Here is a 72,089-nt window from a genome sequence, read left to right on the forward strand (position 1 = left end):
GGACCACTTCGCGGTCCGACGTCCACCAGGTCGCCCGGTTTTGGGGTACCCCCGTTCCCGGGGGGTAGTCCACCACCCGCAAGAGGATGGGAGGGGTACCCCTCGATTTCGGGGGGCCCCACGCCGGTTTTGGGGTACCCCCCCGGTTTGGGGGTACCCCCGACCCCGGGGGGTATTCCACCTCCCCGAAGAGGTCGGGAGGGGTCCCCCTCGATTTCGGGGGGCCCCCCGCCGATTTGGGGGTGCTCCCGTCGTTTTCGGGGTGCTCCCACCAAAGGGGGCATTCCACCACGCCACCGAGGTTTGGAGGGGTTCCCGTCGATTTCGGGAGGCCTTCGACTGTTTTAGGGTGCACCCGCACCCGGGTGTGTTCCACCACGCCGCGGTGGTTCGGGGGGGGGTCCCCGTCAATGTCGGGGGGTGGGCGCCGGTTTTAGGGTGCCCTCGCCTGTTTGGGGGTGCCCCCTTTAGTTTTTAGCGCACCCCTGCCCTGGGGGTATTCCAGCACTCTGCGGAGTTTGGTGCCGGGGGGGGGGGGGGCGGGGGTGTCGTCGTCCCCGTACATTTCGGATCACTCCCCGCCGGTTTGGGGGTGCCCCGCAGGTTTTGGGGTATTGCACCACACCGCGGAGGTTGGCAGGTGTCCCCTTCGATTTCGGGGGGAGGGGGGTCGGGGCGCGCCGTTTTCGGTGCGCTCCCTTCGTTTAGTTCTCCCCACCCCACCCCCACCCCCGCCAGCGACTCATGAAGCCTAAGCAGCCAGGTCGACCGGACACAACTCCCACCCCATCTCCCCCGGCGACGGACACAGTCCGCACCGCGGCTACGGTTAAACTACGCTGCCTTTCCCCCGACTATTAAACCCCCACTCCGCCTTTCCACCCCCAGGCAGACTGACTATTAAGCCCCCAGCCCGCCTATCCACTCCCGGGCAGACCGACTATTAAGCCCCCCACGACTGATGGAGCCTAAGAGCGCCCGCAACCCAACGGGCTGCCAGGCAGCTCGACCTCGACCCCAATCGGGCCCTCAGGTCAACCTGGGCTCCCAGGAACAGACTAAGTCCCCTTCCCGGCTACGGTTAAGCTACACCGCTTTCCCCCCGACTATTCAGCCCCCAGCCCACCTTGCCAACCCCGGACAGACCGACTATTAAGCCCACAGCCCGCCTATCCACTCCCGGGCAGACCGACTATTAAGCCCCCATTCCACCTATCCACCCCCGCACGGACCGACTATTAAGCCCCCAGCCCGCCTATCCACCCCCGGACGGACTGACTATTAAGCCCCCCCGCGACTGATGGAGCCTAAGAGCGCCCGCAGCCCAACAGGCGCCAGGTCGACCTCGACCCCATCCGGGCCATCAGGTCAACCTGGGCTCCGAGGAACGGTCTAAGTCCCCTCCCCGGCTACGTTTAAGCTACGCCGCCTTCCCCTCGACTATTAAGCCCCTAGCCCGCCTATCCACTCCCGGACAGACCGACTATTAAGCCCCCAGCCCGCCTATCCACTCCCGGGCCGACCGACTATTAAGCCCCCAGCCCGCCTATCCCCCGGGCGGACCGACTATTAAGCCCCCCCCGCGACTGATGGAGCCTAACAGCGCCCGCAGCCCAACGGGCCGCCAGGTCGACCTCGACCCCATCGGGCCATCAGGTCAACCTGAGCTCCGAGGAACGGACACAACTCCCGCGGCGACGGACTAAGTCCCCACCCGGGCTACGGTTAACCTACGCCGCCTTCCCCTCGACTATTAAGCCCCCCTGCTCGCCTATCCACCCCCGCACGGACCGACTATTAAGCCCCCCCCGCGACTGATGGAGCCTAAGAGCGCCCGCAGCCCAACGGGCCGCCAGGTCGACCCCGACCCCGTCCGGCCTCCAGGTCGACCGGCGCCGTTACGTTGCCGGTCGACCTGGCGGCCTTTACGTTGCCGGTCGACCTGGCGGCCCGTTGGGCTGCGGCCGCGGTTATCAGCCATCAGTGGCTGGGGGGCTTAATAGTCGGGCGGGGGGGCGGGGGCGAGGACGCCCTCCACCGCCCCCTCTCCCTCTCTCTCCTCTCCGTGCCGGTCGGCCTAGTGGCCCGATGGGACGGCGGGCTCGTTCGTCAGTCGCTGGGAGGCTTAATTGTCGGGCCTGGTGACCGACCCACCCCTTTCGGAGGGTACTTGGGTGTGGCGCCCGGCCGATCCTGCTGGTCAACCTGCCATACCCCCGGAGGGGGGAAAAAAATGGGGGAGAGAGATGTGGGATCTCCTCTCCCCCTCCCTCTCCCAGGGCCCTCCCTCGGTGGAGAGCCCCCTCTTCCCCGAGGAGGGTAAGGTAAGGCGAGACTCCTCCCAGGGCCCTCCGTCAGTGGAGGACCCCCTCTTCCCGGAGGAGGAGAAGGGGAGCGAGACTCCTCCCAGGGCGTGGCCCTCCCTCGGTGGAGGACCCCCTTATTGTCGGAGGAGGAGGGGGTGTGGGAGCGAGACCCCACCCCCTCTTTTCCCACCACGGCCCCCTGTCCCCTACCCCCGGCATGAGGGAGGAGGACGACCGCGGGGCGGGAGGACAAAGCGAGCAAGCGAGCGACAAAAACTTGTGTCGAGGGCTGACTTTCAATAGATCTCCCACAGGGAGTTCACAGTCTTAATCCCCATTTTACAGATGAGGTAACTGAGTTACCAGAAGTTAAGTGACTTGGCCAAAGTTACACAGCTGACAGTTGGTGAAGCCGGGATTTGAACCCATGACCTTTGACTCTAAAGCCCACACTCTTTCCACCGAGACACACCGCTTCTCTAAAGTGTATGTCCAAATGCTTGCAGAAGCATTCTTAAACCACCTGCCAATTGACTATTCCAAGTAATCGTGGACAGAGGAATGAATCATTGTGTTAAAAGTTGACAGTCAGTCAAACAGAAATAATCAAAGACACGGGGCCCACAGGTGTGGTTCAGGAATTGCCTGGTCTTTCATGCTATCCTAACGGTTAAAAACCTAAACTTCTTTTGTTTCAAACTTGGCTTTAATCACTAGCTTTGATTGCCGATTCCTTCTACATTGGTTAGAAACACATTTGGGATTATGGGAATCTATGTTCATGGGTCAAATGGTTTAAATAGTTCTGTTTAAAATGTCTGTTGGGTGTCCTCACATAAGAGGCGGAATGCCAATTTAGGAGGCTAGGATATTAGAGCAAAGCCCATTGTTGGTGTTAAGTTAGCCATCACCAAGCAAAGGGGAGAATTTCCTGCAATGCCAACTTCAGCCAACACAGTGGAACTGTGGTATTTCATCCCCCACACCCACACCCTCCAGCGTATACTCATGGTCCCTTTCAGTGCATTCACTTCACAAGTGAGAGACTGGACCTACCAGCGATACTCATTTGTATCCTGCTTGGCCTGGCGCAGGGCATCATTGTTCCTATTAGCAACTTCAGAGAGGTCAGCAAACTGTTGAGAAAACATTCACAGTGGACATCTCAACCCCAGGGTGGATCGCAGCCCCTTGGTCCCAAGAGGACAGAGGACCAGTCAGCTGTCAACTGGAAAGCTGGATCACCAATGAATTCCCTATTCCACTCTCCTCCAGTCACCAGCGTCACCTTCCGTAGCATACAGCGTGGTCCTGAGAAACCAATCTAGGGAAATAGGTGAGTCCTGTGCATGCCATGGATACTTCCAGAGGGAGCCCCTACCCCCTGACTGCCGGTTCGATGAAGTGAATGTATGCATGCATGCACCGTACCCCCAATCCCTGCACCCCCTCTCCAGATGGGTGACCTGTGCCAACTGCTTGGTTTAATTCCCAGAGAGCTGGTTTAGGGACTAGGTTTAGGGTACCGCCCTCAGGGAACACCTTCCCCTAGAGTCACACCTCGGATTTGTACCATTCTTCAGGTTCATGGATGTTCTTTCAGCCACATTTTGTTACCGCTGGCGAACATCACGCAGGGCAGCAGTGTGATCGGGCTTAGCCACATCCACATTGATCTGGATGTGCTGTTCCTGAATCTGGGACTGCAGACCCTGGATTTCCTGGTGAAGAATAAGTAGAAAAGATCAAGTTCCTGCTGGCTTCCCTGAGAAGATCAGCTTAATTTACATTCTCCGATTAAAAGGAAGCCCATTACCTCGTCATGAAGTTTCTTCAAGAAGACTATCTCTTCTTTTAAGGATTTGACTTTCCGCTTGAGATCAAGGTGTGCCAATGAAGCATTGTCAACATCCTAATTGAAATGAGAGCCAAATTACTTATTCTAACCAAATCAACCATTCATTGACTCACATTTGCTTTTTAGAAAACATTTGTTGAAAATAAGCAGAGTCAAATAAGCAGAGTCTACCATGCCAAAGCATCCGGAAAGAGATGAACTTAGCTTTCCAGTCAGAGGTTTGGAATTTGGCCAAATCAATCTGGTTCTCAATTTGGAAATGCTGAGGTGAGAGGCGTTCGTTCTTTGGTAATTAGTCATAAGGGTAGGCCCGGTATCATGAGAGTCCAATTGGGGACTTCTTTACTGAGACAGATCCTGGGTGGATCTTGTAGGCCCTGGTCACCAACAAGCAGGCAGGTTAGAAAAGCAGCTCTGGCTCTGATTCTGGCTTCAGAAAGTGAAAAACAGATGTGTCAATCTATCAGTTCAACTTGCTTTTTTCCCCTTCTTCCAGAGGATGTCACAGCTTGGAGACAAGGGAGACAGTGTGGCCTATTGGAACAAGCACAGGGCTGGGAGACAGGAAACTTGGGTTCAGATCCTGGTTCTGCCACTTGTCTGCTGGGTGACCTTGACCAAGTCACTTAACTTCTCTGGACCTGTTTCCTGTAAAAGGGGAATTCAATTCTTGTCCTGCCTCCTTCATTGACTATGAGTTCTGTGGGAAAAAGGTACTCTTTCCATTCTGATTATTTTGTCTCCGCCCCAGTGGCTAGCACATAGTGAGAACAACCAAAGTAACTGCATATAGTATAGTACTCTGAATACGGCAGGCATTCAATGTATACTACTGGATGAATGAATTAATTGCAATATAGTGCCTTCTTCCCGTAGATGTACTTTCTCTGACCGCCACCCAAGCCTTCTCTCTGACTTCCCCGCCTTCAACCTTCAATCTTTTACCCAGATCATTTTCTTAGAAAAATTATTCTGGGCACATCTCCCCACTCCTTAAAAAAAACCCATCTCACTACAATACTCTGCACACAGTAAGCTCTCAATAAATACTATTGAATGAATGAATGAGTGCCCCCTGCTTTTTACCCCTCTGTTTTCTGCTCCTTTGCTTCTCAGACCCTCTGCCCCTCAGCTCTCTTCCCCCTACTCTTCGTCTCTCCTTTCTCTTCTGCTCTGCTTTCTGCTGTCTGTCTCCATCCTTCTTGACTGTGAGCCTATTGTTGGGTACGGATTGTTGTGACGTTGTACTTTCCAAGCTCTTAGTACAGTGCTCTGCACACAGTAAGTGCTCAATAAATACTACTGAATGAATGAATGAATGCCCCCTGCTTTCTACCCAGTTGCTTTCTGCTCCTTTGCTTCTCAACCCTCTGCTCCTCTGCCCCTCTGCCCTGCTGACCCTCAGCTCTCTTCCCCCTACCCTTCAGCTCTCCTTTCTCTTCCCCTTTGTTTTCTGCTGTCTATCTCCCCCATTCTAGACTGTGAGCCTGTTGTTGGGTACAGATTGTCTCTGTAGATGAATTGTACTTTCTGAGTGCTTAGTACAGTGCTCTGCACATAGTAAGCACTCAATAAAAACTATTGAATGAATGAATGAATGTCCCCTGCTTTCTACCCAGCTGCTTTCCACTCCTTTGCTTCTCAACGCTCTGCTCCTCTGCCCCTCTGCCCTGCTGACTCTCAGCTCTCTTCCACCTACCCTTCAGTTCTACTTTCTCTTCCCCTTTGTTTTCTGCTGTCTATCTCCCACCTTCTAGACTGTGAGCCTGTTGTTGGGTACGGATTTTCTCTGTAGATGAATTGTACTTTCTGAGTGCTTAGTACAGTGCTCTGCTCACAGTAAGCACTCAATAAATAAGCTTGAGTGAATGAATGAATGAATGCTCCATTCACCTCACCTCTCTACCTTCCTTCCACCCTGCGATCAGCTCTCTTCCCCATTCTGCTCTCAGCTCCCTGCCCCTTTGCTCTCGGCTCCCTGCCAATATGCCCATCTGCACTCTTCCATTCTGCATTCTGCCCCACTCCTCTCTACCCGCTGGTATTTTCCCTCCTGGTCTCTTCCCCCCTTGTCTCTGTCCCCAGAGTTTCTGCCCCCCTAGACTCTAAAACCCAGCTCTCTGCCCCCTGGTTCTATGCTTTCTGCCCCAAGCTCTCTGGATCCCCAGATTTGCACCTCTCAGCTTTCAGCTACCGGCTATCAGCTCCCCTTGGTCCTTGCCCCTCAGTTCCCTGACCCCATTCTCTCTGTCCCCTGCTTTTCTGCCCTGCCTCTCAGTTCTCTGCTCCATGCCCCTTTAGTCTCTGCTTCCTATCCCTCCGCCCCCGCCCTTCCCTCCATCCCGCCCCACACACAGCTCTTGACTCTCAGCCCCTCAGCTCTCAGATCTCTGCCCTTAAGGTCTGTATCTTTCTGTTCTCTGCCCCTCAAATTTTTCCCCTTGAATCTCTTCCCCTCTGATCTCTGGCCCTTGTTCTCTGACTCCCTGCTCTCTATCCACCTGTTCTCTGAATCTCTGTCCCCCTGCTTTCTGCCCCTCAGCTCACCTCCCTGTGCTCCACCCCTCAGTTTTCTGTTCCTCAACTCTATTCCCTCTGACCCTCAGTTCTCTGTGTTTTCGCTTCAGCTCCCTGCCACTCAATTCTCTTCCCTCTGCCCCTCAACTCTCACCTCCAACCGCTTTATTTCACTGCTCCTCAGTTCTCTGCCCTTTTGTTCTCTGCTTTTTGTTCTCTTCCCTTTTCTTCTCTCGCCTTCTGCTCACTGCCCTATGCCCGTCTGCCCCTAGACACCCTGCCCTGTTTCTCTGCCTCCCTGCTCTCTTTGCCCTCCCTGATCTTTGCACCCGGGCTCTCTACCCATCAGATGCCTGCTCTCTTCCACCCACTCTCTGCCACCCGCTCTCTAACCCCAACTCTCTGCCACCAGCTCTCTGCCCCCAGCAATGTGTGTAATCTCCCAACTCTTTACCCTATCCCCAATTCTCTGCTTTTCGTCCCCCAGCTCTCTGCCCCCCAGCTCTCTCATCTCTTGCCCCCCAGCTCTCTGCTTTCTGACCCCAGCTCTCTGCTCTCTGACACACAGCTTTCTGTTTGCCCAGCTTTCTATCCCTCCAACTTCCTATCTCCCTGGCTGTCTATCCACCACGCTTTCTGCCTCTCGGCCCCTTTGCCCTCTACTCCTCGACTCTCTGTCCCTCTGCTATCTGCTATGTCACTGTCTGCCCCTCAGCTGTCTTCCCTCCTGACCTCTGTCCCCCAATCATTGCCCCCCTTTCTGTTCCCCCTGTTGTCTGCCTCCTCCTCTCTGCCCCCCACTCTCTGCCCTGCTGATCTTTGGATCCCTAGCTCTCTACTACTCATCTCCCTGCCCCTCAATGCCCAGTCCCCAGTTTTAGCCCCCCTCCCCAACTTTCTGGCCCACCAGTTTCTGCCCTCCCACTTTCTGCTCCCCCTGCTTAAGACCGCCCCCCCCCCCCCCAGTCCCACAACTCTTTGCTTCCTGCCACTATCTCTCTGTCCCTCAGCTCTAGGCTCTCTGCACTTCAGCTCTCTGTCCCTCAATCCTCTGTCCCTCAGCTCTCTGCCCCTCAATTCTCTGCCCCCGAGCTCTCGGCTTTCTTCCAATCTGCTCTCTTCTTGCCTGCTCTTTGCCCGTCTGCTCTCTGCTCCCTAGCCCTGCCTCACAGACTCCTGCCTCGTAGGTCTCTCTACCACAGGCTCTCTGCCCCCAGACCTCTGCTATCTTCCATAAGCTCTCTGCCCTGACCCCCAGTTCTCAGCTCTCCATCCCCAAGCTCTCTGCTCTGCGTCCCCCAGTTCTCTGCAGTCTGTTCTTCAGCTATCTGCTCTTACCCCTATCGCTCTGCTCTTTGTCCCTCACTCCCTGCTCCCCCAAGCTCTCAGCAAATCAGCTCAATTTCCTCCCCCAGCTCCCTGTCCAACTGGCTCTCTGCCCCCGTGCTTACTGCTCTTGGCCCCAGGGTTCTGCTTTTCCCCCCCTTCCCCAGCTCTGTGCTTTCACCCCACTCCCTGCTCCCTATTCCCAGACTCTTTGTCCCCCATCTCTCTTTCCCCTGAGCTTTCTATTCCCCACCCCCCAGCTCTCTGTCCCACACAGCTCTGTCTCCCCCCAGTTCTCTGCCTGTCAGCTCTTTCCCCCCTGCTCTCTGACTTTTAGCTCTCTGCCCCCCGCCTTACCCAGCTCTTGGCTTTCTGCCCCTTGCCCCAGCTCTCTGCACCCCCAAGTTTCTGCTCTGCCCCCCCCCTGCACCCAGCTCTCTGATCTCTGCCCCCAACCTCTCTGACACTCAGCTCTCTTGATCCTTAGCACTCTACTCCTCAGATCTCTGTCACTAAGATCTCTAACCCCCAGCCACTCGCAGCCCTCAAGCTCACTGCCCCACCAGCTCTCTACCCCCCAGCTCCCTGCCTTATTCCCCTCCAGCTCTCTGGCCCCATACCTCAGGTCTCTGTCCCCCAGCTCTCTGATCTCTGCCCCCCCCCCACCTTTCTACTCTCTGCCCCCACTGCACTCTTTGCCCCCCCAACACTCTGCTCTCTGCCTCACCAACCTTTCTGCCCCATGCCCCCAAGCAGTTTGCCCCCTACCCTCTGCCCTCGGGCTCTCTCCTCTCTTCCTCAAGCTCCCTGCCCACTCTAGGCTCTCTGATCTCTGCCCACACCAAGCTCTTTTCTATCTTACCCCAAATTTCTGCTTTTTGTCCACCAGTTCTCTGCTCTTTGCACCCCAGCTTTCTGCTCTCTGCCTCTCGGCTCCCTGTCTCTCAGCTCTCTAAATCACTGTTAGGATCTCTAGGATCCACTGGACTCTGGGGTTCTGACACTTGGTCCATGGCAGGGAGGTAAAAGAGAGGGTGGGGTTTTAAGGAGGGATGGAGGTTAGAATTTTGGGCCCAAATGGCAACAGGAGAGGAAGGAAAGTGTTCTTTCCCTCCCTTCTCTATGTGGGGAGACATGGGGAGCAGGGGCTGCCAAGAATAGAATAGAATAAATTCTATTTATCTAATTTGATGGTATTGGTGCCTGTCTACTTGTTTTGTTTTCTTGTCTGTCTCCCCATTCTAGACTGTGATCGCGCTGTTGGGTAGGGATTGCCTCTATCTGTTGCAGAATTGTATCTTTCAAGTGCTTAGTACAGTGCTCTGCACACAGTAAGTGCTCAATAAATACAACTGAATGAATGAATGAGGGAACTGGGCAGCGTTTTTTTGGGAGAGGAGGAATCACCCTTCTAGATAATGGCAAGGGACCCCACCCCTGAGTGGTTTGCCATGGTGCTTTCTCCCACATTAGAGAGGCTTATCCATTGCCTCCATTTCTCCCTTGGGAAGCATCATGGCCTCATGTCTAAAGCATGGGCCAGGGAGACAGAGGATGTGGGTTCTGATGCCAGCTCCCCATTTGTCTACTGAGTGACCTTGGCCAAATGATTTCACTTCTCTGGGCCCCAGTTCCTACATCTGTAAAATTGAAATTAACATTGTGAGCCCCAGGTGGGACATGGGCTATGTCCAACCTAATTAACTTGTATCTCTCCCACTGCTTAGTACAGTGCCTGATACCTAGTAATTGTTTTACAAATAATCAATAAATAAAGCCGGCCTTGTCAGACTGAGTTTTCATGGATTCCTTTTCTAGAAGGGATCAGTGAGGAGGTGGCAGGAGCCAAGCCCCTGGGATCTTGAGGAGTGAGGGAGGATGGAACAGACCACAGAATACTAGCTAAGAATCCTTCGAGGAAGACAGTGTGTCCCCTTTCCAGTCCCTTACCACACTGCCCAAGGATTAGGCCAGAAAGTAGGGTGGCCCTGGGCCCCAGCCAAACTCGAAGCAACGTGGAGCATCGGAAGGGCCCCAAGGCCCTCGGTTCCACCTGAAAAGGTGGACAGTGGGACATCCGGGTCCCTGCCTCTTTGAGGTGTGACAACAGATTGACAGGCGGGACAGTGGGTGGGTGGCCAGATGTTGGATACTGTTCCTCTAGGGAGATTGCTGATTTGTTTCTCTTTGTGCAGGTCTTTTCGAGGGGCAGTCTTGTTCAGAGGCAGATCAGATAGATCAGATGACAGATGAGCAGTGTGGCTCAATGGAAAGAGCACGGGCTATGGAGTCAGAGGTCATGGGTTTAAATCCTGACTCTGCCATTTGTCAACTGTGTGACTTTGTGCAAGTCACTTAACTTCTCTGTGCTTCAGTTCCTTCTTCTGTAAAATCGGAATTAAGACTGTGAGCCCCACGTGGGACAACCTGATCACCTTGTAACCTGCACATAGTAAGCGCTTAATCAATGCCATTATTATTATTACTATTATTATTATTACTATTTTTATTACTAATATTATATTTGTACCCTTTCTAGACTGTGAGCCCACTGTTGGGTAGGGACCGTCTCTATATGTTGCCAGCTTGTACTTCCCAAGCGCTTAGTACAGTGCTATGCACACAGTAAGCGCTCAGTAAATACAATTGAATGAGTGAATGAATGAATGAATGAATTTGTGGGATTCCTTGTCTATTCTAGAATGACATGGTTGCTGAATTTAGCATCCTTTCCTGCCTGCTCCCGAGGACCCCATGCCTGCTTCTGATTGGCTCTAGGGTGTCCAGCTCAGGAGATTGAGTGAGGGTGATTAACCAGTTTCCATGCTCATCTTGGTGGTTCCTGGAGCTGAAGTGGTGCAATTGGTTATCACACGGTTCTTACAGTGTGATATGGATGTAGGTCATTCTATTTCCTCGAAGAGGCCTTCCCTGACTAAGCCCTCCTTTCCTCTTCTCCCACTCCCTTCTGCTTCACCCTGACTTGCTCCCTTTATTCATTCCCCCGCCAGCCCCTCAGTACTTATGTCAGTATCTGTAATTTATTTATTTCTACTAATGTCTGTCTCCCCTTCTAGACTGTAAGCTTGTTGTGGGCAGGGAATGTGTCTTTTTATTGTTACATTGTACTATCCCAAGCACTTAGTACAGTGCTCTGCACACCGGAAGCTATACATAAATAAATAAATAAATAAATGAATAAATGTGCCCCTCAGGTCTATGCTCTCTGCAGCACTGCCCCTCAGCTCTCTGCTCTCCACCCCTCAGCTCTTTCCCCCACTCAGTCAGTAGTATTTATTGAGCACTTACCCTGTGTAAAGCACCGCACTAGGTGCATGGGGAATGCAATTTAACCATTAATTCACATTTTCCTTGCACACAACAATCTTACAGTCTAGAGTGGGAGAGAGACACTAATAGGAATAAATATATTATAGATATGTAAATAAATGCTCTGGGGCTGGGAGGAGGGATGAATAAAGGAAGCAAGTCAGGGCAATGCAGAAGGGGACAGGAGAAGAAGAAAGGAGGGCTTAGTCAGGGAAGACCTCTTAGAGATGTGCCTTCAACAATGTTTTGAAGGGGAGAGAGTAATTGTTGGATCTGAGGGAGAGAGGGAATTCCAGGCCAGAGGGAGGACATGGGCAAGGGGTTGGTGGCAAGATAGATGAGATCGAGATATAATGAAAAGGTTAACATTAGAGGAGCTAGGTGTTGGGGCTGGGTTGTAGTGGGAGAGTAGGGTAGGGTAGGTGGGGACAAGGTGATTGAGTGCTTTAAAGCCAGTGGTGAGGACTTTTTGATCGATGTGGAGGTGAATGGGCAACCACTGGAGTTTCTTGAGGAGTGGGGAAATATGACCTGAAGGTCTTTGTATAAAAATGATCGGGGCAACATAGTGATATATATGGACAGGAGTGGTGAGATACAGAAGGAAGAGAGGTCAGCAAGGAGGCTGATACAGTAATCCAGGTTGTTAGGATGAGTGATTGGATTGATGTAGTAGACGTTTAGATGGAGAGGACAGAGCATATTTTAGTGATGTTGTGAAGGTGCGACTGACATGATTTAATGACGGATTGAATATTGGGGTGGAATACGAGAGAGGAGTATTGCAAATAAATTCCATCGTATTTATTGAGCGCTTACTGTATGTGTTTAATTCATTCATTCGATCGCATTTATCGAGCGCTTACTGAGTTTAATTCATTCATTCATTCGATCGTATTTATTGAGCGCTTACTGTGTTTAATTCATTCATTCAATCGATCGTATTTATTGAGCGATTACTGTATGTGCTTAATTCATTCATTCGATTGTATTTATCGAGCGCTTACTGAGTTTAATTCATTCATTCATTCGATCGTATTTATTGAGTGCTTACTGTGCTGAATTCATTAATTCGATTGCATTTATCGAGTGCATACTGTGTGTTTAATTCATTCATTCGATCGCATTTATGGAGCGCTTACTGAGTTTAATTCATTCATTCATTCGATCGTATTTATTGAGCGCTTACTGTTTTTAATTCATTCATTCATTTGATCGTATTTATCAAGCGCTGAGTTTAATTCATTCATTCATTCAATCATATTTATTGAGCACTTACTGTGTGTTTAATTCATTCATTCATTCGATTGTATTTATTGAGCGCTTACTGTGTTTAATTCATTCCTTCAATCAATCATATTTATTGAGCACTTACTGTGTGTTTAATTCATTCCTTCATTCGATCGTATTTATTGAGCACTTACTGTGTGTTTAATTCATTCCTTCATTCGATCGTATTTACTGAGCACTTACTGTGTGTTTAATTCATTCATTCATTCGATCGTATTTATTGAGCACTTGCTGAGTTTAATTCATTCATTCATTCAATCGTATTGAGTGTTTACTGCATTTAATTCATTCACTCATTCGATCGTATTTGAGCGCTGTGTTTAATGCATTCATTCACTCAATCGTATTTATTGAGCACTTACTGTGTTTAATTCATTCATCCGATCATATTTATCGAGCACTTACTGAGTTTAATTCATTCATTCATTCGATCGTATTTATCGAGGGCTTACTGTATGTTCATTCATTCATTCGATCGGATTTATTGAGCACTTACTGTGTGTTTAATTCATTCATTCAATCATATTTATTGAGCGCTTACTGAGTTTAATTCATTCATTCTATCGTATTTATTGAGCGCTTACTGTGTTTAATTCATTCATTCGTTCAATGGTATTTATTGAGCGCTTACTGTGTTTAATTCATTCATTCGATCGCATTTGAGCGCTGAGTTTAATTCATTCACTCATTTGATCGCATTTATTGAGCGCTTACTGTATGTCTAATTCATTCATTCGATCGTATTTATTGAGCCCTTATTGTGTTGAATTCATTCCTTCATTTGATTGTATTTATTGAGCACTTACTGTGTTTAATTCATTCCTTCAATCATATTTATTGAGCCCTTATTGTGTTTAATTCATTACTTCATTCGATTGTATTTATTGAGCGCTTACTGTGTGTTTAATTCATCCATTCATTCGATTGTATTTATTGAGTGCTTACTGTGTTTAATTCATTCATTCATTTGATCGTATTTATTGAGCGCTTACTGTGTTTAATTCTTTCATTTGATCATATTGAGCGCTTACTGAGTTTAATTCATTCATTCATTTGATCGTATTAATTGAGCGCTTACTAAGTTTAATTCATTCATTCATATTTATTGAGCACTCACTGTATTTAATTCATTCATTCATTCTATCGTATTTATTGAGCACTTACTGTGTGTTTAATTCATTCATTCATTTGATTGCATTTATTGAGCAATTACTGTGTTTAATTCATTCATTCATTTGATCGTATTTATTGAGCGCTTACTCTGTTTAATTCATTCATTCATTCGTATTTATTGAGCGCTGTGTTTAATTCATTCATTCGATTGTATTTATTGAGCGCTTGCTGTGTTTAATTCATTCATTCGATAGCATTTATGGAGCGCTGTGTGTTTAATTCATTCATTCATTTGATCATATTTATTGAGCGCTTACTGTGTTTCATTCATTTATTCGATTGTATTTATTGAGCGCTGACTGTGTGTTTAATTCATTCATTCATTCGATCATATTTATTGAGTGCTTACTGTGTGTTTAACTCATTCATTCAGTTGATCGTATTTATTGAGCGCTTACTGTGTGTTTAATTCATTCATTACATTCGATCGTATTTATTGAGTGCTTCCTGTGTGCAGAGCACTGTACTTAGCGCTTGGGAAGCACAAGTTGGCAACATATAATTCTCACCCAGTCCTTAGTACAGTGTTCTGCCCCCAGGCTGAGCCCCCTTTCTCCTCCTCCCTCTCCCCACAGCCCCTGTATATATGTTTGTATAGATTTTGTTAATCTATTTATTTTATTTGCACATATTTCCTATTCTATTGATTTTCTTCATGATGTTCATCTAGCTTTATTTCTATTTCTTCTGACGACTTGACACCTGTCCACATGTTTTGTTTTGTCGTCCGTCCGTCCCCCTTCTAGACTGTGAGCCCGCTGTCGGGTAGGGACCGTCTGTCTATGTTGTCAAGTTGGACTTCCCAAACGCTTAGTACAGTGCTCTGCACACAGGAAGCGCTCAATAACTAATAATAATAATCATGATAGCATTTGTTAAGCACTTACTATGTGCCAAGCACTGTTCTAAGCGCTGGGGAGGATACAAGGTGATCAGGTCGTCCCAAGGTGGGGCTCCCGGTCTTCATCCCCATTTGACAGATGAGGGAACTGAGGCACAGAGAAGTGAAGTGACTTGCCCAAAGTCACACGGCCGGCAATTAACAACGGCATTTCTTGAGCGCTTCCTATGTGCAGAGCACTGTTCTAAGTGCCGCGGGGCCGGGATTCGAACCCATGACCTCTGACTCCAAAGCCCGGGCTCTTTCCACTGAGCCACGGAATACGATTGTATGACTGACTGACTGAATGAATTAAACACACAGTAAGCGCTCAATCAATACGATCGAATGAATGAATAAATTAAACACACAGTAAGCGCTCAATCAATACGATTGAATGAATGAATGAAACACAGTAAGCGCTCAATAAATGCGATCGAATGAATGAATGGATTGCTATTACGACTACGATTGGTATTTCCACTACGATTAGTTCGTCTATTCTCAACCCCATCTCTGGCCTTGGTCACCTACGCGACATCTGGATCCTTGCCCATGTAGAGCGTTCAGTCGACATGGGGAGACACGTATAAATAAATTACAGATAGGGGAAATAGTAGATTATAAAAATAATAATAATAATAATAATAATAATGGCATTTATTAAGTGCTTACTACATGCAAAGCACTGTTCTAAGCGCTGGGAAGGTTACAAGGTGAAGGATGGACAAAGTCCCTGTCCCACATGGGGCTCCCAGTCTAATTAGGAGGGAGAAAAGCTATTCTCATTTGACAGTTGAGGGAACCGAAGGACAGAGAAGTAAAGTGGCCTGCCCAAGGTCACACAGCAAGCAATTAAAAACAATAATAATAAACAATAATGGCATTTGTTAAGCACTTACTATGTGCCAAGCACTGTTCTAAGCACTGGGGAGGATACAAGGTGATCAGGTCGTCCCACGGGGGGCTCACAGTCTTCATCCCCATTTTCCAGATGAGGTCACTGAGGCCCAGAGAAGTGAAGTGATGTGCCCAAAGTCACCCAGCTGACAAGCGGCGGAGCCGGGATTTGAACCCATGACCTCGGACTCTATGGCCGTGAATTTTCTAGGGCTGGAGGGAGAGGGGATCGAAGCACTAATGGGGCACCCAGCCATCTGCACGGGTGAGAGGAGGGGAGCAGACTGTACTTCCCAAGTGCTTGGTACAGTGCTCTGCACACAGTAAGCGCTCAATAAATACGATTGAATGAATGAATGAATGAATAAAGGAAGTAAGAGTTTAGCCAGGGAAGCAGCGCCTAGTGGAAAGAGTAGAGGCCTGGGACCCGGGTTCTGATCCCAGCTCTGCCAAGAAGCAGCGTGGCTCAGCGGAAAGAGCCCAGGCTTTGGAGTCAGAGGTCACGGGTTCAAATCCCGGCTCCGCCGCTTGTCAGCTGGGTGACTTTGGGCGAGTCACTTCACTTCTCCGGGCCTCAGTGACTTCATCTGGAAAATGGGGATGAAGACTGGGAGCCCCCCGGTTCTCCTTGGAACCTCCCCGGTGCTTAGAACAGCGCTTTGCACATAGTAAACGCGTAATAAATGCCGTCATTATTTACTATTACTATTAGAGAAGCAGCGTGGCTCAGCGGAAAGAGCCCGGGGTTTGGAGTCAGAGGTCACGGGTTCGAATCCCTGCTCTGCCGCTTGTCAGCTGGGTGACTTTGGGCAAGTCACTTCAATCAATCAATCAATCAATCGTATTTATTGAGCGCTTACTGTGTGCAGAGCACTGTACTAAGCACTTGGGAAGTACAAGTTGGCCACATATAGAGACGGTCCCTACCCAACAGTGGGCTCACAGTCACTTCTCCAGGCCGCAGTGACCTCATCTGGAAAATGGGGATGAAGACTGGGAGCCCTCCGTGAGACGACCGGATCTCCTTGGAACCTCCCCAGTGCTTAGAACAGTGCTTTGCACATAGTAAGCGCTTAATAAACGCCATCATTATTTATTATTATTGTTATTAATTGCTTGCTGTGTGACCTTGGGCAGGCCGCTTTACTTCTCTGCACTTCGGTTTCCTCAGCTGTAAAATGAGAATACTTTTTCTCCCTCCTAATTAGACTGGGAGCCCCATGTGGGACAGGGACTTTGTCCAAACTGGTTAACGTGTATCTATCACAGCGCGGAGAACTCTGACACATAGTAAGTGCTTAGCAAATACCATGTTAAAAAAAAAGAGAGAGAAAGCCCATAGGGTAGCGCTTTGAATGTCGGGGAAATGGTGGATTTTGACAGTGTTGTGAAGTAGAACCCACAGGATTTGGTGACACGGACTGTGTGGGTTGAATGAGGGAGATAATGATAATATTAATAATAATAATAATGGTAATAATGGCATTTATTAAGCGCTTACTATGTGGACAGCACTGTTCTAAACGCTGGCACCGTTCAAAGCATTGGCACTGTTGGACAACGCCACGTTATGGGCTTGTGAGACCGAGACAATGAATAATAATGATGGCATTTATTAAGCTCTTACTATATGCTCCCCACAGCACCTGTATATATGTATATATGTTTGTACGTATTTATTACTCTACTTATTTATTTTATTTGTACATATTTATTCTATTTCTTTTGTTTTGTTAATATGTTTTGTTTTGTTCTCTGTCTCCCCCTTCTAGACTGTGAGCCCACTGTTGGGTAGGGACCGTCTCTAGATATTGCCGACTTGTCCTTCCCAAGCGCTTAGTACAGTGCTCTGCACACAGTGAGCGCTCAATAAATACGATTGAATGAATGAATGAATGAACAAGGAGACTGATGAATTAGTCAAAGCGAGACTAGGCTACTTGTCCTTCCCAAGCGCTTAGTACAGTGCTCTGCACACAGTGAGCACTCAATAAATACGACTGAATGAATGAATGAATGAATAAATGAATGAACAAGGAGACTGATGAATTAGTCAAAGCGAGATTAGGCTACTTGTCCTTCCCAAGTGCTCAGTAAAGTGCTCTGCACACAGTGAGCGCTTATTCAATAAATACAATGGAATTCATTCATTCATTCATTCAATTCACTGAATGAATGAATGAATAAATTAATGAACAAGGAGACTGATGAATTAGTCAAAGAGAGATTAGGCTACTTGTCCTTCCCAAGCGCTTAGTACAGTGCTCTGCAAACAGTGAGCGCTCAATACGATTGAATGAATGAATGAATGAATAAATGAATGAACAAGGAGACTGATGAATTAGTCAAAGCGAGACTAGGCTACTTGTCCTTCCCAAGTGCTTAGTACAGTGCTCTGCACACAGTGAGCACTCAATAAATACGATTGAATGAATGAATAGGCTAAGTGCTTGGATCACACTGCTTAGAGAAGCAGTGTGGCTCAGTGGAAAGAGACGAGGCTTTGGAGTCAGAGGTCATGGGTTCAAATCCTGGCTCCACCAATTGTCAGCTGTGTGATCTTGGGCAAGTCACTTCACTTCTCTGTGCCTCAGTTACCTCATCTGTAAAATGGGGATTAAGACTGTGGGCCCCCCATGGGACCACCTGATCACCTTGTAACCTCCCCAGCGCTTAGAACAGTGCTTTGCACCTAGTAAGCGCTTAATAAATGCCATCATTATTATTATTATTAGTCTCTGGGCCTCAGTTCCCTCATCTGTAAAATGGAGATTAAGACTGTGAGCCCCCCGTGGGACCACCTGATCACCTTGAAACCTCCCCAGCGCTTAGAACAGTGCTTTGCACCTAGTAAGTGCTTAATAAATGCCATCATTATCATCATCATCATCATCAATCGTATTTATTGAGCGCTTACACGGTGCTGTGGGGTGCTGTGGGGAAGGGAAGGAGGTAAGAAGTGGGGGATGGAGAGGGGGACAAGGGGGAGAGGAAGGAAGGGGCTCAGTCTGGGAAGGCCTCCAGGAGGAGGTGAGCTCTCAATAGGGCCTTGAAGGGAGGAAGAGAGCTAGCTTGGCGGATGGGCAGAGGGAGGGCATTCCAGGCCCGGGGGATGACATGGGCCGGGGGTCGATGGCGGGACAGGCGAGAACAAGGTATGGTGAGGAGATTAGTGGCGGAGGAGCGGAGGGTGCGGGCTGGGCTGGAGAAGGAGAGAAGGGAGGTGAGGTAGGTGGGGGCGAGGTGATGGAGAGCCTTGAAGCCCAGGGTGAGGAGTTTCTGCCTGATGCGCAGATTGATTGGTAGCCACTGGAGATTTCTGAGGAGGGGAGTGATATGCCCAGAGCGTTTCTAGACAAAGATAATCCAGGCAGCAGCATGAAGTATGGATTGAAGTGGAGAGACATGAGGATGGGAGATCAGAGAGAAGGCTGATGCAGTAGTCCAGACGGGATAGGATGAGAGCTTGAATGAGCAGGGTAGCGGTTTGGATGGAGAGGAAAGGGAGGATCTTGGCAATGTTGCGGAGCCGAGACCGGCAGGTTTTGGTGACGGCTTGGATGTGAGGGGTGAATGAGAGAGCGGAGTCGAGGATGACACCAAGTTTGTGGGCTTGTGAGACGGGAAGGATGGTAGTGCCGTCAACAGAGATGGGAAAGTCAGGGAGATTGCAAGGTTTGGGAGGGAAAACAAGGAGTTCAGTCTTAGTGCTCAATAAGTGCTCTAAGCACTGGGGGCGGTTACAAGGTGATCACATTGGCTCACGGTCTTCATCCCCACTTTACAGACGAGGGAACTGAGGCACGGAGCAGTTCATATCAGTGCTCCGACGGCCAGGCTATTTTTGCGTCTCACTCATTCCATCGATCGTTATTTATTGAGCGCTTTACCGTGCGCAGAGCTCTGTACTAAGCGCTTGGGAAGGACAAGTCGGCAACATATAGAGATGGTCTCTACCCGACAACGGGCTCACGGTCTAGAAGGGGAGGAGATGAACAATAAAACAAAACATTCAGTCATTCAATCGTATTTATTGAACGCTTACCACGTTGTGCAGAGCACTGTACTAAGTGCTTGGGAAGTCCAAGTCGGCAACATATAGAGACGGTCCCTACCTGACAACGGGCTCACAGTCTACAAGGGGGGAGACGGACGACAAGACAGAACATTCCTTCAATCATATTTATTAAGAGCACTTCCCGTGCACAGAGCACTGCACTAAGTACCTGGGAAGTATTCATTCATTCATTCCTTCAATCGTATTTATTAAGAGCGCTTACCGTGTGCAGAGCACTGTACTAAGCGCTTGGGAAGTCCAAGTCGGCAACATATAAGCGCTCAAGAAATACCATTGATATAGAGACGGTCCCTACCCGACAATGGGCTCACGGTCTAGAAGGGGGTGGGGGGTGGGGAGACTGACAACAAAACAAAACATTCAGTCATTCAATCGTATTTATTGAGCGCTTCCTGTGTGCAGAGCACTGTACTAAGCACCTGGGAACTATTCATTCCTTCAGTCATATTTATTAAGAGCACTTATCGTGTGCAGAGCACTGTACTAAGCTCCTGGGAAGTATTCGTTCCTTCAATCATATTTATTAAGACCGCTTCCCGTGTGCAGAGCACTGTACTAAGCACCTGGGAAGTATTCATTCATTCATTCCTTCAATCATATTTATTAAGAGCGCTTCCCGTGTGCAGAACACTGTACTAAGCACTTGGGAAGGACAAGTCGGCAACATATAGAGACGGTCCCTACCCGACAACGGGCTCACAGTCTAGAATGGGGGGAGATGGACAACAAAACAAAACATTCAGTCATTCAATTGTATTTATTGAGCGCTTCCCGTGTGCAGAGCACTGTACTAAGCACCTGGGAAGTATTCATTCATTCATTCAATTATTTTTATTAAGAGCGCTTACCGTGTGCAGGGCACTGTACTAAGCACTTGGGAAGTCCAAGTCAGCAACATATAAAGACGGTCCCTTCCCAATGACGGGCTCACCCAGCGCTTAGAACAGTGCCTTGCACATAGTAAGCACTTAATAAATGCTGTTACTATTATTATTTTTATTATTAGAGGGAGACAGACAACAAGACAAAACATGTGGATGGGTGGCAAGTCGTCCGAACAAGTAGGATTGTTTTATTATTATTATTATTCTCTGAGCCTCAGTTACCTCATCTGTAAAATGGGGTTAAAGACTGTGAGCCTCACGTGGGCCAACCTGATCACCTTCTAACCTCCCCAGCGCTTAGAACAGTGTTTTGCACATAGTAAGTGCTTAATAAATGCCATCATTAATTAATTCATTCATTCATTAAAGCTAGATTCATTCAATCATATTTATCAATAATAATAATAATAATGATAGCATTTATTAAGTGCTTACTATGTGCAAAGCACTGTTCTAAGCGCTGGGGAGGTTACAAGCTGATCAGGTGGTCCCAAGGTGGGCTCACAGTCTTAGTCCCCATTTTACAGATGAGGAAACTGAGGCCCAGAGAAATGAAGTGACTTGCTCAAAGTCACACAGCTGACAATTGGAAGAGCCGGGATTTGAACCCATGACCTTTGACTTCAAAGCCCGGGCTCTTTCCGCTGAGCCATGCTGCTTCTCATTATTATTATTATTCTCATTATTGAGCACTTCCTGTGTGCAGAGCACTGTACTAAACGCTTGGGAAGTCCAAGTTGGCAACACAGAGAGACGGTCCCTACCCGACAGCAGGCTCACGGTCCCGTCGTTAACAAAAATCAATAGAATAGTAAATATGGACGAGTAAAATAAATAGAGTAATAATAAATCTGGATGAACCTAGATATGGGGGCTGTGGGGAGGGGAAGGTTGGATGTTGTGTGGATGTTGTGTGTTGGTTGTTGTGCAGATGCTGACGTGCCCAAGGACGTCCTGTTCCTCCCCACGTCACCCATAAACACGCGATCTCATCGTCTCTAGCCACTACACATCTCTATCCTCACCGCCTCTGAAATCCCGCTATCCGGCTGCGGATTTAGCTCTAATTCATTCATATTTATTGAGCGCTCCCTGTGTGTAGAGCACTGTACTAAGCGCTTGGGAAGTCCAAGTTGGCAACACAGAGAGACGGTCCCTACCCAACAGTGGGCTCACAGTCTAGAAGGGGGAGACAGACAACAAAACAAAACATATTAACAAAACAAAATACATAGAATAGTGTGACTCGGTGGAAAGAGCCCGGGCTTTGGAGTCCGAGGTCATGGGTTCAAATTCCGGCTCCACTAATTGTCGGCTGGGTGACTTTGGGCAAGTCACTTCGCTTCTCTGGGCCTCAGTTCCCTCATCTGGAAAATGGGGGTGAAGACTGGGAGCCCCCCGGGGGATGACCGGATCACCTTGGAACCTCCCCGGCGCTTAGAACAGTGCTTTGCACATAGTAAGCGCTTAATAAATGCCATCATTATTATCATTTATAAAATGGGGATTAAGACTATGAGCCCCACGTGGGACAACTTGATCACCTTGTATCTCAGAGAAGCAGCGTGGCTCAGCGGAAAGAGCCCGGGCTTGGGAGTCGGACATCATGGGTTCAAATCCCGGCTCCACCAATTGTCAGCTGGGTGACTTTGGGCAAGTCACTTACCTTCTCTGTGCCTCAATTCCCTCATCTGGAAAATGGGGGTGAAGACTGGGAGCCCCATGTGGGATGATTTGATCACCCTGTATCTTAGAGAAGCAGCATGGCTCAGTGGAAAGAGCCCTGGCTTGGGAGTCGGAGGTCATGGGTTCGAATCCCGACTCCACCGCTTGTCAGCTGGGTGACTTTGGACAAGTCACTTCACTTTTTTTTATATATATAATGGCATTTATTAAGCGCTTACTCTGTGCCAAGCACTGTTCTAAGCACTGGGGTGGTTACAAGGTGATCAGGTTGTCCCATGGGGCGCTCCCAGTTTTAATCCCCATTTTCCAGATGAGGGAACTGAGGCCCAGAGAAGTGAAGTGACTTGCCCAAAGTCACAAAGCTGACAAGTGGCGGAGTCGGGATTTGAACCCATGACCTCGGACTCCAAAGCCCGGGCTCTTTCCACTGAGCCACGCTGCTTCTGCTTCTCTCTTTCTAGACCGTGAGCCCACTGTTGGGTAGGGACCATCTTTATATGTTGCCAAATTGTACTTCCCAAGCACTTAGTACAGTGCTCTGCACACAGTAAGCGCTCAATAAATACGATTGAATGAATGAATGCCTCAGTTCCCTCATCTGTAAAATGGGGATGAAGACTGTGAGCACCCCCCCTTGGGCCAACCTGATCACCTTGTAACCTCCCCACTGCTTACAACAGGGCTTGGCACATAGTAAGTGCTTAATAAATGCCACTGTTGTTGTTATTATTATTAATAATAATAATACTGAGAAGCAGTGTGGCTCAGTGGAAAGAGCCAGGGCTTTGGAGTCAGAGGTCATGGGTTCAAATCCCAGCTCTGCCACTTGTCAGCTGTGTGACTTTGGGCAAGTCACTTCACTTCTCTGTGTCTCAGTGACCTCATCTGGACAATGGGGGTGAAGACTGTGAGTCCCCCGTGGGCCAACCTGATCACCTTGCAACCTCCCCAGCACTTAGAACAGTGCTTTGCACATAGTAAGCGCTTAGTAAATGCCATTATTTAGTCTTCTAGATTGTGAGCCCGCTGTTGGGTAGGGACCGTCTCTATGTTGCCAACTTGTACTTCCCAAGCGCTTAGTACAGTGCTCTGCACACAGTAAGCACTCAATAAATATGATTGAATGAATTATTATTATTATTATTGTTCTCTGTGCCTCAGATCCCTCATCTGTAAAATGGGGATGAAGACTGTGAGCCCCCTGTGGGACAACCTGATCACCTTGTAACCTCCCCCCAGCGCTTAGAACAGCGCTTTGCACATAGTAAGCGCTTAAAAACTGCCAATATTATTATTATTATTATTACTATTCTCTGGCCCTCAGTGACCTCATCTGTAAAATGTGGATGAAGACTGTGAGCCCCCCGTGGGCCAACCTGATCACCTGGTAACCTCCCCAGCGCTTAGAACAGTGCTTTGCACATAGTAAGCACTTAATAGATGCCATCATTATTATTATTCTCTGTACCTCAGTTCCCTCATCTGGAAGATGAGGAAGAAGACTGTGAGTCCCCCGTGGGACAACCTGATCACCTCCCCAGTGCTTGACACATAGTAAGTGCATAATAAATGCCGACATTATTATTATTATTCTCTGTGCCTCAGTGACCTCATCTCTAAAACGGGGATGAACACGTGGGCCAACCTGATCACCTGGTAATCTTCCCAGGGCTTAGAACAGTGCTTTGCACATAGTAAGCGCTTAATAAGTGCCAATATTATTATTATCATTCTCTGGGCCTCAGTTCCCTCATCAGTAAAATGGGGATGAAGACTGTGAGCCCCCCGGGGGACAACCTGATCACCTGGTAGCCTCCCCAGTGCTTAGAACAGTGCTTTGCACATAGTAAGTGCTTAATAAGTGCCAATATTATTATTATTCTCTGGGCCTCAGTTCCCTCATCTGTAAAATGGGAATGAAGGCTGTGAGCCCCCCGGGGGACAATCTGATCACCTGGTAGCCTCCCCAGCGCTTACAACAGTGCTTTGCACATAGTAAGCGCTTAATAAGTGCCAATATTATTATTACCATTCCCTGGGCCTCAGTTCCCTCATCTGTAAAATGGGGATGAAGACTGTGAGCCCCCCGGGGGACAACCTGATCACCTGGTAGCCTCCCCAGCGCTCAGGACAGTGCTTTGCGCATAGTAAGCGCTTAATAAATGCCATTATTATTATTATTATTCTCTTGGCCTCAGTTTCCTCATCTGTAAAATGAGGAAGACTATAAGCCCCCCGTGGGACCACCTGATCACCTCCCCAGCGCTTAAAACAATGCTTTGCACATAGTAAGCGCTTAATAAATGCCACTAATTATTATTATTGTTATTATTATCTGTGCCTCGGTTCCCTCATCTGTAAAATGTGGATGAAGACTGTGAGCCCCCCGGGGGACAACCTAGTCACCTGGTAACCTCCCCAGCGCTTAGAACAGTGCTTGGCACATAGTAAGCGCTTAATAAATACCAACATTATTGTTGTGATGATGATGATTGCTATTATTGTTATTATTGCTGTCTGTGCCTCAGTTCCCTCAGTCCCCCGAAATCCAGCCTCCCCTGCCCAAGAAAGATGCCGCGCCCGACTCACCGGCCTCCCGGCGACGGAAAGCGCGGCCCAGCGTGACCGGAAGCGCCGCCTTGTGGGGCCCTTCTAGGCCGCCGGAGGCCTCGCCGACTCTGTGGAAGTCCGCGTCCACCGGGGGGGCGGGCCCTAGATTCTCCAGTGTCCAATCACGTCACTCCAGGGCAGCACCGGGTACAGCTGATTGGTCGAGGGGAGAGTCACTCTGCACGCAGGCGGCTCGGTCGCCGGAGCACGAGACCTAACGGGAGAGGGCGGAGCGGAGGGGGCGGGAGATGGTGCTCGGTCATTCGTTCGTTCGTTCATTCATTCATTCATTCATTCATTCATTCATTCGGTCGTTCGTTCATTCGGTCGATCATTCATTCATTCATTCATTCATTCAGTCATTCAGTTAGCCAGTCATTCATTCATTCAGTCATTCAGTCAGTTATTCAGTCAGTCACTCATTCAGACAGTCATTCATTCAGGCATTCAGTCATTCATTCAGTCATTCAGCCATTTATTCATTCAGTCAGTCAGTCATTCAGTCAGCCATTCATTCATTCAATCAGTCATTCAGTCAGTCAGTCATTCAGCCAGTCATTCATTCATTCATTCATACCGTCAGTCAGTCAGTCAGCCAGTCATTCATTCATTCAGTAATTCAGTCAGTCAGCCAGTCATTCATTCAGTCATTCAGACAGTCATTCATCAATTCATTCCATCAGTCAGTCAGTCAGGCAGTCAGTCATTCAATCGCATTTATTGAGCGCTTACTGTGTGCAGAGCACTGTACTAAGTGCTTGGGAAGTGCAAGTTAGCCATGGTCCCTACCCAACAAGGGGCTCACAGTCTCGAACAGCACTTTGAACAGTGCTTTGCACATAGTAAACACTTAAGAAATGCCATCATTATTCATTCACTCAATCGTATTTATTGGGCACTTACTGTGGGCAGAGCACTGTACTAAGCGCTTGGGAAGCACAAGTTGGCAACCTATAGATATGGTCCCTACCCAACAATCATTATTATTATTATTAGAAGGGGGAGACAAGACAACAAAACAAAACATGTGGATGGGTGTCAAGTCGACAGAATAGATAGAAGTAAAGCTAGATGCACATCATTAAAATCACTAGAATAGTAAATATGGACAAGGAAAATTAGTAGAAAAATATGGAACGCTTCACGAATTTGCGTGTCATTCTTGCGCAGTCATTCATTCCATCGTATTTACTGAGCGCTTACTGTGGACAGAGCACTGTACTAAGCACTTGGGAAGTACAAGTTGGCAACATAGAGAGACGGTCCCTACCCGACAACGGGCTCACCGGCTAGAAGGGAGAGACACACAACAAAAGAAAACATTCATTCATTCAATCATTTACTGAGCGCTTACCATGGGCAGAGAACTGTACTAAGCACTTGGGAAGTACAAGTTGGCAACATAGAGAGACGGTCCCTACCCGACAACGGGCTCACAGTCTAGAACGGGGGGACGGACAACAAAACAAAACACGTGGGCAGGTGTCAAGTCGTCAGAACAAATAGAATTAAAGCTAGATGCAGATCGTTAACAAAATTCATTCATTCAATGGTATTTATTGAGCGCTTACTGTGTGCAGAACACTGTAGTAAGCGCCTGGGAAGTCCAAGTTGGCAACATATAGAGACATACCTACCCAACAACAGGCTCACAGGCTAGAAGGGGGAGACAGATACTAAAACAAAACATGTGGACAGGTGTCAAGTGGTCAGAACAAATAGAATTAAAGCTAGATGCAGATCGTTAACAAAATTCATTCATTCAATCCTATTTATTGAGCACTTAACGGGTGCAGAGCACTGTACTAAGTGCTTGGGAAGTCCAAGTTGGCAACATACAGAGATGTACCTACCCAACAACGGGCTCACCGGCTAGAAGGGGGAGACAAGACAACAAAACAAAACACACGGACGGGTGTCAAGTTGTCAGAACAAATAGAATTAAAGCTAGATGCAGATCGTTAACAAAATTCATTCATTCAGTCGTATTTATTGAGCGCTTACCGGATGCAGAGCACTGTACTAAGCGCTTGGGAAGGACAAGTTGGCTCCCCTTCCCTTCCACATCACCTTGACTCACTCCCCTTGCTCTCCCCTGCCTCTCCCTGCCCCACAGCATATATATATATATAGTATATAGTACATATAGTATAGTATATATAGTATAGTATATAGTATATGTATAGTATAGTATATATAGTATAGTATATATGTATATATCTATAATTCTATTTATATATTTGATGCCTGTTTACTTGTTTTGATGTGTCTATATCTATAATTCTATAACTGATGCCTGTTTACTTGTTTTGACTGTAAGCCCAGTGTGGGCAGGGATTGTCTCTTTTTATTGCTGAATTGTACTTTCCAAGCACTTAATACATGGCTCTGCACACAGTAAGCGCTCAACTGTCTGTCTCCCCCTTCTAGACTGTGAGCCCGTTGTCGGGTAGGGACCATCTCTATATGTCGCTAACTTGTACTTCCCAAGCGCTTAGTCCAGTGTTCGGCACACAGTAAGCGCTCAATAAGTACGATCGAACGAACGAGTGAATGAACATATAGAGACGTACCTACACAACGGCAGGCTCACCGGCTAGAAGGGGGAGACGGACAACAAAACAAAACACGCAGACAGGTGTCAAGTCTTCAGAATAAATAGAAGTAAAGCTAAATGCACATCATTACCAAAATAAATAGAATAGTACGATATGGACAAGTAAAATAAATAGAGTAATAAATCTGTACAAACATATATACGGGGCTTTGGGGAGGGGAAGGAGGGGAAGGAAAAGGGGGCTCAGTTTGGGAAGGCCTCTTGGAGGAGGTGAGCTCTCACTAGGAAATATTAGAAAAAGTCAACACTTGTTATTTGGTCAGTCAGTCGTATTTATTGAGCACTTACGGAGCACAGAGCACTGTACTAAGCATGTGGGAAGTCTAAATCGGTAACATATAGAGACGGTCCCTGCCCAACAACGGGCTGAGCGCTTCCAGGGACGTTACGTGACTGTCATTCAATCATAGTTATTGAGCGCTCACTGTGTGCAGAGCACTATACTGAGCGCTTAGCCCAAGGTCACACTGTAGCCAAGCGGCGGGGCCAGGATTAGGATTCTCAGGCCCAGGCCCTTTATGCTTGTCAACCGACTGACTGACTGAGGCTGGAGGAAAGAACGTGGGTCTTAATTCCAGCTCTGCCACCGCAGGTCGCGTAACCTTACGAGAGTCATTTTGCTTCTCTGTGACTCAGTTCCCTTCTCTGTAAAATGAGGACTAATACTTAATGAATGAATAATTAATGAATCAGAGAAGCCGCGGGGCTCAGTGGAAAGAGCCCGGGCTCGGGAGTCAGAGGTCATGGGCTCGAATTCTGGCTCTGCCACAGGTCTGCTGTGTGACCTTGGGCAAGTCACTTCACTTCTCTGAGCCTCAGTTCCCTCTTCTGGAAAATGGGGGTGAAGCCTGTGAGAGCCACGTGGGACAACCTGATTACCTACTTTATTATTATTAATAATAATAATAATAATAATAATGACATTTATTAAGCGCTTACTATGTGCAAAGCACTGTTTGAAGAGCTGGGGAGTTTACAAGGTGATCAGGTTGTCCCCCATGGGGCTCACAGTCTTCATCCCCATTTTCCCGATGAGTTAACTGAGGCCCAGAGAAGTGAAGTAACTTGCCCAAGGTCACACAGCTGATAAATGGCAGAGTTGGGATTTGAACCCATGACCTCTGACTCCAAAGCCCAGGCTCTTTCCACTGAGCCACGCTGCTTCTCTACTTATATCCCCCCCAGTGCTTAGAACAGTGCTTGGCACATCGGAAGTGCCTACCAAATGGTATTTATTATTATTATTATTATTATTATTATTATTATTATTATTATTATTATTACTGTGGGCCCCATGTGGGATGTAGATTGTGTCCAACCTATCTTGTAAGTAGCCTAGTGTTCAGTTCAGTGCCCTGACATAACACCTAATAAATACCCCCGCAAAAAGTCAATAATGGGCCCCAGAATTTGAGATAAAATACCTGCTCTCACTTGCACATAGTAAGCGCTTAACAAATATCATCATTATTATATGTATATATGTATATATTTGTACATATTTATTCCTCTATTTATGTATTTATTTTGCTGGTACATATTTATTCGATTTTTTAATTCATTCATTCAATCGTATTTATTGAGCGCTTACTGTGTGCAGAGCCCTGTACTAAGCACTTGGGAAGTCCAAGTTGGCAACAGATAGAGACGGTCCCTACCCAACAGCAGGCTCACAGTCTAGAAGGGGGAGACAGACCACAAAACAAAACATATTAACAAAATAAAATAAATAGAATAAATACGTACAAATAAAATACATAAATAGAGTAATAAATACATGATTGCCCAAAGTCACCCAGCTGACAAGTGATGGAGTCAGGATTAGAACCCACGACCTCGGACTCCCAAGCCCGGGCTTTTTCCACTGAGCCCCGCTGCTTCTCAAAATAGATAGAATAATAACGATGGCATTTATTAAGCGCTTACTATGTGCCAAGCCCTGTTCTAAGCCCTGGGGAGGCTACAAGGTGATCCAGTTGTCCCACGGGGGGCTCCCAGTCTTCATCCCCATTTTCCAGATGAGGGAACTGAGGGCCAGAGAAGTGAAGTGACTTGCCCAAAGTCACCCAGCTGACAATTGCCGGAGGCAGGATTAGAACCCATGACCTCTGACTCCCAAGCCCGGACTCTTTCCTCAGAGCCACGCTGCTACTCTGTGCCTCAGTTCCCTCATCTGGAAAATGGGGATGAAGACTGTGAGCCTTCCCGTGGGACAACTGGATCACGTGGTAACCTCCCCAGCGCTTAGAACAGTGCTTTGCATATAGTAAGCACTTAATAAATGCCATCATTATCATTATTATTACTTACCATCTCTGTGCCTCAGTTACCTCATTTGGAAAATGTGGATGAAGGAGCCCCCTGTGGGCCAACCTGATCATCTGGTAACCTCCCCAGCGCTTAAACAGTGCTTTGCACAGAGTAAGCACTTAACAAATGCCATTATTATTATCATTATTATTATTATTATTACCTCATCTGTAAAATGGGGATGAAGACTGTGAGCCCCCCGGGGGACAACCTTCATCACCTCGTAACCTCCCCAGCGCTTAGAACAGTGCTTTGTGCATAATAATAATAATAATAATAATAATAGCATTTATTAAGTGCTTACTATGTGCAAAGCACTGTTCTAAGCGCTGGGTAGTAAGCACTTAACAAATGACATTATTATTATATTACCTCATCTGTAAAATAGGGATGAAGACTGTGAACCCCTCTGTGGGACAACCTGATCACCTTGTAATCTCCCCAGCGCTTAGAACAGTGCTTGGGACACAGTAAGTGCTTAACAAATGCCATTATTATTAGTAGTAGTAGTATTACCTCATCTGTAAAATGGGGATGAAGGAAGACTGTGAGCCCTCCCGTGGGACAACCTGATCACCTTGTAACCTCCCCAGCGCTTAGAACAGTGCTTGGCACATAATAATAATAATAATGGCATTTATTAAGCGCTTTCTATGTGCAAAGCACTGTTCTAAGCACTGGGTAGTAAGCGCTTAAGAAACGCCATCATTATTATTACCTCATCTGTAAAATGGGGAGGAAGACTGTGAGCCCCTTGTGGGACAACGTGATCACCTTGTAACCTTCCCAGCACTTAGAACAGTGCTTGGCACATAGTAAGCGCTTAACAAATGCCATTATTATTATTATTATTATTATTATTATTATTATTATTATTATTATTATCTCATCTGTAAAATGGGGGTGAAGACCGTGAGCCCCCCGTGGGACAACCTTGATCACCTAGTAACCTCCCCGCTTAACAAATGCCATCCAAAAAAAAAAGGGGCAGAGGGAGGATTTGAACCCATAACCTCTGACTCTCAAGCCGGGGCTCTTTTCACTGAACCACGTGGCTAGCACCGCCTCCTTCGGCTAGCCCAGCCCATGTGAGTCCGTTGCTGGGTAGGGACCGTCTCTCTATGTTGCCAACTTATACTTCCCAAGCGCTTAGTCCAGTACCCTGCACACGGTAAGCGCTCAATAAATACGATTGAATGAATGAATGTTTTGTTTTTTGTCTGTCCCCCCCTTCTAGACTGTGAGCCCGGTGTTGGGTAGGGACCGTCTCTAGATGTTGCCAACTTGGACTTCCCAAGTGCTTAGTACAGTGTTGTCTACCAGCAAACTTGGCATGACTGACTCCATCTTGTGCATACCAACAGTAACCCTTTATTTTGTGCAGACCGAAAGCACTCCAGTGTTTGTAAAGTAACATTAACCAAAGTGGCCCTTCTCTGTCTGGAATGTCCCCATCCTGTGTTGACCATTATTTCCTGATAACATCTTGTAAACAGGGATTTTAACACTAACCAAACCATGACAAACAAACGGTTGTACTTTAACTTGGGATCTTGGAATGCCAAGGCCTCACGTAAGGCACTACTCTCAGGAAATCCTTTGTGTAGCTCGGATTTGAAACCCAATAAAAGAGGAAGAAGCGGCTGGGATCGGGGCTGCTTGTCACTCGTACCTCTCCCGGGAGGTGAACGGGCAGGTAGCCACTTTCCTTCTTTACTGCTCTATCTGAACTCATGTCTCCGAGTCATTTTTCCTATCTGCGTCACCACCCTGGGTACAAGAACCCTGCGGCCGATTTACACCGATTAACCTAGTTTGCACCCTACTTGTCGATAACATACAGTGCTCTGCACACTGGAAGCGCTCAATAAATACGATTGAACGAATGAATGTTTTGTTTTGTGGTGTGTCTCTCACTTCTAGACTGTGAGCCCGGTGTTGGGTAGGGACCGTCTCTAGATGTTGCCGACTTGTACTTCCCAAGCGCTTAGTACAGTGCTCTGCACATAGTAAGCGCTCAATAAATACGATTGAATGAATGATTGTTTTGCTTTGTTGTCTGTTCCCACCTTCTAGACTGTGGGCCCGGTGTTGGGTAAGGACCGTCTCTAGATGTTGCCAAATTGTACTTCCTAAGCGCTTAGTACAGTGCTCTGCACACAGTAAGCACTCAATAAATACGATCGAATGAATGAATGTTTTGTGTTCTTGTCACCTCCACCCCCCCCCCCCAGCCCCGTTCTAGACTGTGAGCCCAGTGTTGGGTAGGGACCATCTCTCTATGTTGCCAACTTGGAATTCCCAAGAGCTTAGTACAGTCTCTGCACACAGTAAGCGCTCAATAAATACGATAGAATGAATGAATGTTTTGTGTTGTTGTCTGTCCCTGCTTCTAGACTGTGAGCCCGTTGTTGGGTAGGGACCGTCTCTAGATGTTGCTGACTTATTCTTCCCAAGCGCTTACTACAGTGCTCTGCACACAGTGAGCGCTCAATAAATACGATTGAACGAATGAATGTTTTCTTTTGTTGTGTGTCTCTCCCTTCTAGATTGTGAGCCTGTTGTTGGGTAGGGACCGTCTCTCTATGTTGCCGAATTGTACTTCCCAAGCTCTTAATACAGTGCCCTGCACACAGGAAGTGCTCAATAAATACGACTGAATGAATGAATGAATGAATGAATTTTCCCAGGTGCTTAGTACAGTGCTCTGCACATAGTAAGCACTCAATAAATATGATAGAATGAATGAATGATTGTTTTGTTGTTTGTCTCTCCCTTCTAGACTGTGAGCCCGGTGTTGGGTAGGGACCGTCTCTAGATGTTGACGACTTGGACTTCCCAAGCGCTTAGTACAGTCTCTGCACACAGGAAGCGCTCAATAAATACGATCGAATGAATTAGTGTTTTGTTTTGTTGTGTGTCTCTCCCTTCTAGACTGTGAGCCCGTTGTTGGATAGGGACCGTCTCTATATGTTGCCAACTTGGACTTCCCAAGCGCTTGGTACAGTGCTCTGCCCACAGTAAGCACTCAATAAATACGATTGAATGAATGAATGAATACTTCCCAGGCTCTTAGTACAGTGCTCCGCACACAGTAAGCGCTCAATAAATACGATTGAATGAATAAATATTTTGTTTTGTTTTGTTTTGTTATCCGTCTCCCCCTTCTAGACTGTGAGCCCGGTGTTGGGTAGGGACCGTCTCTAGATGTTGCCAACTTGGACTTCCCAAGCGCTTAGTACAGTCTCTGCAAACAGTAAGCGCTCAATAAATACGATTGAATGAATGAATGAAAGGAAGCGCTCAATAAATATGATTGAATGAATGAATGTTTTGTTTTGCTGTCTGTCCCCCCCCTTCTAGGCTGTGAGCCCGTTGTTGGGTAGGGACCGCCTGTAGATGTTGCCAACTTATACTTCCCGGGCGCTTAGTACAGTGCTGTGCACACTGGAAGCACTCAATAAATACGATTAAAGGAATGAACGGTAGGAAGCGCTCAATAAATATGATTGAATGAATGAATGAATGTTTTGTTTTGTTCTCTGTCTCTCCCTTCTAGACGGTGAGCCCGTTTGTTGGGTAGGGACCGTCTCTCTATTTTGCCAACTTATACTTCCCAGGAGCTTAGTACAGTGCTGTGCACACTGGAGGCGCTCAATAAGTACGATGGAAGGAATGAATAAATCCCTCTCGCCCCGCCCCCCAGGTGGGCGGAGCCTCCGCCGCGAGGCTCCGCGCGCGCGTGCGCGCCGTCTGCGGCCGCGGGCTTCCACCGAGACGACGCAGCCTCCCGAAGCCTAGAGCGGCAGCGGAAGTGCGGCTCTTCATGGTGACGGGACGCGCAGCGGCGGCAGCCGTTTTGTCCTCACCCAGCTGCGTCGGCCAGGCGGAGAAGGAAAAAGGAGAGGGAAAAAAGGATCTGTTAAGCGTCTACTATGTGCCCAACACTGTTCTAAGCGCTGGGGTGGATACAGGGGAATCAGGTTGCCCCCCGTTGGGCTCCCAGGCTTCATCGCCGTTTTCCAGATGAGGGAACTGAGGCCCAGAGAGGTCAAGCGACCGACCCAAAGACACACAGCAGACAGGCGGCGGTGGCGGAATTCGAACCCATGACCCCTGACTCCCAAGCCCGGGCTCTTTCCACTGAGCTGTTGTCCACCAGCGGACTTGACATGACTGACTCCATTTTGTGTATGCTGACAGTAACCCTCCATTTGTGCAGGCCGAGAGAACAAGTCTGCAACAGATGCCTTCAAGGCCATCAAGGGACACCCATCCGAAGATAAGGAGAATTTTTACCTCCCTATTAAGGAGAATTTACAGAACTATCTATGCAAGGCCATAGGGCATATCACAACATCTTGCACAAGGCCATAGGAACGGAGAACAAAGAGAATTCGTAACCCCCTGCCGGTCCCAATTGAATTCCTGAAATTTCCAAATGCCTTGCCCCCGTGTTGCTGTAACTCAATAAAAGGCACAGTGACATTGGGGTCGGGGCTGCTTGTCACTCGTCCCTCTCCCGGGAGGTGAACGGGCAGGGAGCCACTTTCCTTCTTTACTGCCCTATCTGAACTCCTGTCTCCGAGTCATTTTTCCTCTCTGCGTCACCACCCTGGGTACAAGAACCCTGCGGCCGACTTACACCGAGTTAACCTCCTTTGCACCCTACTTGCACCCTACTTGTCGATAACAGAGCCATGCTGCTTATCATGATAGATAAAATAATAATGATGACATTTATTAAGCACTTACTATGTGCAAAGCACTGTTCTAAGCACTGGGGAGGTTACCAGGTGATCAGGTGGTCGCACGGGGTTGGGTGGGGGCTCACAGTCTTAATCCCCATTTTACAGATGAGGGAACTGAGGCCCAGAGAAGTTAAGTGACCGGCCCAAAGTAATACAGCAGACAGGCGGCAGAGACGGAATTTGAACCCGCGACCTCCGACTCCCAATGTGGCTCAGTGGAAAGAGCCCGGGTTTGGGAGGCAGAGGTCATGGGTTCGAATCCCAGCTCCACCAACTGTCAGCTGGGTGACTTTGGGCCAGTCACTTCACTTCTCTGGGCCACCTCATCTGTAAAATGGGGATTAGTAATAATAATAATAATATTTGTTAAGCCCTATGTGCAAAGCACTGTTCTAAGTCCTGGGGAGGTTACCGGGTGATCAGGTGGTCACTCGGGGGTCTCCCAGTCTTCATCCCCATTTTACAGATGAGGGAACTGAGGCCCAGAGAAGTCAAGCGGCCGTCCCAAAGTCACACAACAGACAGGTGGCGGAGTCAGAATTCGAACCCATGACCCCTGACTCCCAAGCCCGGGCTCTTTCCACTGAGCGATTTTGCTTCTCATGGTAGATATAATAATAATGATGGCATTTATTAAGCACTTACTATGTGCAAAGCACTGTTCTAAGCGCTGGGGAGGTTATCAGGTGATCAGGTTGTCCCGCGGGGGCCTAACAGTCTTCATCCCCATTTTACAGATGAGGGAACTGAGGCCCAGAGAAGTCAAGTGACTTGGCCAAAGTCACACAGCAGGGAGGCGGTGTGGCAGAATTTGAACCCATGACCCCTGACTCCCAAGCCCATGCTCTTTCCATTGAGCTATGCTGCTGCTCATGATAGATATAATAATAATGATGGTATTTATTAAGCGCTTACTATGCACAAAGTGCTGTTCTAAGCACTGGGGAGGTTACCAGGTGATCAAGTTGTCCCATGGGTGGCTCATGATCTTCATCCCCATTTTACAGATGAGGGAACTGAGGCACAGAGAAGTTAGTTAAGTGACCGGCCCAAAGTCACACAGCAGACAGGCGGCAGAGTCGGAATTCGAACCCATGACCCCTGACTCCCAAGCCCGGGCTCTTTCCACTGAGCGATTTTGCTTCTCATGGTAGATATAATAATAATGATGGCATTTATTAAACGCTTACTATGTGCAAAGCACTGTTCTAAGCACTGGGGAGGTTATCAGGTGATCAGGTTGTCCCACGGGGGGCTAACAGTCTTCATCCCCGTTTTACAGATGAGGGAACTGAGGCACAGAGAAGTTAAGTGACCTGCCCAAATCAATCAATCAATCAATCAATCAATCGTATTTCTTGAGTGCTTACTGTGTGCAGAGCACTGTACTAAGCGCTTGGGAAGTACAAGTTGGCAACATATAGAGACGGTCCCTACCCAACAGTGGGCTCACAGTCTAGAAGGGGGAGACAGACAACAAAACCAAACATTAACAAAATAAAATAAATAGAATAGATATGTACAAGTAAAATAAATAGAGTAATAAATATGTACAAACATATATACATATATACAGGTGCTGTGGGGAAGGGAAGGAGGTAAGATGGTGGGGATGGAGAGGGGGACGAGGGGGAGAGGAAGGAGGGGGCACACAGCAGACAGGTGGCGGAGGCGTAATTTGAACCCGTGACTTCCGACTCCCAATGTGGCTCAGTGGAAAGAGCCCTGGCTTGGAGTCAAAGGTCATGGGTTCTAATACCAGCTCTGCCAATTGTCAGCTCGGTGACTTTGGGCCGGTCACTTCACTTCTCTGGGCCACCTCATCTGTAAAATGGGGGTTAATAATAATAATATTTATTATGCCCTTACTATGTGCAAAGCACTGTTCTAAGCGCTGGGGAGGTTACCAGGTGATCAGGTTGTCCCTCGGGGGGCTCACAGGTTTAATCCTCATTTTACATAGGAGGTAACTGAGGCCCAGAGAATTCAAGTGACCGGCCCAAAGTCACACAGCAGACAGGTGGCTGAGGCGGAATTAGAACCCACGACCTCCAACTCCCAACGTGGCTCAGTGGAAAGAGCCCAGGCTTGGGAGTCAAGAGGTCATGGGTTCTAATCCCAGCTCCGCCAATTGTCAGCTGGGTGACTTTGGGCCAGTCACTTCACTTCTCTGTGCCTCAGTTACCTCATCTGTAAAATAGGGATTATTAATAATAATAATAGCGATGGCATTTGTTAAGCGCTTACTATGTGCCAAGCACTGTACTAAGCACTGAATAATAATGACCACATTTATTAAGCACTTACTATGTGCAAAGCACTGTTCTAAGCACTGGGGAGGTTACAAGGTGATCAGGTTGTCCCACGGGGGGGCTCAGTCTTAATCCAGATTTTACAGATGAGGGAACCGAGGCACAGAGAAGTTAAGTGACTCGCCCAAGGTCACACCGCCAACAAGTGGTGGAGGCGGAATTAGAACCCATGACCTCCGACTCCCAACGTGGCTCAGAGGAAAGAGCCTGGGCTCCCTTCAAGGCCCTACTCCCTTCAAGGCCCTACTGAGAGCTCACCTCCTCCAGGAGGCCTTCGCAGACTGAGCCCCTTCCTTCCTCTCCCCCTCGTCCCCCTCTCCACCCCCGCATCTTCCCTCCTTCCCTTCCCCACAGCACCTGAATATATGTATATATGTTTGTACATATGTGCCAAGCACTGTACTAAGCACTGAATAATAAAAGAGATTTCTCATGAGAAATCGGAATAACAGATTTCTCATGAAATCTCTCGCTCCATCCCTTCTCCCCTCCTTAACTCCCATATTCAACCGCGCACTCTCCACTGGTTCCTTCCCCTCTGCCTTCAAACGTGCCCATGTCTCTCCCATCCTAAAAAAACCCTCTCTTGACCCCACCTCACCTTCTAGTTATCGCCCCATATACCTCCTACCATTCCTTTCCAAACTCCTTGAACGAGTTGTCTACACGTGCTGCCTAGAATTCCTCAACAACAACTCTCTCCTCGACCCCCTCCAGTCTGGCTTCCTTCCCCTACATTCCACGGAAACTGCCCTCTAAAAGGTCACCAATGACCTCCTGCTTGCCAAATCCAACGGCTCATACTCTGTCCTAATCCTCCTCGACCTCTCAGCTGCCTTTGACACTGTGGACCACCCCCTTCTTCTCAACACGCTATCTGACCTTGGCTTCACAGACTCCGTCCTCTCCTGGTTCTCCTCTTACCTCTCCGGTCGTTCTTTCTCAGTCTCTTTTGCAGACTCCTCCTCCCCCTCCCCCTCCCCCTCCCATTCTCTCACTGTGGGGGTTCCCCAAGGTCCAGTGCTTGGTCCCCTTCTGTTTTTGATCTACACGCACTCCCTTGGTGACCTCATTCGCTCCCACGGCTTCAACTATCATCTCTAGGCTGATGACACCCAGATCTCCATCTCTGCCCCTGCTCTCTCCCCCTCTCTCCAGGCTCGCATCTCCTCCTGCCTTCAGGACATCTCCATCTGGATGTCTGCCCGCCACCTAAAGCTCAACATGTCGAAGACTGAACTCCTTGTCTTCCCTCCCAAACCTTGCCCTCTCCCTGACTTTCCCATCTCTGTTGACGGCACTACCATCCTTCCCGTCTCACAAGCCTGCAAACTTGGTGTCATCCTCGACTCCGCTCTCTCATTCACCCCTCACATCCAGGCTGTCACCAAAACCTGCCGGTCTCAGCTCCGCAACATTGCCAAGATCCACCCTTTTCTCTCCATCCATACCGCTACCCTGCTCATTCAAGCTCTTATCCTATCCCATCTGGACTACTGCATCAGCCTTCTCTCTCATCTCCCATCCTCATGTCTCTCTCCACTTCAATCCATACTTCATGCTGCTGCCCGGATTATCTTTGTCCAGAAACGCTCGGGGCATATTACTCCCCTCCTCAATAATCTCCAGTGGCTACCAATCAATCTGCGCATCAGGCAGAAACTCCTCACCCTGGACTTCAAGGCTCTCCATCACCTCGCCCCCTCCTACCTCACCTCCCTTCTCTCCTTCTCCAGCCCAGCCCGCACCCTCCGCTCCTCCACCGCTAATCTTCTCACCGTCCCTCGTTCTCGCCTGTCCCGCCATCGACCCCCGGCCCACGTCCTCCCCCGGGCCTGGAATGCCCTCCCTCTGCCCATCCGCCAAGCTAGCTCTCTTCCTCCCTTCAAGGCCCTACTGAGAGCTCACCTCCTCCAGGAGGCCTTCCCAGACTGAGCCCCTTCCTTCCTCTCCCCCTCATCCCCCCTCCATCCCCCCATCTTACCTCCTTCCCCTCCCCACAGCACATGTATATAGGTACATATGTTTGTACATATTTATTACTCTATTTATTTATTTATTTATTTTACTTGTACATGTCTATTCTATTTATTTTATTTTGTTAGTATGTTTGGTTTTGTTCTCTGTCTCCCCCTTTTAGACTGTGAGTCCACTGTTGGGTAGGAACCGTCTCTATATGTTGCCAATTTGTACTTCCCAAGCACTTAGTACAGTGCTCTGCACACAGTAAGCGCTCAATAAATATGATTGATGATGATGATGATGATGATGATGTACATATTTGTTACTCTATTTATTTTACTTGTACATATCTATTCTATTTATTTTATTTTGTTGGTATGTTTAGTTTTGTTCTCTGTCTCCCCCTTTTAGAATGTGAGCCCACTGTTGGGTAGGGACTGTCTCTATATGTTGCTAACTTGTACTTCCCAAGTGCTTAGTACAGTGCTCTGCACACAATAAGCGCTCAATAAATACGATTGATGATGATGATGATGTTGGGAGGCAGAGGTCATGGGTTCCACTCCCAGCTCCGCCAACTGTCAGCTGGGCGACTAGGGGCCAGTCACTTCACTTCTCTGGGCCTGTTACCTCTTCTGTCAAATGGGGATTAATGTTACCGTTATCGAAAAGTAGGGTGAAGAATAGGTTAACTGGTGTAAATCGGCCGCAGGGTTGGCGTTTTGGAGTCTGAAGAACGCTCAGTGCCCTTTATAAATGTAGCTTCCCAAGAGGGGTTTGTAGACCCCTAGATTGTAAGCTCGTTGTGGGCAGGAAACGTGTTTCCCGACTCTGCCGTACTCTTCCAAGCGTTTAGAACAGTGCACTGCACATGGTAAGCGCTCAATAAATACCACTGGTGATGACTGACTTTTCAGCTGTACCCCAGTCTATTCAGATAACTGTCTTGCCCCAAAATTTATCCTCTGGTCAGGGAACGTGTCCACCAACTCCGTTGTTTTGTACTCTCCCAAGCACGTAGTACAATAATAATAATAATGATAATAATAATAATAATGGCATTTGTTAAGCACTTACTATGTGCAGAGCACTGTTCTAGGCACTGGAGAAGTTACAAGGTGATCGGGTTGTCCCATGTGGGGCTCACAGTCTTCATCCCCCTTTCCCCCTTCTAGACCGTGAGCCCGCTGTTGGGTAGGGACCGTCTCTATATGTTGCCAACTTGGACTTCCCAAGTGCTTAGTACAGTGCTCTGCACACAGTAAGCGCTCAATAAATACGATCGAATGAATGAATGAACCCAAGGCGGTGACGCAGATAGGAAAAATGATTTGGAGACAGGAGTTCAGACACAGCAGTAACGGAAGGAACGTGGCTACATGCCCGTTCACCTCCCGAGAGAGGTACGATTGGCAACAGCCCCGATCCCATTCCCACTGTTTCTTTAATTGAGTCACAGCAAAAAACGTGAGCAAGAAATGGGAACTTTAGGGAACCAACTGGGACCGACAGAATGGTTGTGAATTCTCATGAGTGCCCGTTCTCACGGCCTGGAACGGATGGGAGTGACTTGTTTCCTATCCTATGACCTCGCACAGACAGGTGTTACTTGTTACTGACCTGAAGACGTCCCATTGTTGAGCCTCATAGAAAATACAAAAAGGGGTTGTTCTCTCGGCCTGCACAGAACGGAGTCAGTCAGGTCAAGTCTGCCAGTGGACGACAATCCCCCCTCTGATCCTTCCGAGGCCCACGGCCTCCGGGAGGATCACACAGGACCCTCCTCGGGATAACAGAGGTCTTCCGCAAAGTTGGCGCCTAAAGCAGAGGACAAGGAAGAGGCAAAAAAAATCCAGGCACAAAGGAAAAGATGGAAAAATCCATCAGAAAAATCCAGGCACAACACAACTATCCCCCTTCGGGGAAATGCGGCATCCAGACGGCGCTGCACGTCTGTGATCTTGGCCTTGGACAGGGGTACGATTGGGGCGGGAGGTTTGCAGAAGCATTAGGGGAGACGGAGTGCATTGGAAGCGGGTCTTCGGGAGCTGGAAAACACAGCACACCAAAAACAAGAGGCACAGAAACACACACAAAGAAGCAACCGGGCAAAATCTCACGGGACCGAGGCCCAGCCGGTAGAAGTTCGACGCGGCCATGGAGCCGGGACAGTGGGCTTCATCTGGGAGGGGTGGATCCAAAGCTATACGAACTGCAGAGAAGGAAGACGAGAGAACCCGGCAGGGTCCCTCCCAGGACAGCTTAAGCGAAATGTGGCCGACCATGCGCTCAACCCAAACCCAATCTCCATCGACGAATGGACGCGGGTGATCGGTGACAGGGGCGCACTGATGGAGGACTCTGGCAGCCCGCAACTTAACGAGAGTCGCCTGGAGAGACAAAACATAGGCTCGCAGGGCATCATTGCGTGCTTGCAGGGTCGGAGGAGGTCGGGGATCCGAGAGGCTTCCCCAGAACGGGGGATGACCAAGCAGCCGCTCAGAAGGTGATGCATTTCAAGGAGCCCGGGAGCGACATCGTAGACGATAAAGGGTGAGAGGCAGGACCTCCGGCCATTTGAGATGAGCTTCCCTACAAAGTATCCCCAGAGGTGTTCTAAACTCACAATTGGCACGATCCACCTTTCCTGAACTCTGGGGATGGTACAGTGCACAGAAGGAACGTTCAATCCCAAGAGATCGATACATTTCGGATTGAACAGACCCAGTAAAGTGTGATCCCCGATCGGAATCAATAACAGCGGGTGGCCCAGAGCAGGGAACGACTTCCGACAAGAGGCACTTCACCACCGTAAGAGCAGCTGCTCGAGAGGAAGGGAGGGCCTTCATCCACCTGGTCGGGCCATCGACAAAAACCGGCAGATATCGAAACCCACCGGCCCTCGGAAGTGGCACAAAATCAACCTGCAATCCCTCGAAGGGGGGAGAGACCCAGGGGCGTCTCCTCAAGGGAATCCGACGACCAGGATGGGCATTAAAGCTGTGGCAGGTAGCGCAACCGGCTGTAACACGTATGGCAACAGGATGCGTACCTGGAGCAAACCTGATTCGGAGGACTGCGGCTGCCATGGCATCTGCCCCAAAGCGGCTCTCCTGGTGGAAGCTTGGGCAAACGGGTTGCAGCACGGTGGCGGGCAGTACAGGGCGTCCATCGGGGACCCAAAAGGGTCTGTCTCATTCCAGCGCCTCACATCGCCGAGGCCACTCAGCTCTTTCCTCATCGGTAATCGGGGAGGGCACCGGACTGCCGGGCGTAGACGTAGGGCCCGGGGCCACAACAGGAGCTACCCGAGCAGCGGGGGCATGTCGGGCTGCCCGAGGAGAGGCCTCATCGGCTCGGAGATCGCCCAGACTCAGGGAATCACTTCCTCGGGTGTGAGCCACACACACGCACAACGGTCACCTCGACCGGGAGCCCAATACACTCCCCATCAGCAACCTGAAGGCCAGCTGACGTGAGGCACCCACGACTTTGCCACAGGGCCCCTGTAGCATGACGGACCCCAAAGGCATCCCTGGAGTCCGTATAGATGGTCACACGCCTCCCCTTACCGAGGAACACTGCCCATGTAAGGGCTTCAGGCCCAGCTGCCTGCACGCCACAAGAAGCCGGTCCACAGCACAGAAGTTAGGGTGACCACAGCCGTGCCTGGGAGGCTTCCTAGAATCAAGGCGATTCCTTCCTGATCATCACAAACCAAAGTCACGTTCGAATGGCATAACAGATGTCGTCCCACTAAGGGAGATGGAGTGGAAGGAACGATAAGGAACGGGTGGTGGACGTAACCCCCCCGTGGCCAGCACTGAAGGGGCTGCGTTCTAAGAACAGTTTGAACCTCTTCACCTATCACCGCTGCACTTACCCTATCCTTCTCTCAAGCACAAGGGGGAAAAGACGGGGACGCCTCATAGGTCACACCCATATCAACCAACAACTTACAAGACTTTACATTAATGCTTAATTCAAAGAATGCCTCGGGGTCACGGGTCACCATGGGAATCATACCATACATCTCTACCCGTGGTTCATCAACAGGGCTTGGATGAGGGAGGTCAATCCCCAGGGAGTATCCTGCCAGTAAGGCACACACGTGGAGATACTTGTATCCAGGGGATCGCCCGTTCAGGGGAGACGGCAGTCACTGGGGTCCCTGCAGACCCCAGGGCCCAGTGGGGCCAATATCGGGACCTGCATTTTGAGCCCGGGGCATATGGGGCCTATTCCACGGCACCGGACCCGCATTGGGTCTAACGTAGCTCGCATGGCCCAGGACTGGAAACCGCAGGTGTCCGCCCCGTTTGATGTTGCGCCACAATAGGGGACATTCTCGCTTAAAGTGACCCTCCTGATGACAATAAAAGCAACATCCCGCAGGTACGGGGGTGCCCACGGTCAGGACTTCGGCAGCTTTGGCGGACTTCATATTCTGAACACAATGCACGATCTCCCTCAGTTTGGGCAGAGGTTTTGCTGCCCATGCGGGAATATACTTCTCAAACTAGTCAGCCAACCTTCCCTGTTTCACAAAGGCAGTGGCCAGGGCCCTGGCATCTCTTTCGTTCTCCAGGTTTAACTGCACTAACGACTCGGCTCCCTCGCTAAGCCGAGTGAAAAATTTCTCAGAAGTTTCCCCTTCCTCCTGGATCAACCCATGAAAGGAGGCCCAATCAGGCGGTTTACAGCCCAGTTCTTTGATGGCAGCCAAGAGGGTCTGCCACGCCTGGCCCAGGCGGGTCCAATCTGCGTCCACACTGAAGTGCGGATCGGGTTCGGCCGTCAGCCATGCCACATGAGGCGGACCGCCATTTTCCAACTTGACAGTCAGGGCCCTAAGACGGGAGCACTCCTCGGCAGTGAAAAAGAGGTCGAGGAACTCCTCTACATCCGCCCACGACGGAAGATGGGTCCGGAAAATTCCCGAGACCCTCCGATACACTTCCTGCGGCTTTTTCTGGAAAGGCGGAGTATCTGCTGCCAGGTTATAAGGGTTTGGAGGTCAAGAGGGACATGAGCCTTTACCCCGGCCATTCGAATGATCCCATCCTGAGCTGGGAACTGCTGCCAAGTTTGTCTATGGGAGATAAAAGCGGCACCAGAGGATAAACATGTCGGGGGGGAGCTGAAGCCCCCATCAGGTTCCCCGAGTGGGGATGCAGACTCGAGACCGAAAGCAACACGGCCTTTCCTCCTACAAGCGACGACGTTCCTACTTTGGACGGAGAGGACTGGGTCTCGCTAATTTTATGCCAACAATACCAATAGCACATTTCGTCAAACCGGGAACAGGATAGAATATCCCGGAGTTTACGGAGAGGTTGGGGATCAAAAGACCCTCCCTCGGGCCAGAAATAATTACCCTGCAGGTCTCGGAACTGAGTCCAGACCTTGTGACACCCGACAAGTTGTTTCTTAGACATTCCTTTGGGTACGGGCAGGTGACCCTCGTCCAATGACTGGAGAATTTTAGACAGACACGAGTCTGATTTAGAGTGGCTCGAACCCATGGTTCCGAAAACCAAGACCCTCTTTCCGTTTATCCGGGAAAGAACCCTTAGGACGTCTCCTAGGCCCCTCAGAAGTTGTCTTCCGAGGCCTACAACCCGCTTACCTCTTAATGCAAGGGGTTTCCCTCCAATTAGGGAAGGGAAATCCGCTCAGCCGGACCCTCCAAATTAACAACCCACCAGAAGAGAAGGGGAGACTCGGACCCTAAGAGCGGATCCTTACTTACAAGGCTGTCGACGAGGAGAGTCAACCGTTCTCACCTACGGAGGTCGTTCCTCTCCAGATCACGGCACTCCGGCCGCTCAAATTAGCCACTGTTGTCGCCAAGGAGGGGGGAAACTAAGTCAACCGGGGTAAATCGGCTGAAGGGTTCGAGAACCCAAGGAGACCTGAGTTCAGAGGCCTGAACTCCGAGCTCAGATGGATTGGTAGAGGCCAGAAGGCCAACTGCTCGCCCGGTCACCTCCTGAGAGGTACCAGGGATGAACAGCCCCTATTCCAGCAGCTTTTTCCCATTTTTTTTGGTTCCCTAAACGAGCTCCACAAAGCATTCCCCAGCTTGAGAAAACGTTAGCACCCTGTTAGCAGGAGATGTTAGCAGGAGACCTTGCCCTCACAGAATTGGGTCTTTTCAGGTAGGGCGGAGCTGCCTTGATCAGTGTCAGCCCTCCTCATTCATTCATTCATTCAAGCATATTTATTGACGCGCCAGCCCCACGTGACTTATGTTCATATTCTTTTTCTACTACTCCCATTTGTACTTTATTTTAATGTCCATCTCCCCCATAAGCAGTTTGATACTCACACTAGGCCCGCATAACATATGTACATATAATAATCATGATAACGATGGCACTTATTAAGCACTTACTACGTGCAAAGCACTGTTCTAAACGCTGGGGAGGTTACAAGGTGATCAAGTTGTCCCACGGGGGGCTCACAGTCTTCGTCCCCATTTTCCAGATGAGGTCATTGAGGCCCAGAGAAGTGAAGTGACTTGCCCAAAGTCACTCAGCTGACAATTGGCAGAGCTGGGACTTGAACCTATAACCTCTGACTCCAAAGCCCGTGCTCTTTCCACTGAGCCACGCTGCTTCTCTATAAAACAATAATAATAATAATAATAATGGCATTTATTAAGCGCTTACTATGTGCAAAGCACTGTTCTAAACGTTGGGGAGGTTACAAGGAGATCAAATTGTCCCACGGGGGTCTCCCAGTCTTCATCCCCATTTTACAGAGGAGGGAACTGAGGCCCAGGGAAGCGAAGTGACTTGCCCAAAGTCACTGTTCTAAGCGCTGGGGGGGGGGGCGGGTTACGAGGTGACCAGGTTGTCCCACGGGGGGCTCACAGTCTTCATCCCCATTTTACAGAGGAGGGAACTGAGGCACAGGGAAGTAAAGTGACTTGCCTAAAGTCACACAGCTGACAATTGGCGGAGCTGGGATTTGAACCCATGACCTCTGACTCCAAAGCCTTCAGTGCTTAGAACAGTGCTTTGCACATAGTAAGCGCTTAATAAATGCCGTTATTATTATTATTGTTATTATAATTATTCTACTACTCCTATCTGTACTTTATTTTAATGTCCGTCTCCCCCTGTAGACTGTAAGCTTTTTGTGGGCAGGGATCACTTTCACCCGCTCTGTTGTATTGTACTTTCACAAGCCCTTAGTACAGTGTTTTGTACACAGTAAGTGCCCAATAAAACTCATTGATTGATTAAGTTGGGCATAAGGTAGATGCAGAAGAGAAGCAGCGTGGCTCAGTGGAAAGAGCCCGGGCTTTGGAGTCAGAGGTCATGGGTTCAAATCCCAGCTCCGCCAATTGCCAGCTGGGTGACTTTGGGCAAGTCACTTTACTTCCCTGTGCCTCAGTTCCCTCCTCTGTAAAATGGGGATGAAGACTGTGAGCCCCCCGTGGGACAACCTGGTCACCTCGTAACCACCCCAGCGCCTAGAACAGTGCTTTGCACGTAGTAAGCACTTAACAAATGCCATCATTATTACTATTATTACTGTTAATTCATCTGTCAAATGGGGATGAAGACTGTGAGCCCCCCGTGGGGCAGCCTGATTGCCTTGTAACCTCCCCAGCGCTTAGAACAGTGCTTTGCACATAGTAAGTGCTTAATAAATGCCATCATTATTATTATTATCTGCACATAGTAGGCGCTTAATAAATATGAGTGATTAAAACTCTCTCAGAATGATAGATTAAGCTATTGGATTCACAGCCGCCATGTAGCCCCAGTTACACATTCGACCAATGGTATTTCATTCAATATGGTTAAATTTCGAATTGCTTAATGAACATAAACTTTCCAACAATTTATCCAAAGAGTAGTCAATAATATATGAATTGCTGACCTCTAGAAATCTAATTACTTTTCTACTTTTCCCCAGTGTTAGCAAGGTTAAGACTCTGGGTAGGTGGTTCATTTATTAACCGTCCTATATTTTCAAAGTTGACAACACTTGTTTAGTCCCTACTGGATACAGAGCACTAAAGTGCACACTTGAAAGATATACTGAAGCAAAATTCAACATCCCAGGCCTTGAAGAACCTTCAACCAAACCAGGAAGACAGGAGACACAAATTGACAAATGAATCATAGTCAAATGTGTGAACAGAGACAAAATAACTGACACAAAACCACGGATGAATACATATGTTGCCAACTTGTACTTCCCAAGCACTTAGTACAGTGCTCTGCACACAGCAAGCGCTTAATAAATACGATTGAATGAATGAATTCAGTGCTCTGGACACCGAAAGCAGCTCAATAAATACGATTCATTCAGTCGTATTTATTGAACGCTACCTGCGGGCAAAGCACTGTACTAAGCGCTTATTGAGCACTAACTGTGTGCAGAGCACTGTACTAAGCGCTTATTGAGCACCTTACTGTGTGCAGAGAACTGTACTAATCGCTCGGGAGAGTACAGTGCAGAAGGGTAGGCCCAGATAGCCCTGGCCACCGTGAATTTACGGGATTAGAGAGGGAGACAGACATTAACGTAAATTACATTCATTCATTCATTCAATCGTATTTATTGAGCGCTTACTGTGTGCAGAGCACTGTACTAAGCGCTTGGGAAGTCCAACTTGGCAACATCTAGAGACGGTCCCTACCCAACACTGGGCTCCCAGTCAAGAAGGGGGAGACAGAGAACAAAACAGAACATATTAACAAAATAAAATAAATAGAATAAATACGTACAAATAAAATAAATAAATAGAGTAATAAATACGTACAAACATATATACATAGATACAGGTCTATACATAAGCGCCGTGGGGCTGGAAGGGGTGGCTATCACAGTGCTTAAGAGGAACATACCCAAGTGCCTAGAGGACACGAAAGGCAGGTCTCAGACAGGAAAGTGGAGCTTTGTCAGGGAAGGTCTTTTGGAGGAGGTGTGATTTTAAAGTGCTTAGTGAAGTGCTCTGCATTCAGTAAGCGCTCAATAAATACGACTGGCTGAATGAGTTTCTGTTTGATGCAGCTATGCATGGGCAATCATCGGAGGCCCAGAATCCGTGAAGGAGAGCCCGCCTTTCCTCTACTCCATCCTGAGGGCCCATTCAACCGGTCAATCAATCGATAACATTTATTGAGCACCTACTCTGCGCTTAGAACAGTGCTTAGCACATAGTAAGTGCTTAATAAATGCCATTATTATTACTGTTACTCCGTGCAGAGAACTGTACTAAGCACTTGGGAGCAGACTGAATTCTTGATCATGCCGTCAAAGAGTTTATAATCTACTGAGGGAGACAGATACTAAAATAAACTACAAATCGGATACGCTATCCTTCCCTAGGGCGCATATTTTTTATTAAAATACAAAGAATGCGGAATAGAGGCTCATAGAAACACATATATTAAAAGCTGCAATGAGTATATTCTCTCACGTTACCATCAGTATCAATAGTTGCCAGTTTATGAAACATTCTGCAGGACGAAACTATAATCTATCTCTTTTAGAGACTTTGATTTTGTATTTTGAACGTTTCTCTGTGCCGGCGACCTACAGACAGGGCAGCAGAAACTGCCTGCTCTCTGATAAAGTCATTTTCGGGGGTGAATTAAGCGCTTAGTACAGTGCTCTGCACCACAGTAAGCGCTCAATAAATACGATTGAATGAACGAACGAATTAGGGCTGTTGGCTTTTTTTTTCGTTCACCAGGTATAACTATTCTCCACTTTCCTTTGAAGGAAATGAAAGGGAAGAGGGAAGTATTGGGAAATCAGAGAGAGAACATAGGGAAGATGATTTGGGGTAGAAAACAGAATGTTTCCTGGGAAAATAGTTTCATAATGTGTGAATTTTACAATGTTGCATGCATAACTGCTCAGGAGATGCAACGTGGCCTAGCAGATGGACCACAAGCCTAGGAGTGAGAAGGATCTGGGTTCTAATCCCGGCTCCGTTACTTGTCCGCTGTGTGACCTTGGGCGGGTCACTTCACTGGGCCTCAGTTATTATTTTCATCATCAAGTACTGTCGAGTCGTTTCTGATTCATAGCGACTCTATGGATATATTTTCTCCAGAAAGTCCCGTCTTCTGCCATAATCTTTAAACTTGCTGACGGTTCTTCTGCCTCTTCCACGTTTTCCCTGGACTTTTCTTAGCATTAGTGTCTTCTAAGGGAATCAGTCCTCCTTATGATGCGTCCAAAATATGCTAATCTAAGTCGAGTCATTTGGCCTGCCGAAGACCACTTTGATTTCATTTGCTTCAAAATCCACTGGTTTGCTTCTCTGGCGGTCCACGGTACTTGCAGAAACCTTCTCCAACACCCCATTCCAAAAGAATCGTTGTCATTTCTATCCTGTTTTTTCACCGTCCGGCTTTCGGATCCAGACATCGCCACCGGAAAGACCGTGGAATTGACAGATTGTATTTCTGTGGCAAATGTTACATCGGCGCATTTCATGACTTTTTCCAGGCTCTTCGTAGTTGGGCCTCAGTGACCTCATCTGGAAAATGGGGATGATCACCTTGTAACCTCCCCAGCGCTTAGAACAGTGCTTTGCACATAGCAAGTGCTTAAGAAATGCCATTCTTCTTAAAGCATTTAACAAAGACCCTTCGTCTCCCGAAGCTGTCGAGCGAGAATGAGCGATGTGGGGAAGACTGTAGTGGGGATTGCTGGCATCCTGGCTCTGAGGGGAATATGCAGGAGCAGCAATCGGGAAAGTTCGATTAATGGGGAAGTTTGAGTCTGATCTACCAACCCCCTGCCCCTCCCCCTGAAGTGTTTGTTTTTTTACACTGGTATGTACAATTCATAGGATATTTGTTACTCACTGACTAGGTAGAGGTTATCTGTCTACAAGACTTTCTCCAAATAATGAAATTCTCCAATGCCCTGCTACGGGACAAAGAAGATTCAGATGCTGGTGGTATCAAATATTTCTTTCTGCATCAGATATTTAAGAGACAAGCTGTGTTGAAAATACAACTGAGGCTTTTTCCTCTTGGCCGCGTCATCACAACACTAGGTTAGGAAATATTTGGACAGTGTCAACAGCCATTGGAAAACGTTTAGTACATATTTACTATTCGTTTTATTTTGTTAATGATGTGCATATAGCTTTAATTCTATTTGTTCTGACGATTTTGACACTTGTCTCCATGTTTTGTTGTGTTGTCTGTCTCCCCCTTCTAGACTGTGAGCCCGTTGTTGGGTAGGGACCGTCTCTATATTTTGCCGATTTGTACTTCCCAAGCGCTTAGTACAGTGCTCTGTATGGCTCTATATCCCATATCTAGGATCAATCAGCTTTTCTTAATGGCATTTATTAAGCGCTTACTATGTGCAAAGCACCGTTCTAAGTGCCGGGGAGGTTACAAGGTGATCAGATTGTCCCATGGGGGGCTCACAGTCTTAATCCCCATTTTCTAGATGAGGTGACTGAGGCTCAGAGAAGTGAAGCGACTGGCCCCAAAGTCACACAGCTGACAAGTGGCGGAGCAGGATTCGAACCCATGACCTCTGACTCCAAAGCCCCGCTTCTCTAGTACAGCTGCACATAACTGTTCTAGTAGTAATAGTATTTAAAGCGCTCACTTTGGTCGGAATACCATCTTAAGCACTGGGAAAGCGTATGTAGGTAAGAATTAAGCGCTTAGTACAGTACTCTGCACACAGTCAGCGCTCAATAAATACGATTGAATGAATTAGCCACAGATTTGGTAATTAAACCCAGAATCTGAATTTTTTTTATGGATTTGTTAGGCGCTTACTATATGTCAAGCAAACACTTTGCTGGGAGAGATACAAGCCCGCTGTTGGGTAGGGACCGTCTCTATATGTTGCCGACTTGTAATAATAATATTAATAATAATGATGGTATTTATTAAGCGCTTACTACGTGCAAAGCACTGTTCTAAGCGCTGGGGAGGTTACAAGGTGATCAGGTATATGTTGCCAACTTGGACTTCCCAAGCGCTTAGTACAGTGCTCTGCACACAGTCAGCGCTCAATAAATATGATTGAATCAATGAATGAATACAAGGTTGGACACAGTTCCTGTCCCAAATAGGGCTCACAGTTTATGGAGGAGGGAGAGTAGGTATTTAATCCCCATTTTATAATTATAGTTTATAGTTATTATGATAGTAATAATAATAATAATGGCATTTAAGTGCTTACTATGTGCAAAGCACTGTTCTAACATTATTATAGTAAAAATAATAATAATAATGATGGTATTTGTTAAGCGCTTACTATGTGCAAAGCACAGGTTCTAACATTATTATACTCATAATAATAATAATGATGGCATTTGTTAAGCACTCACTATGTGCAAAGCACTGTTCTAACATTATTATAGTAATAATAATAATAATAATCATGGCATTTATTAAGTACTTTTTATGTGCAAAGCACTGTTCTAACATTATAGTAATAATAATAACAATGATGATGGCATTTGTTAAGCACTTGCTATGTGCAAAGCACTGTTAATAATGATAATAATAATAATAATGGCATTTATTAAGCGCTTACTATGTGCAAAGCACTGTTCTAAATGCTGGGGTGGTTACAAGGTGATCAGGTTGTCCCATGGGGGGCTCACAGTCAATCTCCATTTTCCAGATGAGGTCACTGAGGCCCAGAGAAGGGAAGTGACTTGCCCAAAGTCACACAGCTGACAAGTGGCAGAGGCGGAATTTGAACCCATGACCTCGGACTCCAAAGCCCAGGCTCTTTCCACTGAGCCACGCTGTTAATAATGTTGGTATTTGTTAATAATAATAATAATAATAATAATAATGTTGGTATTTGTTAAGCGCTTACTATGTGCAAAGCACTGTTCTAAGTGCTGGGGTAGATACAAGGTAATCAGGTTGTCCCACTAGGGGCTCACAGTCTTCATCCCCATTCTACAGATGAGGGAACTGAGGCCCAGAGAAGTGAAGTGACTTGCCCAAAGTCACATAGCTGACAAGTGGCGGAGCCGGGATTTGAACCCATGGCCTCTGACTCCAAAGCCCGGGCTCTTTCCACTGAGCCACGCTGCTTCCGTTAAGTGCTTACTATGTGCTGAGTACTGTTCTAAGTGCTGGGTCAGACACAAGGTGATCAGGTTGTCCCACGAGGGGCTCACACACCTAAGCCCCATTTTCCAGATGAGGTAACTGAGGCCCAGAGAAGTCAAGTGCCTTGCCCGAGGTTGCACAGCAGGCAAGTGGCAGAAATGGGATTAGAGAAGCAGCGTGGCTCAGTGGAAAGAGCCCAGGCTTGGGAGTCCGAGGTCATGGGTTCAAATCCCATTTCTGCCGCTTGTCAGCAAGTCACTTCACTTCTCTGGGCCTCGGTTCCCTCATCTGGAAAATGGGGATTAAGACTGTGAGCCCCACGGGGGACAACCGGATCACCTTGTATCCTCCCCAGCGCTTAGAACAGTGCTTTGCAAATAGTAAGCGCTTAACAAATATCAAAATTATTATTAGAACCTATGACCTCTTGGCTCCCAGGCCCAAGCTGTAACCACGAGGCCTATGAGTGAGAAATAACTTTCAGGACGCCTGGAAGGGGATGGGAGGGCGAAGCCGGGCTGGAAAAAGGGGGAAAAAGATGGGGGGCAAGAGAAAACCAGGAATGGGGGAACACCACTGGCCAATATCACATTCCACCTGGAGCGAGGAGCGAGCCGGACTCGGTTGCTCTGATTACACAGAAGCAGTGTGGTTTAGTGGCGAGAGCCCGGGCTTGGGAGTCATAGGTCGTGGGTTCTAATCCTGCCTCCACTGCTTGTCAGCTGCGTGACCTCGGGCCAGTCACTTCACTGTGCCTCAGTTTCCTCATCTGAAAATGGAGATGAAGACTGTGAGCCCCACGTGGGACAACCTGATGACCTGTATCTACCTGGTATCAGAGAAACAGCGTGGTGCAGTGGAAAGAGCTCGGGCTTTGGAGTCAGAGTTCATGGATTCAAATCCCGGCTCCACCAATTGTCAGCTGGGTGACCTCAGGCCAGTCACTTCACTGTGCCTCAGTTTCCTCATCTGAAAATGGGGATGAAGACTGTGAGCCCCACGTGGGACAACCTGATGACCTGGTATCTACCTGGTATCGGAGAAGCAGTGTGGTGCAGTGGAAAGAGCTCGGGCTTTGGAGTCAGAGGTCATGGGTTCAAATCCCAGCTCCGCCAGTTGCCAGCTGGGTGACTTTGGGCAAGTCACTTCACTTCTCTGGGCCTCAGTGACCTCATTTGGAAAAAGGGATTAAGACTGTGAGCCCCCCGTGGGACGACCTGATGACCTGGGAACCTCCCCAGTGCTTAGGACAGTGCTTTGCACATAGTAAGTGCTTACTAAAGGCCATCATTATTATTATTATTGTTATCAGAAGTCACTTCACTTCTCTGGGCCTCAGTGACCTCATCTGAAAAAAGGGGATTAAGACTATGAGCCCCTCGTGGGACGACCTGATGACCTGGGAACCTCCCCAGCGCTTAGAACAGCGCTTTGCACAGAGTAAGTGCTTAATAAATGCCATCATTAGCATCATCAATGAATAAGTGAAGGATTAGCTTGCTTTCTCCTGAGAGAAAAGCCTGGAACCAGCCTTGCCCAGCTGGGTGGGAGGGAGGCCAAGCAGCAGCGGGCAGGGGTGGGCAGGGCCGGGGTGTGGAGGGGTGCCGGCAGGACCACCGGGCCGGGCCCGCGGCCCACCGCCCGCTGCCCACCTCGCTTGCCATTTGGGGGGCACCTTCTCTGCCCCTGGGCCTGGAAGGAGGAGGAGGAGGAGGAGGAGGGAAGGGAGGAGGGAGGGGAGGAGGGAGAGGAGGGGGAAGGAGAGAAGGAGGAGGAGGGAGGGGAGGAGGGGGAAGGGGAGGAGGGAGGGGAGGAGGGAGAGGAGGGGAGGAGAGGAAAGGAGAGGAGGAGAAGGGAGGTGAGGAGGGAGAAGGGGAGGGGGAAGGGGAGGAGGAGGGAGGAGAGGAGGGGAAGGAGAGGAGGAGGGAGGAGGAGGGGGATGGGGAGGAGGAGGAGGGAGGTGAGGAGAGGGAGGAGGGGAAGGAGAGAAGGAGGAGGAGGAAGGAGGGGAAGAGGGGGAGGAGGGAGGGGAAGAGGGAGAGGAGGGAGGGGAAGAGTTGGAGGAGCGGGAAGGAGAGGAGGAGGAGGGAGGTGAGAGGGGGAGGAGGAGGAGGAAGGAGGTGAGGAGGGGGAGGAGAGGGAAGGAGAGGAGGGGAGGAGAGGGAAGGAGAGGAGGAGAAGGGAGGTGAGGAGGAGGGGGGTGGGGAGGGAGGAGGGGGAAGCGGAGGGAGAAGGGGAGGAGGAGGAGGGAGGTGAGGAGGGGAAGGGGAGGAGGAGGAGGGAGGTGAAAGGGGGAGGAGAGAGGTGAGGAGGGGGAAGGCGAGAAGGAGGAGGGAGGGGAGGGGGAGGAGGAGCGAGGGGAGGAGGGGGAGGAGGGGGAGGAAGAGAAGGAGGGAGGAGAGGGAAGGAGAGAAGGAGGAGGAGGAGGGAGGTGAGGAGGGGGAAGGAGAGAAGAAGGAGGAGGGAGGGGAGGAGCGAGGTGAGGAGGGGCAATGTTATCGATAAGTAGGGTGCAAAATAGGTTAACGTGTCAATCGGCCGCAGGGTTCTTGTACCCAAGGTGGTGAGGCAGAGGGGAAAAATGCCTCGGAGACAGGAGTTCAGATAGAGCAGGAAAGAAGGAAAGTGGCTCCCTGCCCCTTCACCTCCCGGGAGAGGGATGAGGGCCAAGCAGCCCCGATCGATCCCAGCCGCTTCTTCCACTTTTATTGGGTTTCAAATCCGAGCTCCACAAAGGATTCCCGAGAGTGGTGCCCTACGTGAGGCCTTGGCATTCCTAGATCCCAAGTTAAAGTGCAACCGTTTGGCACGGTTTGGTGAGTGTTAAAATCCCCGTTTACTAGATGTTCTCAGGAGATAACGGTCACCACGGGATGGGGACATTCCAGACAGAGAGGAGCCACTTGGGTTGACGTTACTTTACAAACACCGGAGTGCTTTCGGTCTGCACAAAATAAAGGGTTACTGGTGGCGTGCACAAGATGGAGTCCGTCAGGCCAATTTTGCTTGCGGACAACAGGGAGTAGGTCAGACTTTTTGTTCAAAACTAACCGGTAGTAAATTGTGACTGGAATCTATCTCCCCCCACCACCCTTCAGCCTCGAACTTCGCTTAGAATCCCAGATGTCACCCTACTTCCTTTACAAAATTGAGAAGGTTTTGTCTGTGCTCTTTTGATCTTATTGATCTCCCAAAGTCCTCAGATATTGCCGGCCTATCGGCAGCATTGATTGCACTCGGGGGTCTCCTTTGGGCGGGGGTCCTAACTTCTCTGGGCCTTAGTTACCTCATCTGTAAAATGGGGATTAAGACTGTGAGCCCCACGAGGGACAACCTGATCACCCTGTAACCTGCCCAGCGCTTAGAACAGTGCTTTGCACATAGTAAGCGCTTAATAAATGCCATTAAAAAAAAGGGAGGTCTCACCTTAAACACAATTTAAAATAGCTTTGTGGGATGCTGTTCCTGAATTGCAGGCCCACAGGTGGCCGCCCGCCTATGGTGGCAACCGTTTAAGGGTGTCCAAGATGCCATCTCCCAAACGCATTCCCAACTTGTACTTCCCCAGCGCTTAGTCCAGTGCTCTGCACACAGTAAGCGCTCAGCTGTGTGACTTTGGGCAAGTCACTTAACTTCTCTGTGCCTTAGTTACCTCATCTGTAAAATGGGGATTACTGTGAGCCTCACGTGGGACACCCTGATCACCTTGTATCCTCCCCAGCAGCTTAGAACAGTGCTTTGCACATAGTAAGCGCTTAACAAATGCCATCATCATCATCATCATCATCATCATCAATGAATACGATTGAATGAATGAATGAATTCCCGAGCTTCTCAAATCAATAAATATGCTTGAATGAAAGAATGAATTCCCGAGCTTCTCACAGTTGGGGATTTGGGTGGGGCTGATGGTTTAATGCTGACATGATGATGGCATTTATTAAGCGCTTACTATGTGCAAAGCACTGTTCTAGGCGCCGGGGTGGTCACAAGGTGATTGGGTTGGCCCACGGAGGGGTCACAGCCCATTTTCCAGATGAGGTCACCGAGGCCCAGAGAAGTGAAGCGACTCGCCCAAAGTCTCCCAGCTGACAGGTGGCAGAGTCGGAATTTGAACCTATGACCTCTGGCTCCAAAGCCAGGGCTCTTTTCCGTTCATCCGATCGTATTTATTAAGCGCGTACTGTGTGCAGAGCCCTGTACTAAGCGCTTACGAAGAACAAGTCATAAAGAACATTTTACTTGTACATATCTATTCTATTTATTTTATTTTGTTAATATGTTTCGTTTTGTTCTCTGTCTCCTCCTTCTAGACTGTGAGCCCGCTGTTGGGTAGGGACCATCTCTATATGTTGCCAACTTGGACTTCCCAAGCGCTTAGTACCGTGCTCTGCACACAGTAAGCACTCAATAAATACGATTGATTGATTGATTGATTGATGATTAACAAATCGGCAACATATAGAGACGGTCCCTACCCAACAATGGGCTCACAGTCTAGAACGGGAAGACAGACAACAAAACAAAATGTATAAAAAGGTGTCCAAACCGTCAGAATAAATAGAATTATAGCTATAGGCACGTTATTAATAAAATAGAGTAGTAAATATGTACAAGTATATACGGGTGCTGCGGGGAGGGGAAGGGGTTGATATTAGAGATGCGAAGTGACTTGCCCAAGGTCAGACAGCAGACATATTTACTATTCTATTTATTTTATTTTGTTAATCTGTTTTGTTTTGTTGGCCGTCTCCCCCTTCTAGACTGCAAGCCTGTCATTGGGTAGGGACCATCTCTGTATGTTGCTAACTTGGACTTCCCAAGCGCTTAGTACAGTGCTCTGCACACAGTAAGCGCTCAATAAATAGGATTGAATGAATGAATGAAAGCAGACGTCAGCAGGGTGAGGCCTATCCAGTGAGTGCCCCTGTCTGCTGGCCCCCAGGCTGCTCCCGAGAGAAGAAAAGTGACCTAGTGAGTAGAGTCAGAAGGACCTGGGTTCTAATCCCGGCTCTGCCAGTTGTCAGCAGTGTGACCTTGGGCAAGTCACTTCACTTCTCCGGGCCTCAGTTACCTCCTCTGTAAAATGGGGACTAAGACTGTGAGCCCCACGCGGGACAACCTGATCACCTTGTATCCTCCCCAGCGCTTAGAACAGTGCTTTGCACATAGTAAGTGCTTCAGAATGCCATTATTATTATTATTATTATTATTATTATTATTATTATTCTTATCTGGAAAATGGGGATTAACACTGAGCCCCATGTGGGAGACTGTGAGCCCACTGTTGGGTAGGGACCATCTCTATCTGTTGCTGACTTGTAATAATAATAATAATGGCATTTATTAAGCGGTTACTATGTGCAAAGCACTGTTCTAAGCCCTGGGGGGATACAGGGTGATCGCGTTGTCCCACGTGGGGCTCACAGTCTTAATCCCCATTTTACAGATGAGGTAATAATAATAATAATAATAATGGCATTTGTTAATTGCTTACTATGTGCAAAGCACTGTTCTAGGAGCTGGGGGGGAATACAAGGTGATCAAGTTGTCCCACGTGGGGCTCCCAGTCTTATTCCCCATTTTCCAGATGAGGTCACTGAGGCCCAGAGAAGTGAAGTGACTCGCCCAAAGTCACACAGCTGACAAGTGGAGGAGTCGGGAATTGAACCCATGACCTCAGTCTCCAAAGCCCATGCTCCTCCCACTGAGCCACGCAGCTTCTCTATACTTCTTATACTTCCCAAGCACTCAGTCCAGTGCTCTGCACACAGTAAGCGCTCAATAAATACAATTGAATGAATGAATGAATGAAAGGAGAGGCGTGAAGGAGGAGGAAGAAGGGGAGGAGGGGGAAGAGGAGGAGGGAGGTGAGGGGGAGGAGGGGGAAAGGGAGGAGGAGGGAGGTGAGGAGGGGAGGAGGGGGAAGGAGAGGAGGAGGAGGAGGGAGGAGAGGAGGAGGGGAGGTGGGGGGAGGAGAGGAAGGGGAAGGGGAGGAGGGGAAAGGGGAGGAGGGGAGGAGAGGGAAGGAGAGGAGGAGGAGGGAGGCAGGAGGGGGAGGAGTGAAGGAGGAGGAAGAAGGGGAGGATGGGGAGGAGGGGGAAGGGGAGGAGGGGGAAGGAGAGCAGGGGGAAGGGGAGGAGGGGAGGAGAGGGAAGGAGAGGAGGAGGAGGGAGGTAGGAGGGGGAGGAGTGAAGGAGGAGGAAGAAGGGGAGGAGGGAGAAGGGGAGGAGGGAGAAGGGGAGGGGGGAAGGAGAGGAAGAGGAGGGAGGGGAGCAGGGGGAGGAGTGAAGGAGGAGGAGGGGGAAGGGGAGGAGGAGGGAGCAGAGGGGGAAGGGGAGCAGGAGGAGGAGGAGAGAGGTGAGCCCACGGTTGGGTAGGGACCGTTTCTATACGTTGCCAACTTGGACTTCCCAGGCGCTTAGTCCAGTGCTCTGCACACAGTAAGCGCCCAATAAATACGATTGAAGAAGGAAGGGGAGGAGGGGAAGGGGAGGAGGGGAAGGGGAGGAAAGAGGAGGCAGGTGAGGGGAGGAGGGAGGTGAGGGGGAGGAGGGGGAAGAAGGAGGACGGACGAGGGGAGGAGGGAGGTGAGGGGGAGGAGGAGGAGCGAGGGGAGGAGGAAAGAGGGGGAAGGAGGGGAGGAGGGGGAGGAGGGAGGAGAGAGGAGGGAGGTGAGGGGCAGAAGGAGCGAGGGGAGGAGGAAGGAGGGGGAAGGGTAAGAGGAGGAGGAAGGGGAGGAGGAGGAGGGGGAGGAGCGGCGAATCCCCCGCCTCCGCCACCGCATTGAGCCGGGCCGACCCACGGGGCAGGACAGAGGCCGCGGGGCGCTCAGTCATTCAGTCCTTCATTCAGGGGGATGGATTGAGCGCTTCCTTTGGGCATAGCACTGCACTAAGCGCTGACTGGGGAAGTACGAGTCGGAAACCTAGACAGACAGACAGACGGTCCCTACCCCCCGGAGCCCGCGGCCCAGGGCGGGCGGCAGGTAAAGGAGCGGCGGACCCCCGGGGGCTGGGGGCCGGCCGGGCCGGGCCGGGCCGGGGCGGGGGCTGCAGCCCCATGGGGCACTGAGCGGGGAAGAATTGTTGTGCCGAGAATCAGCGAGTGAGACCCAAGTAGAAATTTAGAAGTGGATTTTATTAGCGCGCGGCTGCAAGGGGCCAGGGACCCAGATCAAGCAGCCCCGATCCCATTCTCACTGTGTCTTTTATTCAGTTACAGCAACATGGTAGGGAGCATTTAGGAATTTCAGGAATCCAATTAGGACCAACAGGATGCTGTAAATTCTGTTTTTACTGCCTTGTAAAGGTTGTTGTTATCTGCCATATGGCCCTGTATAAATAGGTGTGTAAATTCTGTTATCTTCTGTTGTCACTGTCTTGTCAGGATGTCATCTGACCTACGACCTTACATAGATAAGTGTTACTTGTTTAATGGCCTTGAAGGCATCTGTTGCAGACAATACAAAAAGGAGTTGTTCTCTCAGCCTGCACAAAATGGAGTCAGTCATGTCAAGTCCACTAGTGGACAACAGGGATGGCTTTTGTCAGGCAGGTCAGGGTGGGGGAGGCCTTTGTTAGGCAGGTCTTGTGGCGGGAAGTTTTGGCGGGCATTCTTCTTCCATGAAGAAGGGTGTACAAAGGGATGGGAGGAAGGGATGGGAAAACAGAATGGATATCAGACAAACCCGGTCACAACAGAATAATTTATAGTAATAATAATAATGGCATCTATTGAGCGCTTACTACGGGCCAAGCACTGTGCTAAGCGCTGGGGAGGTTCCTAATGGCAATAATGATGGCATTTATTAAGCGCTTACTACGTGCCAAGCACTGTTCTCAGGTGAGCAGGTTGTCCCACGTGGGGCTCATTCATTCGTTCATTCATTCGTATTTATTGAGCGCTTCCTGTGTGCAGAGCACTGTACTAAGCGCTTGGGAAGTCCAAGGTGGCAACATCGAGAGACGGTCCCTACCCAACAGCGGGCTCACAGTCTAGAAAGGGGAGACGGACAACAAAACAAAACATATTAAAATAAAATCAATAGAATAAATATGCACAAATAAAATAAAAATACAGTCTTCCTCCCCATTTTCCAGATGAGGGAACTGAGGCACAGAGAATTGAAGTAATAATCATAATAATAACAATAATAACGATGGCATTTATTAAGTGCTGACTATGTGCAAAGCACTGTTCTAAGCGCTGGGGAGGTTACAAGGGGGCTCACAGTCTTAATCCCCATTTTACAGATGAGGTAACTGAGGCACAGAGAAGTGAAGTGACTTGCCCAAAGTCACCGAGCTGGCAATTGGCGGAGCCGGGCTTTGAACCCCTGACCTCTGCCTCCAAAGCCCGGGCTCTTTCCGCCGAGCCACGCTGCATCCCAGCCCTTAGTACAGTGCCTGACAAGTAGAAAGTGCTGAACAATTACAATTAAAAATGATAATAATAATAACGATGGTATTTGTTAAGTGCTTACTATGTGCAAAGCACCGTTCTAAGCGCTGGGGAGGTTACAAGGTGATCAGATTGGCCCACGGGGGGCTCACACTTTTCATCCCCATTTTACAAATGAGGTAGCTGAGGCCCAGAGAATAATCATCATAATAATAATGGCGTTTATTAAGCGCTTACTATGTGCCAAGCACCGTTCTAAGCACCGGGGAGGTTACAAGGTGATCAGGTTGGCCCACGGGGGGCTCACATTTTTCATCCCCATTTTACAGTTGAGGGAACCGAGGCCCAGAGAAGTGAAGTGACTGGCCCAAAGTCACCCAGCTGACAAGTGGCGGAGCCGGGATTTGAACCCCTGACCTGCTAAAGCCCGGGCTCTTTCCGCCGAGCCACGCTGCATCCCAGCCCTTAGTACAGTGCCTGACAAGTAGAAAGGGCTGAACAATTACAATTAAAAATGATAATAATAATAACGATGGTATTTGTTAAGCGCTTACTATGTGCAAAGCACCGTTCTAAGCGCTGGGGAGGTTACTAGGTGATCAGATTGGCCCCGGGGGGGCTCACAATTTTCCTCCCCATTTTACAAATGAGGTAACTGAGGCCCAGAGAATAATCATCATCATAATAATGGCATTTATTAAGCGCTTACTATGTGCAAAGCACCGGTCTAAGCGCCGGGGAGGTTACAAGGTGATCAGGTTGGCCCACGGGGGGCCTCACACTTTTCATCCCCATTTTACAGTTGGGCGGAGTGGGGTTAGAACCCAGGTCCTCTGACCCCCAAGCTTGTGTTTTCTCCACTAGGCCCCGCTCCTTCTGAGGTCTGCCTCGTCTGGCCCGGCGTGACGGTGGTGCGACCGGCTCAGAGCGAGGCCATTCTAGCTTCAAGTGTGGAAATGCGAGTTCTTGATATTGCTCAAAACGAAAGGATCAGGCCAAGTCAGAAACTCCCATCGTGAACCAGCTGGCCATGGCAGGGATGATGGATCCTGGATTTAGCACCGAAGAGTGACGGAGGGGATGGAAGCGGAGGGGATGGAAGTGCAAAGACAAAGGAGCCAGAGAAAGAAGAGAGGAAGTAAGAGGGGGAAGAGAGCTAAGCAGTCGCCTCATTATCATTATCATCATTATTTTTAACTGTAATTGTTCAGCACTTATTACTTGTCAGGCACGCTGGGATCATCATCATCATCAATCGTATTGAGCGCTTACTATGTGCACAGCACTGTACTAAGCGCTTGGGAAGTACAAATTGGCAACATATAGAGACAGTCCCTACCCAACAGTGGGCTCACAGTCTAAAAGGGAGAGACAGAGAACAAAACCAAACATACTAACAAAATAAAATAAATAGAATAGATATGTACAAATAAAATAAATAAATAAATAAATACAGTAATAAATATGTACAAACATATATACATATATACAGGTGCTGTGGGGGAGGGAAGGAGGTAAGATGGGGGGGAAGGAGGTAAGATGGGGGGGAAGGAGGTAAAATGGGGGGGAAGGAGGTAAGATGGGATGCAGCGTGGCTCAGCGAAAAGAGCCTGGGCTTTGGAGTCAGAGGTCATGGGTTCAAATCCCGGCTCCGCCAATTGTCAGCTGGGTGACTTTGGGCAAATCACTTCACTTCTCTGGGCCTCAGTGACCTCATCTGGAAAATGGGGATGAAGACTGGGAGCCCCCCATGGGACAACCTGATCACCTTGTAACCTCCCCAGCGCTTAGAACAGTGCTTTGCACATAGTAAGCGATTAATATATGTGATTATTATTATTATTATTATTATTGTTCTATTGATTTTGTTAACGATGTGCATATAGCTTTAATTCTATTTGTTCTGGTGACTTCGATACCTGTCTACGTGCTTTGTTTTGTTGTCTGTCTCCCCCTCTTCTAGGCTGTGAGCCTGTTGTTGGGTCGGACCGTCTCTCTGTGTTGCTGACTTGTATTTCCCAAGCGCTTAGTACAGTGTTTTGCACACAGTAAGCGCTCAATAAATATGAATGAATGAATCACCAAGCGAAAGCAGGGTCAGTTGGGGAGGCAGTAGCAGTGTTGACACATTCATTCATTCAGTCGTATTTATTGAGCTCTTACTGTTTGCAGAGCACTGTACTAAGCGCTTGGTAAGTACAAGCCGGCAACATAGACGGTCCCTACCCAGCAACGGGCTCACGGTCTAGAGGGGGGAGTGGCAGATAGCCATGGCAGACAAGTTTCCCCCCAAAGGGGTAGGGTTTTCAAACCATTCAAATCCTTTGCCATTTCCTTTATCTGGAATTTATTTTAATGTCTGTCTTCCCCTCTAAACTGGAAGCTCCTTGTGAGCAGGTATCATGTGTAATCCCTCTGTCATATCGCATACTCCCAAGTGCAGCGTGGAATAATAATAATAATAATAATGGTGGCACTTGTTAAGTGCTTACTATGTGCAAAGCGCTGTTCTAAGCGCCGGAGGGATACAAGGTAATCAAGTTGTCCCTAATAATAATAATAATAATAATAATAATGATGGCATTTGTTAAGCACTTACTGTGTGCAAAGCGCTGTTCTAAGTACCAGAGGGATACAAGGTAATCAAGTTGTCCCACATAATAATTATAATAATGATGGCATTTATTAAGCACTTACTATGTGCACAGCACTGTACTAAGCACCGGGGAATACAAGGTAATCAGGTTGTCCCACATAATAATAATAATAATAACGATGGAATTTATTAAGTGCTTACTATGTGCACAGCACTGTTCTAAGTGCCGGGGGGATACAAGGTAATCAGGTTGTCCCACATAATAATAATAATAATAATGATGGCATCTATTAAGTGCTTACTATGTGCAAAGCACTGTTCTAAGCGCTGGGGGGATACAAGGTAATCAGGTTGTCCCATATAATAATAATAATAATAATAATAATAATAATAATAATAATAGCATCGATTAAGCGCTTACTATGTGCAAAGTACTGTTCTAAGCACTGGGGGGGATACAAGGTAATCAGGTTGTCCCACATAATAATAATAATAATAATAATAATAATACTGATGGCATTTATTAAGTGCTTGCTATGTGCAAAGCACTGTTCTAAGTGCTGGGGAGGTTACAAGGTGATCGGGTTGTCCCACATGGGACTCACAGTCCTAATCCCCATTTTCCAGATGAGGTAACAAAGGCCCAGAGAAGTTAACTGACTTGCCCCGAGCCACCCAGCTGACAAATGGCGGAGCCGAGATTAGAACCCATAACCTCTGATTCCCAAGCCCGGGCTCTTTCCACTGAGCTACGAGTGGATACAGGGCCTGGATCTCAGAATAATAACAATAATAATAATAATAATGGCATTTATTAAGCACTTACTATGTGCAAAGCACTGTTCTAAGCGCTGGGGAGGTTACAAGGTGATCAGGTTGGCCCACGGGGGGTTCACAGTCTTCATCCCCATTTTCCAGATGAGGTAACTGAGGCCCAGAGAAGTGAAGTGACTTGCCCAAGGTCACCCAGCTGACAATTGGCAGAGCCGGGATTTGAACCCATGACCTCTGTCTCCAAAGTCCGGGCTCTTTCCACTGAGCTACGTTGAAGGACCTGGGTTCTCATCGCAGCCCTGCCACTTGTCTGTTGTGTGTCCTTGGGCAAGTCGCTTCACTTCTCTGTGCCTCAGTTAACTCATCTGGAAAATGGAGATGAAGACTGTGAGCCCAATGTGGACTGTGCCCTAACTTGCTTGTATCCACCCTAACTTGCTAGATGCCCATCTGGCTTTACTTCTATTTATTCCGATGACTTGACACCTGTCCACATATTTTGTTTTGTTGTCTGTCTCCCTCTTCTAGACTGTGAGTCCGTTGTTGGGTAGGGACCGTCTCTATATGTTGCCAACTTGGACTTCCCAGTGCTTAGTACAGTGCAGTGCACACAGTAAGTGCTCAATAAATATGATTGAATGAATGAATAAATCTACCCCAGTGCTTAGAACAGTGCTTGAAACATAGTAAGTGCTTAACAAATACCATTATTATTGTTACCCTCGAGGCTATAAATTCACTGTGGAGAGGTAATGTGCCTGTTTATTGTTGTATCGTACTCTCAAGTGCTTAGTACAATCCTGTACACCCAGTAAGCGCTCAGTAGATACAATTGACTGACTGACTATTATTCCCTGGCCATCCTTTTAACCCTCTTTTTCCTCCTTGCTCCCTCTGCACATAGTAAGCGCTTAACAAATGTCATCATCATTATTATTATTATTTCCTTATCTCCCTTCTTTGTTTTCTATGCCCTACTCTTCCTCCTGTCTTTTTCACAGGTGATTTATCATCACCTTACTCCAAACCCTCCACATTTTTTTGTGCATATTTTTTTACACTAGAACTGGATACACATTGGGAAGTGTTTATGTTCTAAACAAGAACCATGCTTTGCACATAGGAAGCGCTTAATAAATGCCATTAAAAAAAAAGAATTTTATGTAAGACATTTAATGCCATCCTAGCATGTGAAAATGTTTATTTTACAAAATAGTCTTGTTTTGTGTGCTCACACTAAAAGTACTGCATTTATTTTGACCATCGTGGTCTTCTTTCCCTACATCTCACACGTAGTACTATATTTAGTAGCAGCGTGGCTCAGTGGAAAGAGCCCGGGCTTTGGAGTCCGAGGTCATGGGTTCAAATTCCGACTCCACCAATTGTCAGCTGTGTGACTTTGGGCAAGTCACTTCACCTCTCTGTGCCTCAGTTCCCTTCTCTGTAAAATGGGGATTAAGACTGTGAGCCCCACGTGGGACAACCTGATAATGCTTAGTACAGTGCTTTGCATATAGTAAGTGCTTAATAAATGCCATGATCATTATTATTATTATTGTATTTACTGCCACAGAGTAAGTGCTTAACAAATGCCATAATTATTAATTACTATGAAGAATACTAGATATCATCTAGTCATCTAAAGAATATTTGAAATTTATTTTTCTTAATGTTTGTCTCCGCCTCTATCTGTAAACCTCACTGTGAGCAGAGAATGTGCTTTCCAACCCTGGTCTGTTGTACTCTCCCAAATGCTTAGTACGGTGCTCTGCACACAATAAGTGCTCAGTAAATACCACTGATTGATAAATACTTCAATAAATACTTTCAAGTGCTTAGTACAGTGCTCTGCACACAGTAAGCACTCAATAAATGCGATCGAATGAATGAATCTGGCTCAATACGCTACTTGAAGACAAAGCATTTAGGTTTAGATGATATAAAGAATGTTTTTATAAGCTTTCCTTGGAGAATATAGTGGTGTAGAATGCATGTTGGTCATTTTTTAAAAAAATATTTACTCAACTTTTTGCAATGCTATGGTTGCAAGCTTATCCAGGGGAAATTCAGAAATATTACCTTAATGGCACTTTGCTTCAGCTAACTGAAACATGATTTGATTCAGACTAGAGCAGAAAGAAACTATCTTCATTCTCTGCTTGTTCAAAATATCTGATTTCCCTTCCCATAATATACATAATATGAGGTGATGGAAATATAGTTCATTTTCCCTAATTATCAGCACCGCATAAACTATCAACATCCTGCACACTAATTGGTACAAATGTTGATGGGTAATTATCAAGTAGTGAATGACTGACCAGATATTCCAGTTTAGCGAAGGATGAAGGTGCAAAGTATTTTGGCAGTTTAACCAACAAGATGCAGTTGTTTAACTATTGGTGGTTTTCTCTGAAGAAGATAATTCATTCAATCATATTTATTGAGCGTTTACCGTGTGCAGATGCTAAGATTATACATTATAATTATAACACTACATAATTATATTAATAATTACATTACATAATTATAACATTACATTCTAACACTATACATTACTAAGATAATAGTATTCTAGACTGTGAGCCCACTGTTGGGTAGGGACCGTCTCTATATGTTGCCAACTTGGACTTCCCAAGCACTTAGTACAGTGCTCTGCACACAGTAAACGCTCAATAAATACGATTGAATGAATGAATGAATAATGTAATTTTGATGTTGACTACAAACTTCTGACAGAGTCAAGCTCTTCATCCGCATCCATTTTTGTAAACAGATTTGATATTATCGGCCAGGAATCATGCAGTAAGTGATTGGGAGAGTACAGTAATAATAATGATAATAATAATAATGGCATTTATTAAGCGCTTACTATGTGCAAAGCACTGTTCTAAGCGCTGGGGAGGTTACAAGGAGATCAGGTTGTCTCAGCGGGGGCTCACAGTCTTCATCCCCATTTTCCAGATGAGGGAACTGAGGCCCAGAAAAGTGAAGTGACTTGCCCAAAGTCACCCAGCTGACAAGTGGCGGAGCCGGGATTTGAACCCAAGACCTCTGTCTCCAAAGCCCGGGCTCTTTCCACTGAGCCACGCTGCTTCTTGGTAGACATGATCCCAAACACTTAATACAGTGCTCTCTATGCAGTAAGCACTTGGTAAATACCGTTGATTGATGAATTGCTTGATAGTGACTTATTTTTGTGGTTATCAAAATCAAGTCCTAAAATATCGGGAATTTTTTAGGAGAAAAATTCCCCCATGAATATTCATATACTTGAGGGAATATGGGATTTTAATGGATTCCTTAATATAGCCATTCTTCAAGTTATTATCCATGCTACATGTTGTAAGGATATCTTTTGCCCGGTTAGTATTGCTCATATTGATTTTCATTCGACTTTTCGTACTGTGAAAGTAGATTTACAGTGTTTGGACCGATTCTGACTGCAAGACACAACCCAAGGTTGCAATCTATCTTGGACAATTCCATAATAAATAGGAGTTGATTTTATATACATTTACCCTTATTTTCAGTTCCCTTATCATTGTCTTTTCTATTATTTGCTAGAGTAGTGAAGTTTAGTAACTTCACTGCTCTACTAATGAACCTTTACTAATAAAACTTTACTAAGTTTTATCAGTGGTCATCAATGATAATAATAATAATGATAATAATTGTGGTATGTGTTAAGTGCTTACTATGTGCCAGACACTGTACTAAGCACTGAGGTGGGGGGGGATACAAACAAATTGGGTTGGGCACAGTCCCTGTCCCACATCAGGCTCATAGTCTTCATCCCCATTTTACAGATGAGGTAACTGAGGCACAAAGAAGTGAAGTGACTCGCTCAAGGTCACATAGCAGACAAGGTCTGGAGCTGGGATTAGAACCCGTGTCCTTCTTATTCCTAGGCCCGTGTTCAATCCAGTAGACTATGCTACTTCTCCCCCACAACAACACTGATGTTGTTGTCCCATCGTTGTTGTTGTTGTTGTTATTATTATTATTATTATTATTATTATTATTATTATATTTAAGCGCTTCCTAGGTGCCAGGCACTGTACTAAGCGCTGTTAGGTAATCTTACGTGTATGATAAAGTATCTTGAATATTGCCACCTCCAATATTGATTACCAAGGTTATGTAGAAATCGACTTTCAACTGGCTGCTATTGGCTATAAGACACTGAAAAGTGCTGTACATCTTCTGACGTTGGACGGCTGTGTCTTAGACTTATTTCCTTTGGCTTTCACTCTCAGGAAGGCATCGGATTCGTCAGTCACACTCAGTCGGAGAGAGTCTTACCATCTTCTAGACTGTGAGCCCGCTGTTGGGTAGGGACCGTCTCTATATGTTGCCATCTTGTACTTCCCAAGCGCTTAGTACAGTGCTCTGCACACAATAAGTACTCGATAAATACGATTGAAATCGGAATCATCTTGGAACCTGAGGACAGATCTATAAAAGTTAATTCCCCTATAATGTGTGTTCTCACTTGTATCGCTCTTTGGGGGCAGGGAACGTGTGTATCAACTTAGAGAAGGAGCGTGGCTCAGTGGAAAGAGCACGGGCTTTGGAGTCAGAGGGCTTGGGTTCGAATCTTGGCTCTGCCAATTGTCAGCTGTGTGACTTTGGGCCAGTCACTTAACTTCTCTGGGCCTCAGTGACCTCAGGGATTAAGACTGTGAGCCCCTTGTGGGACAAGCTTATCACCTTGTAACTCCCCTGTGCTTAGAACAGTGCTTTGCACATAGTAAGCGCTTAATAAATGCCATTATAAAAAAAACTCCACTGTATTGTTCACTCCTCAGCACGCAGTAAGTGCTTAATACAGTGCTCTGCACAGAGTAAGCGCTCAATAAATACAATTGAATGAACGAATGAATAAATACCATTGGTGGAGTAATGTGCCCTATAAAGGTGACTTCAATTATTTGGGCACAAGGTGGGAAAAATTTAATGCCCTCCCCCCCGCTAATTCATTCATTCATTCATTCATTCAATCGTATTTATTGAGCACCTACTGTGTGCAGAGCAATGTACTAAGCGCTTGGGAAGTACAAGTCGGCAACATATAGAGACGGTAATATAAATGGTTTCATGTGCAGCACCTCTATGCAGTCTGTGCTATTGATGGATTGATTGACACAATTTCTTTAGACAGCGTCGGTCCAAGCGAAGTTGTTCATGTTATGATTCTGGCTGTGGATGTGAGTATGTCACTGGGAATTTCTTGCATACAAGAAGTATCTCTACTTTTTTTGCTGCTTGCAATTTGAGATAGACACAGCATGGCCTACTGGATAGCATGTGGGCCGAGAGTCAGAAGGACCTGGGTTCTAATCCTGACTCTGCCGCTTGTCTGCTGTGTGTCCTCGGGCGAGTCGCGTAACTCCTTGGTGCCTCGGTTCCCTCATCTGTAGAAAATGGGGATTAGACTGTGAGCCCCATGTGGGATATGGCCTGTGTCCAACCTGATTAGCTTATGTCTACCCCAGGGCTTAGAACATTGTCTGGCACATAGTAAGCGCTCAACAAATACTATTAAAAAATTTAAAGAAGGTAAGACTTGCCCAGGCACAGATGATTAAAGAAGTGCCTTGCACATAGTAAGTGCTTAATAAATGCCATTAAAAAAAACCCAGCAGCTGAGCTACTGTTCCCTTCTAGACTGTGAGCCCACTGTTGGGTAGGGACCGTCTCTGTGTGTTGCCGGCTTGTACTTCCCAAGCGCTTAGTACAGTGCTCTGCACACAGTAAGCGCTCAATGAATGCGATTGATTGATTCCCTCACCCATCTTGTAGAATAGTGCTGTGCTGAATTGACAAAGTCATTCATAATTATTGTGGTCGAGTGGCTAGAGCACAACAGGCCTGGGATTCAGCAGGACTTGGGTTTTGATCCTGGCTCTACCACTTGTGTGCTGTGTGACCTCGGGCAAGTCACTTCAATTCTCTGGGCCTCAGTTACCTCATCTAGAAAATGGGGGTAAAGACTGTGAGCTCTACACAGGACAGGGACTGGGTCCGACCTGATCAGCTTGTATCTACCCCAAGATAGATTGATTCAAAAAAAAAAAAACTGCAGCTAATTTTAGTGTGATTTAGTGTGATCTGCCTGGCAGAGAGGAAGTGCTTAACAAATACCATCCCAAAAAAGTCTTATTAATGTTGTGTATGTGACTTGATCATCACACTGTTAACAGTGATGGGACTGCGTGTTTTGTCAAGGATGCCAACCCAGTTGATGAAATCAACTTTAAAAATATTTCATCAAGCCCAGTCATGACAACCTAATAGCTCTTGTCTCTCCTCCTTTAACCGTCGAGGTAATCTTGCAGATTAGCCGTATTTGAAAACCATCATCCATTTTTTTTGGTAACGCTTATTAAAACCCATCATCAGCTATTATGGATGTATATAGATTTATTCAATTGTACATTGACTTATTTATTCTGTTCTCTGTCACTCTTCTTCATCCACGTATAAACTCCTTGTGGACAGGAGGCACTCAGTATTACTGGATGCTTCATAGATTGCCTTATTTTGTGAGAGGTCATGCAGAAAAGCAGTCAGATGTGGAAATTAGATATTGTACATTGCCACCGTAGTGGGAAAATTCTTCCTTTCATTTCCCTGAAAGAGATTTTCTAGGTGAATTTGACCAACCCCAACGGTGGTCATTAACCTGTAGAAAGTATCATTTTCACTTTCTCCCTGTCGTATCAAGATTGGATAGCCAAAGAAAAAAATCGCAGTGGGAAAAAGCGAAGGGATAAAGAATCTTGAGCTATTATAGCACCATTGCTTCCAGCGAATGCTTTTCAGGACACTGTAAGAGTAATCTAAGTAGTCGTGTGACATACTGAATAGAGCGTGGGCCTCTGAATCAGAAGGTCATGGGTTCTTGACCTTGGGCACGCCACTTTACTTCTCTGTGCTTCAGTCACCTCATCAACTGTAAAATGGGGATGAAGACTGTGAGCCCTTTGTGGGACAGGGACTGCGTCCAACCTGATTTGCTCGTGTCCACCCCAGAGCTTAGTACGGTGCCTGGCACCTAGTACGTGCTTAACAAATGCAGTAGTTATTAATTATTATTGAGAAAAGTTAGAGATAGTTCCCCAGGATAAGTCCTGTTTGGCCTAGGACATTAAAGTTGCCATGAGAACTGTCTTTAGACGGTTCAGGAATGCTTCTCATCACTCGTCATCCAAAATTCTCCCAGATCTTTCCATGGTAGGTGGAAAACGACTGCAGATTCTTTATATACCTGGGGTGGCTGTCTAGGAGAAAAGTCTTCAGGAAAGTTATGTCACTGAATCAATCAATCAATCAATCGTATTTATTGAGAGCTTACTGTGTGCAGAGCACTGTACTAAGTGCTTGGGAAGTACAAGCTGGCAACATATAGAGACAGTCCCTACCCAATAGTGGGCTCACAGTCTAGAAGGGGGAGACAGAGAACAAAACCAAACATACTAACAAAATAAAATAAATAGAATAGATAGGTACAAGTAAAATAAATAAATAAATAGAGTAATAAATATGTACAAACATATATACATATATACAGGTGCTGTGGGGAAGGCAAGGAGGATGATGCGGGGGATGGAGAGGGGGACGAGGGGGAGAGGAAGGAAGGGGCTCAGTCTGGGAAGGCCTCCTGGAGGAGGTGAGCTCTCAGTAGGGCCTTGAAGGGAGGAAGAGAGCTAGCTTGGTGGATGGGCAGAGGGAGGGCATTCCAGGCCAGGGGGAGGACATGGGGCGGGGGTCGATGGTGGGACTGGAGGGCTGAATAGGTGCGAATGAGGTTGTCGTTAATGTAACTTGGTGATAACAAGGGCCTTTTTCCCGGGGTGGGCGGGGGGCGGGGGGGGGGAGAGAGTCAGTCAGGACCGGACCGGGAAGAGGGGTTGGGGGAAGACAAAAACGGTGCATGGGCCACATACATCTGTTTTAGCAGCACACAAGTACATTATAGTAATTAGTATCATCTTTGAATCTGAAAGAAAGATATATGCACATAGTAACTATGGCTGGAAAATAATTCTCTGTCCAGGCACTGCCCTGCATCTGGATTTTGTGAGTATCGGTTAGCAGTAGTAGGTTTTATTCCCAAACTAAGCCCCACTTTTCCTCTGCCCCCCGACAATGTCCCGACCCACCCTTTTTGCTCTCCCCCACTCCTCACAGCACTTGCGTATAGATGTACATATTTATAATTTTAATTCTATTTATTTTTATCAATGACGTGTATGTATCTATAATTCTATTTATAAGGGCGCTACTGATGTCTGTTTACTTGTTTTGATGTCTGTCTCCCCCGTTCTAGAATTTGAGCCCATCGTGGGCAGGGATTGTCTCTATTTGTTGCTGCACTGTACTTCCCAAGCGCGATGTTCAGTGCTCTGCACACAATAAGCGCTCAATAAATACGA

The 72,089-nt window shown here is 47.7% G+C and overlaps 1 protein-coding gene and 1 pseudogene across 1 annotated transcript in view; one reads left to right on the plus strand and one right to left on the minus strand.

Annotated features, from left to right (window-relative positions):
- Positions 1-2,750: 2,750 nt before the first annotated feature.
- Positions 2,751-28,071, minus strand: LOC119921768 (annotated as a pseudogene).
- A 30,699-nt stretch (positions 28,072-58,770) lies between these two features.
- Positions 58,771-72,089, plus strand: part of LOC119921810 (platelet-derived growth factor receptor alpha-like) — a 101,037-nt gene continuing 87,718 nt past the window's right edge. The window contains 1 exon segment of the mRNA XM_038741838.1: positions 58,771-58,863. The gene's annotated coding sequence lies outside the window, so the exon portion shown is untranslated.

Source organism: Tachyglossus aculeatus, unplaced genomic scaffold (genome assembly GCF_015852505.1).
Source record: "Tachyglossus aculeatus isolate mTacAcu1 unplaced genomic scaffold, mTacAcu1.pri SUPER_30, whole genome shotgun sequence".
Taxonomy (NCBI): domain Eukaryota; kingdom Metazoa; phylum Chordata; class Mammalia; order Monotremata; family Tachyglossidae; genus Tachyglossus; species Tachyglossus aculeatus.